We start from the raw sequence: 71,801 nt of genomic DNA on the forward strand, positions 1-71,801 counted from the left end.
GGCCGTATTTTTGACCAAATTAAGGTCATTGCAAAGGATTTTCCACCTTCTGCCCCTATTTAACATGACATGTTTACTGCACAGGGTCCGCAGGTTGTTAAGACTTTATTTATTGGATTTGTAGGCCGCCCCTCTCCGTAGACTTTCCATTTTGCATCTAAAATATTCCCATAACATTTTTTTAAAATCCAAAATTATCCAAACCGCCAGGCTTGGGGTTATTAGACCCTGCCCGCTGGCTGATGAATGTAGGGTGGGTTTGCTGACTGAATGGATATGTGTGCATTTTAATTGGTTTTCTGGTTTTTAGATTTAACTTTATAAATTTAACTTTTAACTTAATTAATTGGATTTCGATGTACATTGTTTTCTTATATGTTGCAAGCTGCCCCGACTCCTCAGAGCCTTCTCGGGGTCCCGTCAACTAAACAATGTCGGTTGGCGGGCCCCAGGGGAAGAGCCTTCTCTGTGGCGGCCCCGATTCTCTGGAACCAGCTTCCCCCAGAGATTAGAACTGCCCCTACCCTCCTCGCCTTTCGCAAACTCCTTAAAACCCACCTTTGTCGTCAGGCATGGGGGAACTGAGATATCTCCCCCGGGCCTATACAATTTATGCTTGTGTATATGTTTGTTTAATAATGGGTTTTTTAAATATTTTAAATTGTAAATTATTTGATTTGTTATAGACTGTCTTTATTGTGTTGTGAGCCGCCCGTCTACAGAAAGGGGCGGCATACAAATCTAATAAATAATAATAATAATAATAATAATAATAATAATAATAATAATAATAATATAAATCGGATTAATAGAGAGCCAGGGTGCCGTAGCAGGTAGAGTGCTGTACTGCAGGCCACTGAAGTTGACTGTAGATCTGAAGGTCAGCGGTTCAAATCTCATCACCGGCTCAAGGTTGACTCAGCCTTCCACCCTTCCAAGGTGGGTCAAATGAGGACCCGGATTGTGGGGGCAATGGACTGGTTCTGTTAAAAAGTGCTATTGCTAACATGTTGTAAGCTGCCCTGAGTCTAAGGAGAAGGGCGGCATAAAAATCGAATAAATAAATAAATAAATAAATAATAAATAAATGAGGAGGAAGGGGAGACAATTTCCTCTGTTCCTCTTTGATTGTGCCAACTTATTCTCAGAAATCTTTTGTCTGAGTCCACCATTTTTACAGCAGCAGTGAGCAACTAGATACGACATTTGGGCATCCTTCCAAATACAGGTAGTCCTCGACTTACAACCACAACTGAGCCCAAAGTTTCCGTTGTTCAATGGGTTTGCCCCATTTTACAACCTTTCTCGCCACGGTTGTTAAGCGAATCACTGTAGTTATTACATTAATAGCATGGTTGCTAAGCGAATCTGGCTTCTGCATTGATTTTGCTTGTCGGGTCACAAAAAGTGGATCACACGACCCCAGGATGCTGCGACCGTCGTAAAAAGGAGCCAGTGGCCAAGTGTCCAAATTTTGATCATGTGAACTATGGGGTTTCTGCAAAGGTCGTGCAAAGAACGGCCGTCAGTCACTTTTTTCAGTACTGTTGTAATTTTGAATGGTCACTAAACGGATGGCTGTAAGTCGAGGCTCACACGTACAGCCATTCTGATGGCTTCCAAAACAAACTGAGATTGGTCAAGATTTTTTTTTTCTGCAAGAACCTAAAAACAAGGCTGTCTTGGCAATCAAATCAGATACTTCAGGAAAAAGCTCCCTCCAAGGTTGTCCACGTGAAAAGAACAGCCAATTCACATCGGGTCCTTCTCGCTTAGCAACCGTCATTGGCCGGTTGTCTGTTAGGGAAAACAATAGATAAGGGGGAACGTGCTTACACTTAAGATCATATTTCTGCTTCTACGGCCTTGCAAAAGGTGCAAATACGAGGATTGGTTGCAAAATTACCGTATTTTTCAGAGTATAAGGACGTACCTTTTTTACCCCCAACTTGGCTGCGTCTTATACACCGAATGTAGCCCTACTTAGCCACCCTCACTCTTTGGCCTCTGCCTCCCAGCAATTGACCTACTTGCAGCAAACAGCCCAGAACCTGATTAGCACAAGCCACTGTTTATCAGCCTCCCGACCCACAGCTGAGTGCAGGCAGGTCACATGTTAAAACTGAAAGTGAAACTAAAACTGCAAGGAGGCAAATTGCTGGGAGGTAGAAGAAGAGGCAGAATTTTATTTCCTTGGGCTAATCAGACTGCTGAAACTGGATGCAAGGAGGTAAGTCAATAACTATGTCTACAGAACGTTCTCTTAATTTTTAAAGACTGCTTTACCCCTGGAGAATTATAGCCTGTGTAACTGCACTCCCACCATGCAATCTCCTTTATTGAATCCATCTATCTGCCATTCCCCCTCCCATACAATGCCCTATAAATTGATAAGGAGGTGCACAATTAGACCACAGATGAAATGGGGCGTTGTTTCATAGGGTGAAGCCTGGACAACGAGGCTCACTGGTCACTCTTGGGCCCGTCCCTCCTTCTCAGGCCAAGCCATAGCTTGCTGTGAGGAAAAAGCCAATCTAACACTTTCAAAACGACGCTAAGCCTCAAATGATCACCAGAGCCACTCAAAAGAGCCACCAGAAAGCACGTTTCCTTCGTGGTTAAAAAGAACACCTCTAAGTAAAGGTATTCAGAGTTCATTTTCAGCCTCTCACTGGGCGACCTAACAGATTAACAGAATTGGAAGGGACCTGCAGGTCATCTAGTCCAACCCCTTCCCCTACAACATTTCTGACAGATGGCAATCCAGTCTCTCCTTGAAAGCTGCCAGTGATGAAGCTTCCACAATTTCTGAAGGCCACCTAAAAGTCAAGGGATCTGCCATTAACCATCTTTGCAACTCTACCCAAATCCCCCAAGTCAGGGGTAGGCAAAGTTGGCTCTTCTATGACATGTGGACTTCAACTCCCAGAATTCCTGAGCTAGCAGGAATTTGCCTACCCCTGCCCCAATTGAAAGAGAGGATCCACAGAAGAAGGCACCACAGGGAAAACTCATGGACAGTCCTCGACTTACGACCACAAAGTGATGTGGTTGTTTAGTGCAGGGGTCTCCAACCTTGACAACTCTACGACTTGTGGACTTCAACTCCCAGGAATCCTGGGAGTTGAAGTCCACAAGTCATAAAGTTGCCAAGGATGGAGACCCCTGATTTAGTAAGTCATCATGTCACTGGATCTATTTTTTTTTTTTGGAGTATTTTTGCTGCAGTCATGCAGTGAAACCAGTTTTCCCAATTGACTAGGCTTGTGAGAAGCCATCTGGGGAGGTTGTACATCAAAACACGAAACCGCAAAGATGCCAGAAAACATCGCAAATTGGAGCTAGTTGCCCAGCACCTGAATCACTGGGGATGATGTAATGGAGGTCCTTGTACTTTCTCTGAGGTCACTGTACAAATATTCATAAGTGGAGGACTCCCTGTAAGTGACTCCTCCAGGGAAGTAAAATGCAAACTGATCAGTTAGTTAATGGAAACAAGCGTGAAACAAAGAACTCCACAAAATGGCGGCTTTGACCCTGAGCTCCAACACACTTTTGGTCCTCTATTGCAGCATTTCAGATTGCACCTCGTTTAAGTTATTTGAACTTCAACTCCCAGAATTCCTCAACCAGCATCTGTGGACTTCAACTCCCAGAATTCCTCAACCAGCATCTGTGGACTTCAACTCCCAGAATTCCTCAACCAGCATCTGTGGACTTCAACTCCCAGAATTCCTCAACCAGCATTTGTGGACTTCAATCTGGAGAATTCCTCAACCAGCATCGGTGGACTTCAACTCCCAGAATTCTTCAAACAGCATCTGTGGACTTCAACTCCCAGAATCCCCCAGCCAGAATTCGTGGACTTCAACTCCCAGAATTCCTCAACCAGCATTTTTGGACTTCAACTCCCAGAATTCCATCTGCTGGCTTGGGAATTCTGGGAGTTGAAGCCCACACGGTTTAAAGCAACCAAGGTTAAGAAACACTGTTCTAGGGTTTAAGCAAAAGTCGGCCTGAAAGACTTGACACCGTTTCACACCTTTCTCACTGTCTCCTCATCAGGTCTGTTCCCCTTTGGGTTCAGCACGGAGCGTGGCGTATAAGGCATTGCGTATGCGATTTAACTCCTAAATATATATATATATATAATTTCTCTCTCGTTATTTTATATATATGTATATATATATATATCTAAATATATATATATAAGTATGTATATATATTACACACACTGGATTAAATTGCATGAGAATCCAGATATGGCTTTCCACGGAATGGACACAGCAGGGCGAGGTGGGATGAAAATGGCAGCCGGACGGGGGCCAAACTTTGGTGAGGAAGAGGAGGGCACGGGCGGCTCCTTCGTCCCTGGCACCCTGTCTCCTGCCTAGGAAACAAAACCCCACTCCACACACATCGTTCTTCCTGCAGAGGCAGAAGTCCCTGGCACCGGATCCCATGTGCCCCAGCCCCACCTGGATGAACACACGACTGCGCGGATCGGGGGGGGGGGCGGCTCTCCTTTCCCGCTAGTATTGCAGAGCACGTGATGGTCAGCATGACAAAAAGAGAGCCAAGAAGGGTGCCGCAGAAATGCCCCCCCCCTTGCCAGTTCATGCTGCCCCACCGCTAGGGCGAGGGGGGCTGTCCTACACTCCCAGCCCTACCAGAGACTCCACCACCACCACCTGCAGATTAAATCGAGGGTCACAAATTGGATGGAAGCCTAGACTTTGCGGAGTCCGTGTCGGGGGCGCTAACGATGGAATCTTTGCGGGCACCACCCGGGTCCTGTTGAATGCCCGAGGCAGCTGTCCCAGGGTAGGCGGGAGCCATGGTCATCTGGTGGGGTGCGCGGGGTGCCGGCCGCGATGTGGCCGGTGGGGTGTTACCGGCATTCTGGGTCGAAGTGGCGGGTGACGACGGCGAGGCCCCCTGCCCTGTGGTGATCGAAGCGTTGGACTCGTGAGCCGAAGACGGCGGGCTCTGGCTGGGCGTTTGAGGAACGCCGTGGGGAAGGGAGGGTTGGGAGGCCGAAAGCGGCCGGGTCTCCTGGCTGAGACTGCTTGTGTGGAGAGCCTGGGTGCTCTTGTGAGCCGCCAGCCGCTGCGGCGAGCCGGGCGGCTTCTGCTGAGTTAGCGAGAGCTGGGACCCCGACTGACCCTTGGCGCCCCCGTATGGGAACGTCCGGCTGGTGTGAGGGCTTTGGGAAGAGGGGCTGGACACTACGGAAGGGAAGTGGCCGGCGGAAGCAGCCTGTGGAGGCTGAGGAGGCGGGGCTTGCTGCTGGAGGGGAAAGTTCTGCAGAGGGGGCCGCGGCATGTTCTGGAACATCGGTCCGCCCAATTGTTGTTGTTGTTGCAGGTTCAGCTGCTGCTGTTGGTGGTGCTGTTGAAGCAAGGCTGGCGAGATGGCGAAGGCCCCAGGGAGGCCTCCTTGGTATTGGAGCCGGCGGACCATCCGCGGGGAACCGAGGTTGATTGGGCCGGCGAGCGGGTTGGCCATCTGCGGGCAGAAGCTCATAGCCACGGCCTGCTGGAGGCTGGCGATCGCTGAGGTGACCTGGGGCTGAGCCGGGGCATACATGGCGGTTTGCTGTTGGAACTCGGCCTGTTGGACCATCTCGCGGTCGTACTTGACAATCTCCTGGATGATTTCGTTCTCCTGGTTGTTGAAGACACCCGAATTGAGGTCGTGCTGCACCTTGTGCAGGAGAGTGGAGTTCTTCTTGCCTGCAAGAGAAGAGTAGAAGAAAACGGTGTGATTTCAATCAACTCAATCTGCACAGTCTGGAGGACAGAAGGGAAACAGTTAACATTTGAATACGTTAAAGGGTTAAATAAGGTTCAGGAGAGAAGTGTTTTTAATAGGAAAGTGAACACAAGAACGAGGGGGCACAACCTGAGGTTAGTTGGGGGAAAGATTAGAAGCAACGGGAGAAAATATTATTTCACTGAAAGAGTAGTAGATGCTTGGAACAAACTTCCTGCAGACATGGTTGGTAAATCCACAGTAACTGAATTTAAACATGCCTCCGATAAACATATATCCATCCTTAAAAAATAAAGTACAGGAAATAGTATAGGGGCAGACTAGATGTATCATGAGGTCTTTTTCTGCCATCAGTCTTCTACATTTCTATGTTTCTATTTCCTTGCATCCAAGTCCACCCACCCAAAGGTGCTTTTTCCAAAGGCAACTAGACTTTTTTTGTTTTTTCCCTTGAAGATGTTTCACTTCTTTTGTCCAAGAAGCTTCTTCAGTTCTGAGTAAATGATGGTGAAGGATTTATATTCCTTGTAGTCCTCTGGTTGTTAGCACTCTCTCTGCGAGTCCTTGGAACCACTTGGAGATTTTTCTGCGCCTTCGGGGGAACTGCAGAAAGGAGAGTCCTCAGAGAGAGTGCTAGTGACCAGAGGACTGCAAGGAATATACCATATTTTGGGGAATATAAGATGCACCGGAGTATATCCAGGGGCATGGGGTGAGGTATCATCAGTATGCGGATGATACCCAGTTGTACATCTCCACCCCATGTCCAGTCAATGAAGCAGTGAAAGTGATGTGCCAGTGCCTGGAGGCTGTTGCGGTCTGGATGGGTGTCAACAGACTCAAATTCAACCCGGATAAGACGGAGTGGCTGTGGGTTTTGCCTCCCAAGGACAATTCCATCTGTCCGTCCATAACCCTGGGGGGGGGGGGAATTATTGAACCCCTCAGAGAGGGTCCGCAACTTGGGCCTCCTCCTCGATCCACAGCTCACATTAGAGAAACATCTTTCAGCTGTGGCGAGGGGGGCGTTTGCCCAGGTTCGCCTGGTGCACCAGTTGCGGCCCTATCTGGACCGGGACTCACTGCTCACAGTCACTCATGCCCTCATCACCTCGAAGTTCGACTACTGTAGCGCTCTCTACATGGGGCTACCTTTGAAAAGTGTTCGGAAACTTCAGATCGTGCAGAATGCAGCTGCGAGAGCAATCATGGGCTTTCCTAAATATGCCCATGTTACACCAACACTCTGCAGTCTGCATTGGTTGCCAATCAATTTCCGGTCACAAGTCAAAGTGTTGGTTATGACCTATAAAGCCCTTCATGGTATCGGACCAGAATATCTCTGGGACCGCCTTCTGCCGCACGAATCCCAGCGACCGGTTAGGTCCCACAGAGTTGGCCTTCTCCGGGTCCCTTCGACTAAGCAATGTCGTTTGGTGGGACCCAGGAGAAGAGCCTTCTCTGTGGCGGCCCCGATCCTCTGGAACCAGCTCCCCCCAGATATCAGAGTTGCCCCCACCCTCCTTGCCTTTCGCAAACTCCTTAAAACCCACCTCTGTCGTCAGGCATGGGGGAATTGAAATTTCCCTTCCCCCTAGGCTTATAGAATTTATACATGGTATGCTTGTATGTATGAGTGGTTCTTTAAATTGGGGTTTTTTAGATTGCTTTTTAATATTAGATTTGTTTACATTGTCTTTTTATATTGTTGTTAGCCGCCCCAAGTCTTTGGAGAGGGGCAGCATACAAATCTAATAAATACAAATACAAATAAGATGCCCCTTACTTTTGGCAGAGGAAAATAGGGAAAAAATTCTACCTCCCAGGTATCCATTTGGCTAGCATCCTTAATCTGTTCAGCTTCAGCACATTATTTTATCCCCTGGTTAGGACTGAAAAAGTCTTTTTCAGAGGAAGTAGGAATGAAAATAAATGCTGCAGGTCAGGAAGATCGTTAGCACCTAGTTAAGGATGGGAAAAAAGCTTCAAAAAAAGCTACACCCAAATGTCCAGCCTCTTTTGGGCAGGAAAAGGTGCATTTTATACTCTGAAAAATATGGTAAATCCTTCCATTCTCCACCATTCAATCAGAACTGAGGAAGCTTCTTGGATGAGAAGCAAAACATCTTCAAGTAAAAACAAATAAAGTCCAGTTGCCTTTGGGAAAAGCACCTTTGGGACAACCATGGGCCTGATGACTGAGAATCTTAATAGACACCTAAGTCCACTGACATCCTTGCATAGTTTCCCATACCCATGGAAAACCACCAATAGTCTTTGGCTTAGTGACCAGTCACTTAGTGACTGTTTGAAGTTAGAATAGATCTACCAGGGGAAGGGGGAACTTACAACCCAGTTTCAAAGTTCTAATGGTTGCTCCCACACCCACACTTTGGATGCTGACCAACTGGGCTGTTTGCAGTATCCTGCAGCCACCTGACTGTGTTTTACAATGCTGAAAACCGGCATTTACTTCCAGTTTTTTGACACAGCCAAAGCATGGATTCGTTTATAATGCCCGTGGTACTCATTTAACAATCATTGCGAACAAGGTTGCTGTTGTTAATAATAATAATAATAATAATAATTCCCAGGGGACAGCAGAATTGAGGAGAAGCAGCTAGAGGAATTAGTGAAATACGAAGATCTAAAAATCGAGCTGCAACGACTCTGGCATAAGCCAGTGAAAGTGGTCCCAGTGGTACTTGGCACGCTGGGCGCAATGCCAAAGGATCTCAGCGGACATTTGAAAACCATCGGAATTGACAAAATCTCCATCTGTCAATTGCAAAAGGCCACTTTACTGGGATCGGCAAACATAATTCGCCGCTACATCACGCAGTCCTACGTGCTTGGGAAGCGCCCGACTGGTGATGAAATACGAAATCCAGCATAGTGATCTCGTTTGCTGTGTTGTATTGACATAATAATAATAATGATAATGATGATGATGATAATAATAATAATAATAATAATAATAATACAGTAATAATAACAATAATAATAATACAACGACTCTGGCATAAACCAGTACAGGTGGTCCCAGTAGTAATCGGCACATTGGGTGCTGTGCCAAAAGACCTCAGCTAGCATTTAAAAACAATAAACATTGACCAAATCATGATCTATCAGTTGCAAAAGGCCACTGTACTTGGATCTGTACACATCATACTAAAATACATCACACAGTCCTAGAAGCTTGGGAAGTGTTCGACTTGTGATATTGTGATACGAAATCTAGCATGTCAATTTAGTTTGCTGTGTATTTCTGTTTTTTGTGAATAATAATAATAATAATAATAATAATAATTTTTAAAAAAACAGAGTTGGATTAGGAAGAGTTGGAAGGGACCTTGAAGGTCTTCTAATCCAACCCCCTGCTTAGGCAGAATACCCTAGACCAGTGTTTCCCAACCTTGGCAACTTGAAGGTATTTGGACTTCAACTCCCAGAATTCCCCAGCCAGCAAATGCTGGCTGGGGAATTCTGGGAGTTGAAGTCCAGATATCTTTAAGTTGCCAAGGTTGGGAAACACTGCCCTAGACCACTTCAGAAAAATGGTTATCCAACATCATCTTAAAAACTTCCAGTGTTGGAACTTTCACAACTTCTGGAGGCAAGTTGTTCCACAGATCAATTGTTATAACTGTCAGGAAATTTCTCCTTAGTTCTAAGTTGCTTTTCTCCTTGTTTAATTCCCACCCATTGCTTCTTGTTCTACCCTCAGGTGCCTTGGAGAATAGGTTGACTCCTTCTTCTTTGTGGCAGCCCCTGAGATATTGGAAGGCTGCTATCATTTTATTTATTTATTTATTTATTTATTAGATTTGTATGCCGCCCCTCTCCGTAGACTCGGGGTGGCATACAAATCTCCCCTGGTCATGTCTCCCCTGGTCTTTCTTTTCATTAAACTAGACATGAAGTAAAATTGCAGCTCTGACTTTTGAAATATTCGAACTGCCCCGGGGTCACCTTCAGAAATGGGCAAAACAAACAAACAAACAAACAAACAAACAAACAAACAAACTCTTAACGTGCAGCTCATATCTTCCAAATAAAACCCAGATATCTTTTCCCCCCCAGTGTTTTCAACTGGGACATTGTGGCCCATCATCCCCTCCCCTTCCCTCCCCATGGCAATTGTTCCAACGTACCAATGCGATCCAGGCGATCCAGAGCAACCGTTTCGAAAGCCCGCCTCATCATGGGATATTCCTCTAGGACCTCATTAAAATTGTCCACCGAGAGAGAATACAAGCGGCAATAGGTGTCCGCGCGGACACTCGCAGTTCGACGCCCTCTGGTCAGGAGGCAGATCTCTGGAGAAAAGATGAAAAAGTGAACCCAATCCCCAAAGCTTGATTTTCCCCTGAATGAAAGAAGAATATATTACTGTACATTCTTTGTGAGATTAAACCCAACTTCTTCCTGTCCTTTACAAAGCTGACTTAGATATCTACTGAATCCCACCTTGTCCTTATTTTCGCCTTCAATTATTTCCAGTCAAACTTTTTTTATTTATTTACTTATTTGTCCAATACACAATGAGGGTTTTAGTGGGTATATATCTATATACACATAGTAAAATACATGATGGTTATAGAGGAGATACTCATAGTAAAATATATCTAAGAAAGAATAGAAGAGAAGATATAGGAATAAAATATATCAATGAAAGAATAGAAGAAGAGATATAGGAATAGAAGAAAGGAATAGGAGATATAGGAGAGCAATAGGACAGGGGACGGAAGGCACTTTAGTGCATTTGTATTCGCCCCTTACTGACCTCTTAGAAACATGTTGCTATAAATGCCACAATTTTAAATTCAGTCCTTTTTTTTTTTTTTTTGCCCCCCACAACTCAAAGATTTAAAAAAAATATTTGGAGCTATTTGTCTTCTGGACAGTTTGGAACCTGCTCATGCCTATCCTGGCAGCCATTTTGGGATTTGTCAAGTCTTCTGTGGCAGCCATTTTGAAAGCGAGCCAAACTTATGTTCTCCAAATGCCAAGGATACCTCGTTTTATTTATTCATTTTACTTTATTTATTTTGTGGTGTTTATGATATGATGGAAGAAAGGAGAGATTTAGTAGGAGCAACAAAATTGTTTAATAGGCTTAAGACAAGAACGACAGCTGAGGAAAATGACAGCTCTATATATACTGGGCACAACAACAAGAAGCCAATTGGTAAGTCAAGAATCTCCCACCACTACTTTGACAGCCCGGCAACAGAATATCAACCAATCAGACTGTGAGCTGAACCCAACCAATTACAAACCAGGAAGAACATAACAGTTTATGTGCCGCCCAACTCCAGCAGGACTCTGAGTGGCTCACAATACAGTAATCACAACAACTAAAAAGCAGTATAAAATATAACAGCAATAAAAACAGCAAATAGCATAAAATACATAAATCCTGGAGATAAATAACCCTAAAAAAACCATGCATACACTCAATCATTCTTAGTCCCAGGCCTGCTGGAAAAGCCAAGTCTTAACGGCTTTCCAGAAGACTGGTGGGGATAGTCTGGATCTCTGGAGGCAGTTGATTCCAAAGGATTGGAGCCACTACAGAGAAGGCCCTTCCCCATGGCCCTGCCAGCCAACATTGTTTCGCAGATGGGACTCAGAGAAGGCCAGCCCTGGGGGTTCTTATTGCCCTCTGGGAGGTATGAGGTAGAATATAAGAACCTAAGAAGAGCCATGCTGAATCAGGCCAAAGTCCATCGAGTCCAGCATTCTGTGTCACACAGTGGCCCATCAATTGTCCTTGGGGATCTTGAGCAGAAAGAGAAGGCAAGACCCTCCCTTTTCCCTGACCCCCAACAAATGGGACCCAAGGGAATCCTGCCTGCCTCAACCAACATAGAGGCGGCACATGAACATCCGTTTCAATAACCACCGATACACTTGGCATCCATGAATCTGTCTAATCCTGCCCTGAAGCTATCAAGGCTGACAGCTGTCACGACCTCTTCTGGAAGTGAATTCCATAAACCAACGACCCTCTGGGTGAAGAAATATTTCCCTTGATTTGTCCTCACTTTCCTACCTATGAGCTTTAGGGAGGGCCCCCTCGTCCTAGTATTGTGTGATAGAGAAAATATTTTTTCTCTATCCATCTTTTCTATCCCATGCATGATTTTATACACTTCGATCAAGTCACCCCTTAAATGCCATCCTTCAAGGCTGAAGAGACCAAGGTGGAAGGTGGTCCCGTAAGTAGTCTGGCCCTGAGCCATGTAGGACTTTAAAGGTGATAACCACCACTTTGAATTGCGTCTGGAGACCGACTGGTAACGAATGCAGACTTGTGTAGGGTTGGAGTAATATGGGTATACTTTGGTGTTGTGGTTAGCTCTGGCCCAGCTCCTGCCCCAAGGACTGTGGATGTGGGGGAGACATCCACATGCTGCAGGCCTGTTTTGCCCCCGGTGGAATCTGCTGATAAAGGCTCCTCTGACCAAGAAGACATGAGTGACAGGGAGGAGGAGAGTGTGGCAGACAGCTCAGAAGGAGATCAATTATCTAGCTCCTCCTTGGATTCAGAACAAGAGTTAATGATACAGCCACGCATGCGGAGAGCGATGCATAGGCAGCAACAACTGGGAGATTATTATCAAAGAAAATGAGGCCACCTGTGGTTGGGTGGGGCTGTGGTCATTAGTGAGGCTGCTATAAATAGCAGCCTGTGGATTATCTGATTGTTGTGTTTCATGACTGCTTTACTGACTTTGACCTTTTGTGTGCTGATGTTTCCCCGCTTTGAAACTAAACCAGAGCAAAGGGTGTTTCACTTTGTGAAAGAAGAAGGACTGTGAATTGCCTCACAGTTGCAAGCTAAGTATCACAGAACTGATAAGAGACTTGTACAAATTACCAGTTTGTTTGGAGATGAGTGCTCTTTGCTATACCAAAAGAGGGCTCGGTTTAAGTGAATTTTCCTTATAAAGAACATTGTTTTGAATTTTCAAACGTGTGTGTGTCTGAAATTTGTACCTGTGAATTTGTGGGAGGAGTCTACCAGAGAACCCGACAGAACACTTTGGTATACCTGCTATGGCTCATGCAGCTGCATTTTGAACCAGCTGAAATGGTTTTAGGAAGGAAACCCATCCCTGCACCTTAGAATACCACAAATATGAATGAAGGTGGCCTTGATTTATCTCACCTCCAAAGTAGGAGCCATCAGAAAGCTTCATCTCTTTATTGCCTTTTGTGAGGACACTGACCACCCCATGTTGAATGAAGTACATCTTTTTCCCGATGGTGCCTTCTCTGATGATGTAGTCCCCTGGTTGAAAGACTTCGAATCTCAGCTTGGTGAGCATGGCTGTGACAAAATTGGGGTCGGCGTTGGCAAAGAGCGGCATGGAGGCCACCAGCTTGCGACAGTTGAAGTTGACGATCTCCTTGAGAGCGACAGACACACAATAAAAATGAGTCTCACCATGATTTACCGTGCATAGAAACATAGAAGACTGACGGCAGAAAAATAGTCTGCCCTTATACTATTTCCTGTATTTTATCTTAGAATGGATCTATGTTTATCCCAGGCATGTTTAAATACAGTTACTGTGGATTTACCAACCACGTCTGCTGGAAGTTTGTTCCAAGGATCTACTACTATTTCAGTGAATTAATATTTTCTCACGTTGCTTTTGATCTTTCCCCCAACTAACTTCAGATTGTGTCCCCTTGTTCTTGTGTTCACTTTCCTATTAAAAACACTTCCCTCCTGAACCTTATTTAACCCTTTAACATATTTAAATGTTTCGATCATGCCCCCCCTTTTCCTTCTGTCCTCCAGACCAGCGTTTCCCAACCGGTGTGCCGCGGCACACTAGTGTGCCGCGAGACACAGCCAGGTGTGCCGCGGAGCTCCTAGGGAAGCTCCAGCTGGGCGGGGCGCTGCGGGTGCTGGGGCGGGCTTTCCCGAAACGGACGGAGAATGCCCTCTCTCGCAGCCCCCTGGCTGGGAGCGCTTTCGCTGTGAGAGAGGGCTTTCTCCGTCCGTTTCGGGAATGCCCGCCCCCCCCCCTCGCGCGCGCCGCTCCCCTTTTCTCTCAGCCCTCCCTGGCTCCGCTTCTCAATCCCTCTGGGGGTCTCCCGCTCTTCCCTTCCCCGCCTCCCAGGCTTTGCCTTCACCACCCCCACCCCCTTTTTGGTTGGCAAGGAGTCCTTTGCCGCATCCTGCAGTTTGCACTCGGCTCGAGGCCGCTTTCCCTGGCTGCGCTCTTTCTTTCTCTCTCTCTCCCATGAGCCGGGGGAGGGAAAAAACAAACAAAAACTTCTTGCAACGGGCCCGCGCTCGTGCTCGTGCCCGCGCTCGTCCCTTCAGCAGTGAGGGAGGGAAGTCAGAGGGCGAGGGAGCGAGCGAGGGAGGGAAGTCAGAGGGCGAGGGAGCGAGCGAGCGCTCTTGTCCTCGGTGCCCTCTGCAGCCTGCCTTCCTTCTTCTTTGCCGCCGCTGAGGGACGGAGAGAAGGATAGAAAGGAAAGAGGGAGGGAGAGATAGAAAGGAAAGAGGGAGGGAGGAAAGAGGGAGGGAGAGATAGAAAGAAAATAGATAGAAAGGAAAGAGGGAGGGAGAGATAGAAAGGAAAGAGGGAGGGAGAGATAGAAAGGAAAGAGGGAGGGAGGAAAGAGGGAGGGAGATACAATGGAAAGAGGGAGGGAGAGATAGAAAGAAAATAGATAGAAAGGAAAGAGGGAGGGAGGAAAGAGGGAGGGAGAGATACAATGGAAAGAGGGAGGGAGAGATAGAAAGAAAATAGATAGAAAGGAAAGAGGGAGGGAGGGAGGAAAGAGGGAGGGAGAGAGAGAGAGAAAGAAGAGAAGGAAGGAAGGAAGAGAAAGAAAGAGGGAGGGAGAAATAGAGTGAAATGGAGGAAGAGATATTTTTTTTGTCCAAACTTTTCTTTAGCCTCCCCCCCGTCCCCCTGTTCAGTGTTCCCCAGGATTTTGAAAATATGAATAATGTGCCGCGGCTCAAAAAAGGTTGGGAAACACTGCTCCAGACTATACAGATTGAGTTCATTAAGTCTTTCCTGATACGTTTTATGCTTAAGACCTTCCACCATTCTTGTAGCCCGTCTTTAGACCTGTTCAATTTTGTCAATATCTTTTTGTAGGTGAGGTCTCCAGAACTGAACACAGGATTCCAAATGTGGTCTCACCAGCATTCTATATAAGGGGATCACAATCTCCCTCTTCCTGCTTGTTATACCTCTAGCTATGCAACCAAGCATCCTCCTTGCTTTTCCTACTGCCCGACCACACTGCTCACCCATTTTGAGACTGTCAGAAATCACTACCCCTAAATCCTTCTCTTCTGAAGTTTTTGCGAACACAGAACTGCCAATGCAATACTCAGATTGAGGATTCCTTTTCCCCAAGTGCATTATTTTACATTTGGAAACATTAAACTGCAGTTTCCATTGCATAAACAACTCAGCTTTTTCTTAATTGTTCCTTTGGGACAAAAGAGAACAACTACTCATTAATAGGACACAGTACTGTTTTGGGAGAACCAAACTTTTGTGTGTCTCCACATTTTTTAAAAGAATGAGGTACTTTCAGAGTAGGAAGTTGGAATCTTAAATCAATGTTTTCCAACCTTGCAATTTAATTGTTAGTTGGAGATTTCTGGGAATTGAAAGTCCACAGATCTTATAATTGCCAAGTTTCAAAAACACCGATTTAGAACAATCAGCCTTAGATAGCAGACCCCAGAAAGAGATTAACCCATAAAATGATCTTCCAAGGTTGCCTAAAGTAGGCTACCTCAAAATTTGGAGGTTCCATTTTCAAGTTTAGTCTCATGAATGGTTGTGGGGATTGGATAAGTCAAGTCTAATGAAGAGAAGGACTAAGGGCCCTTAAGGGTGACATGATACCAGTGATCCAATATCTAAGGGGCTGCCACAAAGAAGGGGGGGGGTTGTCTTCAAAGCACCCGATAGAAAAACAAGAAATTTGGCATGTTGGAAATGCAAAAAAGAACAAGGTACAGTGATACCTTGTCTTACAAACTTAATTGGTTCCGGGAGGAGGTTCTTAAGGTGAAAAATTTGTAAGACGAAACAATGTTTCCCATAGGAATCAATGGAAAAGCGATTAATGCGTGCAAGCCCAAAATTCACCCCTTTTGCCAGCAGAAGCGCCCGTTTTTGCGCTGCTGGGATTCCCTTGAGGCTCCCCTCCATGGGAAACCCCACCTCCAGACTTCTGTTGCCAGCAAAGTGCTCATTTTTGCGATGCTGGGATTCCCCTGCAGCATCACAAAAACATGGAAGTCCGGAGGTGGTGTTTCCCATGGAGGGGAGCCTCAGGGGAATCCCAGCAGCGCAAAAACGGGTGCTTCGCTGGCAATGGAAGTTTGGAGGCGGGGCATCCCAGTGGCGGTGGTGGCTTTGTAAGGTGAAAATAGTTTGTAAGAAGAGGCAGAAAAATCTTAAACCCCAGGTTTGTATCTCGAAAAGTTTGTATGACGAGGCGTTTGTAAGACGAGGTATCACTGTACTTTCTTCCACATATGGTGGTTATGTCCCGAAGTGAAAAAGTATTGGACTAAAATACATAATTGGCTGCAGGACATAACAGAAACAACAGTAGAATATGCTTCTGAACTTTTTTTTAATAGGTATAATTAGAAAACAACACCCCAAGAACATTAACTATTTAATATTGCCCATCACTACAGTGGCCAGGATTGTACATGCACAATATTGGAAGAACCTTCAAGTGCATTCAGAGGACACAATAATGGAGAAGATATACTACTGTGCTGAAATGGATAAATTAACCATTGAATTAAAAGGACGAAAAGACTCAGAATACAGTGGTCCCTCTACTTAAGAACTTAATTCGTTCCGTGACCAGGTTCTTAAGTAGAAGCCATTTTTCCCATAGGAATCAGTGTAAAAGCAAATAATGTGTGCAAACCCATTAGGAAAGAAATAAAACCTTGGAATTTGGGTGGGAGGAGGAGGAGGAAGAAGAGGAGGAGGACAATCACTGCCGAAGGAAGAAGGTAAGGTGAGGTGAATCCAAAAAATCCAAAACTTTAAGGCTTAAAAAAAAAGAGGGACTCTGAGGCAGCGAAGAGAAGCACGGGCCTACCAAACACCCGGCGCGAGGCTGCCTCCCATGTACTGGTTGTATGTGCTGCTACCTGTTTCCTCTTCCTTCCCATGCTGAAGGGCTCCCCTCTCTTCTCGCTTGCTCGCTTTGTAGCTGTTGTGATTCCGTCTGAGGCCCCTCAAGGAACGGCTGACCCTCTGCCGGCTCTCTGCTCAGGGGGGGGAGGATGAGGAACAGGAGGGAGACGAGGAGGAGGAATCTCAGCCCGAGGGGGAGCTCTCCCCAGCAAGCAGCCTGGATTCTTTAGATGACCAGGCACAAGGAATAATAGATTTCCGGCAGAGAAGGGCAACCCAACGAAGGGGACAATTAGCCAGGTACTTCAAGCACTGAATGGGCAACAGCTGGGTTTGGGTGTGGTGCTCTCTGGAAAGGCTGAAAAGGCAGACCCACCCTTCCTGGTTTGTGGAGAATTATCTTTGGGAGTCATGAGGCTGTGATCTTTGGCGTCTTGGAATTCTCGTTTGTGACTTTGAATACTGAAACCTTGAGGGGAAAAGGTGGGTGTGCCAGCAAGAGGTCTGCTGTGAAGGCTCATAGCCTGCCTGTGGGGAAGAACAGGTTTTCCTCTGTGTTTATTTTCAAATTATAAAGTGCTTTTGTTTCTACCAGTGTGTCTGGCTGTTTTTTCCAGTTGGTGCTGAAGTCTGGGGGCACCCAGACAGAACAGTAGCCGGCGCCTTTCCTTCGCTGTGGTGATTCCTTGGCTGCCCAGAGCGAAGGGAGTGTTTCTTTTCTCTAGGTACTGGCAGAGGTTTATTCCCTGTCCAATTGCCCAGAGAAAGGAAAATGCTTTGTTCGCTCTGGACCGCCAAAGCCTCCTTAAGCTCCACCAAAAGGCTCCTCTGGCAGCCCAGATGGCCGGGATTAAAGGGGGAATGGAAGGAAACTGACCAGGCCTTTGTGCCGCTCTCAAATTTCCTGGGAATTTTTTCCAGGCTTGGGTTCGTAAGTAGAAAATGGTTCTTAAGTAGAGGCAAAGAAAATCTTGAACACCCGGTTCTTATCTAGAAAAGTTCTTAAGTAGAGGCATTCTTAAGTAGAGGTACCACTGTACTGTGATATATGGACAAGTTAGTATAACTGGACTAAAAAATAAATAAATGAAAAAAGAAATGAAATAATGAATGAATGAATGAATGAATGAATGAATGAATGAATGAATAAATAAATAAATAAGTAGAAGAAACAATATGGGATGAGGATGCAAAATTAGACAATATGAAAAAACAATGTGTAAGTTATGTGTAAGTTATACAAATTCAACAATAAGTTGTGATGTTTAAAATGCAAAAATCAATACAAACATGCAAAAAAAAGAAGAAAGTGGATGGAAACTGATCAAGGAGAGAATCAACATAGAACTAAGGAGAAATTTCCTAATGGTGAGAAAAATTAATCAGGGGAAAAAACGTATCTCCAGAAGTTGTGAATGCTTCAACACTGGAGGTTTTTAAGAACAGATTGGACAACCCTTTTGTCTGAAATGGTAGAGAGTTTCTTGCTTGAACATGGGGTTGGACTAGAAGACCTCTAAGGTCTCTTCCCACTCTGTTATTCTGTTAAATTCCACCACTGGGCAATGGAGACCTTCAGCCAAGATCTTGCTCGTCCACCTACTCATGGTCCACCCCCTTGTGGGGTGTGGATGAGACTTACCTCACGCAGAGGCTCGTTCAACTCTCCAAGGATGCTGTCCTCATCAAACATTTTGCCCTGGTAGCGATGTTCATAGTAGTCATGGATCTTTTGCCGGAAGTCAGCTGGGAGTTTGTGGAAGGACATGTACTGCTCCACTTGTTTGTACTGCAGGAGGGTGGAGGAGAAATTAAACAGGAGAGTTTAAGCAGGACGTTCCATTTGAGGAATGGCAAAGAGAAAGAGAAATCAAAGGAAGTCAGAAAAGGAGAAAGGGAGCAGACTCAACCCAGGATTCTCCTAAAATATGCTGCAACACCCTGCCTGGCTGGGGAATTCTGGGAGTTGAAGTCCAGATATCTTCAAGTTGCCAAGGTTGGGAAACACTGATCTAGAAAACTTTGAAAGATGTTGGGGTGGTAGATTATTTTATTTATTTATTTATTTATTTATTGGATTTGTATGCCGCCCCTCTCCAGAGACTCGGGGCGGCTAACAGCGACAATAAAACAGTGTACAATAGTAATTTGGTATTGATGATTAAAAATCTATTAATATAAAAACCAAACATACATACAGACATGCCACGCATAGAATTGTAAAGGCCTAGGGGGAAAGAGGATCTCAATTCCCCCATGCCTGGCGGCAGAGGTGGGTTTTAAGTTGTTTACGAAAGGCAAGGAGGGTGGGGGCAGTTCTAATCTCTGGGGGGAGTTGGTTCCAGAGGGCTGGGGCCACCACAGAGAAGGCTCTTCCCCTGGGTCCCGCCAGGCGACATTGCTTAGTTGATGGGACCCGGAGAAGATCCACTCTGTGGGACCTAACTGGTCGCTGGGATTCATGCAGCAGAAGGCGGTCCCTGAGGTAATCTGGTCCGGTGCCATGAAGGGCTTTATAGGTCATAACCAACACTTTGAATTGTGACCGGAAACTGATCGGCAACCAATGCAGACTGCGGAGTGTTGGTGTAACATGGGCATATTTGGGAAAGCCCATGATTGCTCTCGCAGCTGCATTCTGCACGATCTGAAGTTTCCGAACATTTTTCAAAGGTAGCCCCATGTAGAGAGCGTTACAGTAGTCAAGCCTCGAGGTGATGAGGGCATGAGTGACTGTGAGCAGTGACTCCCGGTCCAAGTAGGGTCGCAACTGGTGCACAAGGCGAACCTGGGCAAACGTCCCCCTCGCCACAGCTGAATTATACTGTATTATGACAATGAAAAGTGCTTAAATTGCACTTATAAAATTTCATATTAATAGACAAATATAAAATGAGTTTAATTATTCTGAAGTATAATAAAGGTTTCTATTTTAATACATACTACGTTTTATTTTAATATAATAAAGGCTTCTATTTTATATTTAATACTAACATCTCCATTGTATTGCTGGTATCTACACAAAGTACAGAGAGCCAATTTGGTGTAGTGATTAAGGCACCATACTAGAAACCAGCCAGCTGGGTTACTTTGGGCCAATCACCAGGAGATGATGAGTTCTAGTCCCGCCTTGTTGTGAGTGGTCCACAACCAGCTCAGTTAGTCACAGATTCTGAGGAGGATGAACAAGGTCTGTCTTGGTACCTTAGGTCAGTGTTCTTGACAGCTGAGTCAGAGAGTGAGAGTGAGGAAGAATGAGAACCTGAGAAACCGGAGGAACCTCCAGAGACTGCAGAAACCCCAATGATGGTAATGCCTGACTCAGAAGAGGAGGGGGACATTGGGGACCAAGAGTCCCTATTAGATGCCAGGGTAAGAAGGTCACGAATTGCCCCCACCTTCCTTGCCTTTCGTAAGCTCCTTAAAACCCACCTCTGCTGTCAGGCATGGGGAAACTGAAATAACTTCCCCAGGCCAATATTGTTTATGTATGGTGTGTTGTGTGCATGTTTATAAATTATGGGTTTTTAGTTTAAATTATTAGATTTGTATTACATATTGTTTTGCTACTATTGTTGTGAGCTGCCCCAAGTCTACGGAGAGGGGCGGCATACAAATTTAATAAATAATAATAATAAAATAATAATGAGGATTTATGGGAAAAGGGGCGTGGAGAATCAATGTTTGTAATGGTGGCGGTCCTAGATCTGGGGTTTCGGAAATGCTTTGCTGGCAAACTGCTGTTATCCCTTTAAGTTCACTGTGCAGAGATGCAGCTGTCTGAGGAAGACCTGAAGATTCGTGAGTGTGTGTTTAAAGGACATTGGAACACTGAAGAATGCCTTAATTGGATTCGGCTTCCCGCCTGCAGCCCGCTCCTTATCTATTAGACAATTTGACCGGGAACACTGCCAGCATGGATTAAGGCCTGACCTTTTATTGTACAAATCATTTTTAAATATAGATGCGTTTGGTTTAAATTTTCTAAGAGTGGGGGCTCCTTTGTTCCGATCTGACCAGGCCCGAGTAGAACATGCCTTAGGTATGGAAGCCGGCTGGCTGTCCTGGGACCAGCCCCCCTTTACAGTCCTAGGAAGGAGGTACAGTGGTACCTCATGATACGAACCCCTCGTCTTACGAACAACCCGAGATACGAACCCGGGGTTCAGAAATTTTTTGCCTCTTCTTACGAACTTTTTCCTTCTTATGAACCCGCCGCCGCCGAGAAGCCCCGCCGCCCGGCTGTCGCTTTTTGAAACAGCCGGGGGGCTTCTCAGCGTCCTCCTGAACCCGAACGCTAAACCCGAACTTCTGGGTTTGGCATTCGGGAGGCTGCCGAGAAGCCCCCGGCTGTTTTAAAAGGTGACAGCCGGGCGGCGGGGCTTCTCAGCGGCCTCCTGAACCCGAACTTTTGCCGAACTTCCGGGTTCGTCGTTCGGGAGGCCGCCAAGAAGCCCCACCACCCGGCTGTCACCTTTTAAAACAGCCAGGCGGCGGGGCTTCTCAGCGGCCTCCCGAACCCGAATTTTTGCCAAACTTCCAGGTTCAGCGTTCGGGAGGCCGCCAAGAAGCCCCGCCACCCGGCTGTCCCCTTTTGAAACAGCCGGGGGGCTTCTCGGCATCCTCACGAACGCCGAACCCGGAAGTTCGGGTTTGGCATTCCAGTTCAGGACACTGAGAAGCCCCCCCGGCTGTTTCAAAAGGTGACAGCCGGGCGGTGGCGTTTTTTTGCAGGGGTTTTTTTTTCATTGCATGGATTAATTGATTTTACATTGTTTCCTATGGGAAACAATGTTTCGTCTTACGAACTTTTCGTCTTACGATCCTCCCCCGGGAACAAATTAGGTTCGTAAAACGAGGTATTACTGTAATGGCAAATCTGAAAATCCTTGCTAAGAATCCTGCAGGGACGTGTCCAGGCAATATCTGAGAATAGGAAACGACTGAACAGAAGGGGGGGGGAATACAGATTGGGGGGGGGGAATGAACCAAAGAGAATGGAATAAAAGGGGGGAAGTGGAAATGAAAGAAATTACTTAAAAAAGGAGACCACTCCTCAAACCTCTCGTACCTTTTCTTGATATTGACGCCGAGAGGAATCCAGAGACTGGATGAGGGCCGTAGCATGGCCAATGAACATGGCGTAGCACGTCGCTCCCACGATCATGCTCAGCATTGTCAGCCAGATGTCCGTCATGCTTTCCGGCGCCTGGCACCCGTATCCGATGCAAAGCATGTGGCTCATGGACTTGAAGAGGGCAAAGGAATACAGCTCGCTCCAGGAATCGTTCTACAGTGGAGAAATGGCACAACTTCAGTGATAAACAGACTGCCCCTTGCAAAGAGACTCCGAACCAGGCCCGTTTCTCTAAAAATTCATTCTGAGCCAATATTATTTCAACCTCCAATCTTTCTTTTTTTTAAAAAAAATATTCAGATTTCTGAAGGTTAGAGTGACATCAGAAATGGGAGGTCAAAGAAACTGAAGAAGACGCAAAAGCCGATTTTCATGTGTAAGATGGGACTAGAACTCAGTTGCCTGGTGATTGGTCCAAAATCATCCTGCTGGATTTCATTTCTATGGCGGGACTAGAACTCACAGTCTCCTGGTGATTGGCCCAGACACATAACTGCCTTTCATGTCTAAGATGGGACTAGAACTCACAGTCGCCTGGTGATTGGCCCAAAATCACCCAACTGCCTTTCATATCTAAGAGAGGACTAGAATTCACAGTCTCCTGGTGATTGGCCCAAAATCATCCTGCTGTGCTGGCTTTCATTTCTAAGGCGGGGCTAGAACTCACAGTCTCCAGGTGATTGGCTCAAAGTCATCCTACTGCCTTTCATGTCTAAGACTGGACTAGAACTCACAGTCGCGTGGTGATTGGCCCAGATACATAATTGCCTTTCATGTCTAAGATGGGACTAGAACTCAAAGTCTCCTGGTGATTGGTCCAAAATCATCCTACTGGCTTTCATGTTCTAAGGCGGGACTAGAACTCACAGTCTCCTGGTGATTGGCCCAAAGTCACCCAACTGCCTTTCATATCTAAGAGAGGACTAGAATTCACAGTCTCCTGGTGATTGGCCCAAAATCATCCTGCTGTGCTGGCTTTCATTTCTAAGGCGGGACTAGAACTCACAGTCTCCAGGTGATTGGCCCAAAGTCACCCAACTGCCTTTCATGTCTAAGACTGGACTAGAACTCACAGTCTCCTGGTGACTGGCTCAAAACCATCCTGCTGGCTTTCATTTCTAAGGCAGGACTAGAACTCACAGTCTCCTGGACCCATTTGCCTGTCTCCTTCTGACTTACCACCATGCCGTTGATGGAGACCCAGCAGTCAATGGGGAAATCCTGCAGCATCGGGACGAGGAACTGGAGGCAGCCATCCCAGTGGCAAAGGAGGAGCATCATCCCGATGAGATTGATGATCCGCATCACAGCGCTGGCCAGGTCATACGTCATGTGGAATATCTGCACGGGAGGAAAAAATGGGAAAATGAGAATTTGGAGTTCTAGTATTTGGAGAATGTGAAGATGCTGCAGACCAGTCTGGTGGTCGAATGCTGTTCAAGAGGCTTCTGTTAGGAGTCCGAAAAATGAGTAAATATTAATGGATAGATAGTCCTCGACTCATGGCCACAATGGAGCCCAACATTTCTGTTGTTAAGGGAGATATTTGTTGAGTGAGGATTTTTTTAAAGTTTTATTTATTGTTTTTTTTCAATTTTAAAAACATCACTATAATTTAATACAGACCTATGACCATTTTTTACATTACATCTATACAATTATATACCACAACAATATACATTGAATTTTATGTTTATATATTTCCCATTTTTCACATGTCCTTTCACGTTTTATCACAGTCCTTTGCCTCTATTTTCAATCCAATTTCACCAATTATTCCAAATCTCATAATACAGTATTCTAAATTATTTATTTATTTATTTATTCATTCATTCATTCAATTTTTATGCCGCCCTTCTCCTTAGACTCAGGGCGGCTTACAACATGTTAGCAATAGCACTTTTTAACAGAGCCAGCCTATTGCCCCCACAATCCAGGTCCTCATTTGACCCACCTCGGAAGGATGGAAGGCTGAGTCAACCTTGAGTCGGTTATGAGATTTGAACCGCTGACCTACCTAGTGGCCTGCAGTACTGCACTCTACCGGCTGCGCCATCTCGGCTTCCCTAATTACTTGTTCCCTTAATTTCTATAGTCATCCTGTCCATTTCTGCACCTCTGTAAATTTTATCTATAATATTGTTTTCTGGCGGGATCACTTTATTTTTCCAAAATTGTGCATGTGATATCCTTGCAGCTGTCATTATATGAATTATTAAATGTTGTATTTTGGGTGGGTGGGTATTTTTTCCTTCCTGATTCCTAGTAACTTGCATTCTCTGGAGTAAATTCTATGTCTATATCTGTCATCTCCAGTAGCCATTTATGTATTGTTTTCCAAAATCCTTTTGCTTTGGGACATGTCCACCACAAATGAAAGAAGGTGCCTAATTCTTTGTTGCATTTCCAACATGTCAAATTTAAATTTGGATAGTTTTTCGCTAATCTTGATGGTGCCAGGTCCCATCTATAAAACATCTTGTGGAATGAGTTTTGTCCCACTTTATGACCTTTTCTGCTCCAGTTGTTAAGTGAATCACCGCGTTCGATTAGTTAGTAACTCGGTTGTTAAGTAAATCTGCTTTCCCTACTGACTTTGCTTATCAGGTCACAAAAGGGGATCACATGACTGGTCATAAGCATGAACCAGTTGCTGACCATCTGAATTTTGATCATGTGATCATGGGGAGGCTGCAAAGGTTGTAACTACGGAAAATGATAATCTCCTAGTGACTGGCTCAAAGTCACCCACCCAACTTTCATTATTATTATTATTTATTATTATTATTATTATATATTAGATTTGTATGCTGCCCCTCTCCGCAGACTTGGGGCGGCTCACAACAGCGATAAAAACAATACATAATGACAAATCTAATAATTAAGAATCTAAAATAACAATTATACATATAAAAATCTAAAAAGAAACCCCAGTGTATAAAACATACATACAGTCATATTATGCACAGAGATTACATAGGCAAGGGGAAAGTGTCTCAGTTCCCCCAAGCTTGACGACAGAGATGGGTTTTGAGGAGTTTACGAAAGGCCAGGAGGGTGGGGGCAGTTCTAATCTCCGGGGGGAGCTGATTCCAGAAGATCGGAGCCGCCACAGAGAAGGCTCTTCCCCTGGGTCCCACCAGACGACATTGTTTAGTCGACAGGACCCGGAGAAGACCAACTCTGTGGGACCTAACCGGTCATGGGATTCATGTGGCAGAAGGTAGTCTCGCAGATAACCTGGTCCGGTGCCATGAAGGGCTTTATAGATCATAACCAACACTTTGAATTGTGACCGGAAACTGATCGGCAACCAATGCAGACTGCGGAATGTTGGAGTAACATGGGCATTTCCGGGGAAGCCCATGATTGCTCTCGCAGCTGCATTCTGCACGATCTGAAGTTTCCGAATACTCTTCAAAGGTAGCCCCATGTAGAGAGCATTACAGTAGTAGAGCCTCGAGGTGATGAGGGCATGAGTGACTGTGAGCAATGACTCCCGGTCCAAATAGGGCCGCAACTGGTGCACAAGGCGAACCTGGGCAAACGCCCCCCTCGCCACAGCTGAAAGATGTTTCTCTAATGTGAGCTGTGGATCGAGGAAGACGCCCAAGTTGCGGATCCTCTCTGAGGGGGTCAATAATTCTCCCCCCAGGGTGATGGACGGACAGATGGAATTGTCCTTGGGAGGCAAAACCCACAGCCACTCCGTCTTATCCGGGTTGAGCTTGAGTCTGTTGACACCCATCCAGGCCCCAACAGCCTCCAGACACCGGCACATCACTTCCACTGCTTCGTTGACTGCACATGGGGTAGAGATGTAAAGCTGGGTATCATCTGCATACTGATGATACCTCACCCCATGCCCTTGGATGATCTCACCCAGCGGTTTCATGCCTAAGGCAGGACTAGAATTCACCGTCTCCTAGTGATTGGCTCAAAGTCACCCAACCCAACTTTCATGCTTAAGGAGGGACTAGAACTCACCATCTCCTAGTGACTGGCTCAAAGTCATGCCTAAAGTGGGATGAAAGTGGGACTAGAACTCAGTTTCCTGGTTTCTAGCTGGGTGCCTTAACCACTAGAGTAGACCAAACAGATTCTCAGATTTTAAATCTCTTTTAAATCCAAAATAAACAGTATTGTGGTTTAATGCAATGCCCTTATTTATTCCTGCAAGGAGGTAAGACAACAGGTACTTAAAATTGAAAATGACTCGCCACACTGATGCAGAATGATAATGCAGTTTTGCATTCTCTGGTCCACCCAGGTCCACAGAAAGCTCTGTCTGCAGCGAGCCCAGAAGCCTCATCCAAGAAGCAACTTGTAAATCTCATTCAAATATTGTAAAACTGTCCCCTAAAGCGGGAATGACAGGAGGATTTTATTTTTTATTTATTTATTTACTTTGTCCAATACACAATGAGGGTTTTAGTGGGTATATATCTATATACACATAGTAAAATACATGATGAAGGTTATAGAGGAGATACTCATAGTAAAATATATCTAAGAAAGAATAGAAAAGAAGATATAGGAATAGAACATATCAATGAAAGAATAGAAGAAGAGATATAGGAATAGAAGAAAGGTATAGGAGATATAGGAGAGCAATAGGACAGGGGACGGAAGGCCCTCTAGTGCACTTGTACTCGCCCCTTACTGACCTCTTAGGAATCTGGGGAGGTCAACCGTGGATAATCTAAGGGTAAAGTGTTGGGGGTTTGGGGATGACACTATGGAGTCTGGTAATGAGTTCCACGCTTCAACAACTCAGTTACTGAAGTCATATTTTTTACAGTCAAGTTAGTTTTGCTTTTAAAATTCAAGTTAATTTTGCTTTTAGAAAAATCAAACAATCGAGAAGAAAAAGCAACAAGGAACCGAAGAATTTTCAAAGCAAGGAATCCACCCTATCTCAAAGGCTGAGCTAATAGTTTTTGTTTTCGGCAACCGCAGTGGGGAAAAAAAATTCAATAATGCTTCCGGTTAATTTAGCGGCGTAATTTCTAAGCTCTGCAACGGATTAAAAACAATGAAAACCGGAGAGCCACAATCCATCTGCAGCTCGCTCACCGAGCCCCATCAGGAGGAAAAACAGAGCTTGTTTACCTTCCTACGCAGCAGCGGAGACCAGATTTGAACTGGTCACCTGAGTGATTCAGAGGGGTGGAAAAATGACCTTCGGCCTCTTCAAACTGCCTGTAGAGATGCAAAGCACGTTCGCGACGCCACATACTGCAGGCGGCCGTCCATGCAAGAGGAGTGGGGAATTTCCAAAGCAGGATCTTTGGATGAAGAGGATTTTATTCAGGCATCGTCCCACTTGGCTACAGACGGTCCTCGACTTATGACCACAGCCGAACCCAAAATTTCTGTCGCTTAGCGAGACAGCTGGTTAAGTGATTTTCTAACCTGTTTTACAACCTTTCTTGCCACCGTTGTTAAGTGAACTGCTGCAGCTGTTAGCAGCACGGTTGTTAAGCAAATCTTAGAAACATAGAAGATTGACGGCAGAAAAAGACCTCATGGTCCATCTAGTCTGCCCTGTATTTTATCTTATGTTTATCCCAAGCATGTTTAAATTCAGTGACTTTGGATTTACCAACCATGTCTGCTGGAAGTTTGTTCCAAGCATCTACTACTCTTTCAGTAAAGTAATATTTCTAACGTTGCTTCTGATGTGATTGACAAAATTGAACGGGTCCAAAGACGAGCTACAAGAATGGTGGAAGGTCTTAAGCATAAAACGTATCAGGAAAGACTTCATGAACTCAATCTGTATAGTCTGGAGGACAGAAGGAAAAGGGGGACATGATCGAAACATTTAAATACGTTAAAGGGTTAAATAAGGTTCAGGAGGGAAGTGTTTTTAATAGGAAAGTGAACACAAGAACAAGGGGGCACAATCTGAAGTTAGTTGGGGGAAAGATCAAAAGCAACATGAGAAAATATTATTTTACTGAAAGTGTAGTAGATCCTTGGAACAAACTTCCAGCAGACGTGGTTGATAAATCCACAGTAACTGAATTTAAACTTGCCTGGGATAAACATAGATCCATCCTAAGATAAAATATAGGAAATAGTATAAGAGCAGATTAGATGGACCATGAGGTCTTTTTCTGCCGTCAATCTTCTATGTTTCTATATTTCTAAAGCAAACATTATTTTATACACTTTAATGTATCTGGTTTGTATAAATGAATCATTATTCATATCTCCTGGAATTCCACATTTCCTTTGTGCATTTGTATCCTTGACAACTCAGGGGTCGCTCTGCACACTCCTTAACATAAATCAAGGACTATCTGTAGACTGAAGAGACGGAAGATATATTTTTTAAAAGAAAAAGCCAATTCCCAGAAGCAACATCTATGGCCAATTAAACTCTACTGCCAACGGTTGAAAACTCTGCTAAAGGGTAGGAATAACCATTGAACGGTGCAATTTTACAGTCTCTCTAACCCAGCACTTAAATTCACGAAAGATGATAAATGGGCGAACCGCTCAGTTCTATCTAGCCTTCTGATTTATTGACTCCGTGGATGGAGAAGGGAATATCAGTTAACAGTATAAAATGTCAACAATTGATCTCATGCATATGATGCTAAAAGTTCAAAGTTCTCCAAAAGTAAAACAGACAATGAAAATCAAGATTTCCTTTCCTTAATTTTAAACCTGGGGTTTAATTTTTTTTTGCCTCTTCTTCCAAACTATTTTCACCTTACCCAAGTTGCCGCCACTGGGGTTCCCCGCTTCCGGACTTCTGTTGCCAGCAAAGCACCCGTTTTTGCGCTGCTGGGATTCCCCTGAGGCTCCTCTCCATGGGAAGCACCACCTCCGGACTTTCGTGTTTTTGCAATGCTTCAGGGGAATCCCAGCAGCGCAAAAACGGGCGCTTCGCTGGCAACGGAAGTCCGGAGGTGGGGTTTCCTAGCGAGGGGAGCCTCAGCGAAATTGCAGCATCACAAAAAATCAGAAATCCGGAGGTGGGGTTTCGAGGACACCCGTGTTTTTGAGATCCTGCAATTTTGCTGAGGGTCCCCTCGCTGGGAAACCCCACCTCTGGACTTCCATTGCCAGCGAAGTACCTGTTTTTGTGCTGCTGGGATTCCCCTTCTGGGATTTCCATGCAGCATCACAAAAACACAGAAGTCCAGAGGTGGGGTTTCCCATGGAAAGGAGCCTCAGGGAAATCCCAGCAGCGCAAAAACGGGCGCTTCGGCTGGCAAAAGGGGTGAGTTTTGGGCTTGCACGCATTAATCGCTTTTCCATTGATTCCTATGGGAAACATTGTTTCGTCTTACAAACTTTTCACCTTACAAACCTCGTCACAGAACCAATTAAGTTCGTAAGACGAGGTATCACTGTATACATATTTACAAGCACAAAGCAGAAATAATCAACAAACCGCACATAGCAAGCACAGAGCAGAAAAATACTCCCCCCCCATAGTTCCCTCTAAGCTGAGCAGTGAGCAATCGCTCACTTAAAAATCATAATCAACTCAGAGTTTTCCAAACCTGCTCAGAAGCCGAGAGGGAAAGAGTGAGAGAGAAGGAGAGAGAGAGGAAGAGAGAGAAACAGATAGAAAAAAGAGAGGAAGGAAAAGAGAAAGAAAAAGAATGGGAGTAAGGAAGAGAGAAAGAAAATCAAAATCTAGTTTGAAACTAGCTCAACTATTTAACTGGCATTTTAATATTGATAGAGTTGCCCTATTATGAGCTCACTGTTATAGACACACAGTACAGTATTTTATTTTGAAATTCTCTCAGGCAAAACAGGGTGGGTTTTTTGTTTGTTTGTTTATTTATTATTTCTGTGCCGCCCAGTCCCGAAGGGACTGCCGCTCAGACACTATACTTTTCCGCCCACCCCAAAAAAAAATTAGAGGGAACACTGCTCCCCCCTCAAAGTAAAAGGCAAAAAGGTGAATGAGCTATCCAGCATCATTGACAGGAGAGAGTGCTGGCGCCCTCTTATGGTGAACCAGCCAAAGTCCTTAAAGAGATATTACATCTGTAACAAATACAAACTACAATAGGTAGTTTAACATACATGGCAACCACAAATACCGTTATGTATGATGTACTAACACTTTCCGCCATTAGAAATTTCCTCCTTATTTCCAGATTAAATCTCTCCTTGGTCAGCTTCCACCCGTTATCCCTTGTCTGGCCTTCTGGTGCCTTGGAAAATAGCCTGCCACCTCCCCCCCCCCCTTCTCTGTGGCAGCCCTTCAAGTATTGGAAGACTGCTATCATGTCTCCCCTGGTCCTTCTCTTCGCCAGACTGGCCATGACCACTTCCTGCAACTGTTCTTCGTATGCTTTGGTTTCCAGTCCCCTAACCATCCTGGTTGCTGTCTTCTTCACTTTTTCAGAGGAGGGAAGTGTTTTTAATAGGAAAGTGAACACAAGAACAAGGGGACACAATCTGAAGTTAGTTGGGGGAAAGATCAAAAGCAACATGAGAAAATATTATTTGACTGAAAGAGTAGTAGATGCTTGGGACAAACTTCCAGCAGACGTGGTTGGTAAATCCACAGTCACTGAATTTAAACATGCCTGGGATAAACATAGATCCATCCTAAGATAAAATACAAAAAATAATATAAGGGCAGACTAGATGGATCATGAGGTCTTTTTCTGCCATAAATCTTCTATGTTTCTATAGTTTCAGTGTCTTTTTTGTACTGTGGTGACCAAAATTGAATGCAGTACTCTAAGGCAGTGTTTCCCAACCTCGGCAATTTGAAGCGATCTGGACTTCAACTCCCAGAATTCCCCAGCCAGTGAATGCTGGCTGGGGAATTCTGGGAGTTGAAGTCCAGATCGCTTCAAGTTGCCAAGGTTGGGAAACACTGCTCTAAGGTATGGTATAACAAAAACTTTATAGAGTGGTATTAGTACCTCCCTCGTCCTAGACCAGTGATAATAATAATAATAATAATTTATTAGATTTGTATGCCGCCCCTCTCCGAAGACTCGGGGCGGCTCACAACAAACGATAAAACAATATATATAGGCACAAATCTAATATTAAGAAAAAAAACTAAAAACCCTATCATAATTAAAAACCAAACAGCACGGTGAAACTTTTTTTCCTCGGTGCCGAAAGAATGTGCACACGCACTATCACGCATGCGCAAGTGCCCATAGCCATTACTCAATGTCTGGGGAAGGTCAAAACAGCTTTCCCCCGCCCCATGGAGGCCCTCTGGAGGCTGGAAATGGCCCGTTACCCAACTTCTGGTGGGCCCAGTAGGCTCGTATTTGTTTCGCCCTCCCCAGGCTCCAAAGGCTTCCCTGGAGCAAGGGGAGAGTAAAAGCGATTTCCTCCATCCCCATGGAGGCTCTCTGGAAGCCAAAAACACCCTCCCAGCGCCTCTGTGTTAACCAAAAATCAGCTGGCCGGCACACACACATGCACATTGGAGCTGAGCTAGGGCAACAGCTCATGTGCCGGCAGATATGGCTCCGCATGCCACCTGTGGCACCCATGCCATAGGTTCGCCGTCACTGTCCTAGACTGTATCCTTCTGTTAATGCAATTTAGGATTGCAATGGCTTCTTTGGCTGCCGCTGCACATTGCTGGGTCATATTTAGTTGGTTGTCCATCAAGACTCCGAGATCCCTCTCACAGTCGCTGCTACTGAGTGTGGTTTCACCCAGTTTATATGTATGAATTTGGTTTCTCTTCCCTAGGTGTAGGATTTTACTTTTCTCTGAATTGAATTTCATTTTATTTGTTTGGGCCCAAATTATTTGTTCGGAAACTTCAGATCGTGCAGAATGCAGCTGCGAGAGCAATCATGGGCTTTCCCAAGTATGCCCATGTTACACCAACACTCCGCAGTCTGCATTGGTTGCTGATCAGTTTCTGGTCACAATTCAAAGTGTTGGTTATGACCTATAAAGCCCTTCATGGCATCGGACCAGAATATCTCCGGGACCGCCTTCTTCCGCACGAATCCCAGCGACCGGTTAGGTCCCACAGAGTTGGCCTTCTCCAGGTCCTGTCGAATAAACAATGTCATTTGGCGGGACCCAGGGGAAGAGCCTTTTCTGTGGTGGCCCCGGCCCTCTGGAACCAACTCCCCCGCAGAGATCAGAACTGCCTCCACCCTCCTTGCCTTTCGTAAACGTCTCAAAACCCACCTCTGCCGTCAGGCATGGGGGAATTGAAATATCTTCCCCAGGCCTATATAATTTATGTATGGTGTGTTGTGTGCATGTTTTTTAAATTATGGGTTTTTAATTTCGTATTATTAGATTTGTATTGTACATTGTTTTTATCACTGCTGTGAGCCGCCCCAAGTCTACGGAGAGGGGCGGCATACAAATTTAATAAATAAATAAATAAATAAAATGTGTCCTTTTTTACAGTTTGCCATGGGTTTCCCAGGCATTCCAGATCTTGTGCAATGATGCAGGTATTCCTCGATTTACAACCATTTAGTTAGTGAGCAAAGTAACAACGGCACTGAAAAAAAGTGAGCTCTGACCATTTTTCACACTCATAACCTTTGCTGTCATGTGATCAAAATACAGACAATTGGCAACTGATTCATATTTATGATGGTTGTATACCTTGGGGTCACGTGATCCCCTTTTGCAGCCCTCTATCAAGCAATATCAATGGGGAAGTCTGATTCACTTAGCGACCATGTTACTAATTTAAGAACTACAGGGATTCGCTTAATGACTGTGGGGAGAAAGGATGTAAAATGGGACAAAGCTCCCTTAACAAATGTCTCGCTTAGCAACAGAAATGTTGGGCTCAATTGTGGCTGTAAGTCGGTGACTCCCCGTATCGAATGATCACTTAACAACCAAAAGCTGGCCAAACAGCTCAAGGAATCCCAAAGTTTCCAAGATCACACCTAGCTGAAAAACTCAATCCTACCACTAGATCAGAGGTCCCCAACCGCCGGTCCGCGGACCGGGACCGGGCCGTTGGGGTTTTCCAGCCGGTCCGCGGCGTCGGAGACCCAAAGCCCATGTGGAGGAAGACGGAGCCAAGCGGGGCCACCCGGAGACCTTTTCCCGTCTTCTTCTCCTCGCTCGCTCCCCTCATAGCCAGCAGCCCCGCTCGCGGGGGGGATGCCCGTTCGTAGCTACCAGCCCGCCAAGCGTCGAGGGGGCTTCCGAGGCTGAAGGGAAGAGCCGGAATGCCCTTCCCGGGTTTAGATTGCTTGCTGTTGGGGGAAACGGAGGAGGCGGCGGCGGCGGTGGGGCGCGATCGCCTACTTTCTGGAGCGAGGAGAAAAGAACCGCCGCCTCCTCCGTTTTCCCCAACAGCAAGCAATCTAAACCCGGGAAGGGCATTCCGGCTCTTCCCTTCAGCCTCGGAAGCCCCCTCGACGCTGGAGGGATGGTTATGAGGGGAGCGAGCGAGGAGAAGAAGACGTCCCACTCATCGCTCCTGAGGGAACGGGCGAGGGCGTCGGAGACCCAAAGCCCATCCTGCGTGGAGGAAGACGGAGCCAAGCGGGGCCACCCGGAGACCTTTTCCCGTCTTCTTCTCCTCGCTCGCTCCCCTCATAGCCAGCAGCCCCGCTCGCGGGGGGATGCCCGTTCGTAGCTACCAGCCCGCCAAGCGTCGAGGGGGCTTCCGAGGCTGAAGGGAAGAGCCGGAATGCCCTTCCCGGGTTTAGATTGCTTGCTGTTGGGGAAAACGGAGGAGGCGGCGGCGGCGGTGGGGCGCGATCGCCTACTTTCTGGAGCGAGGAGAAAAGAACCGCCGCCTCCTCCGTTTCCCCCAACAGCAAGCAATCTAAACCCGGGAAGGGCATTCCGGCTCTTCCCTTCAGCCTCGGAAGCCCCCTCGACGCTTGGCGGGCTGGTAGCTACGAACGGGCATCCCCCCGCGAGCGGGGCTGCTGGCTGTGAGGGGAGCGAGCGAGGAGAAGAAGACGGGAAAAGGTCTCCGGGTGGCCCCGCTTGGCTCCGTCTCCCTCCACACAGGATGGGCTTTGGGTCTCCGACGCCCTCGCCCGTTCCCTCAGGAGCGATGAGTGGGACGTCTTCTTCTCCTCGCTCGCTCCCCTCATAACCATCCCTCCAGCGTCGAGGGGGCTTCTGAGGCTGAAGGGAAGCGCCGGAATGCCCTTCCCGCGTTTAGATTGCTTGCCGTTGGGGGAAACGGAGGAGGCGGCGGCGGTGGGGCGCGATCGCCAAGTTTCTGGAGCAGATAGGCTTTGAGTTTTTGGCTGGGGGGGGAGAAGTAGGACCTTCCTAAGTTCCCCCCCCAGTCAAAATCACAAAGCCAGGCAGCCCCCAGCCGCCAAAGGAGCCTCCTCATTCTCCCTGCCCTGTGGAGAAGTGTGGAGGGCTGCGTCACTAAGCTCCACCCCTCCATAACCCCACCCCCATATGACCAAAGCCCCCCCCACCGGGCCGTAGAAAACTCGTCTAACTTAAAGCCGGTCCCTGGTGCTAAAAAGGTTGGGGACCTCTGCACTAGATGGCAGCAACGTTGAGCATTTCTCTCTGTCTGGATTGCCTTGGATGGATTTGAAAAAAAATCCTATTTTATAGCCATCTTTTTTCTGAGTAAGCAAATCTCCCTCCCGGCAGCTGTTTTAAACCCCTGTTATTAAAATCCCACAACTGTCACAAGTTTACCAATTGCCTTAAATTCACACCAGGCTCCTTGAAGCAGCCTTTCCATCAGGATCAACATCACAGGTTTTCAGAGCCTTGGGAAGGAGCCTCTTAGAAACATAGAAACATAGAAGATTGATGGCAGAAAAAGACTTCATGGTCCATGCCCTTAGACTATTTCCTGTATTTTATCTTAGGATGGATATATGTTTATCCCAGGTATGTTTAAATTCAGTTACTGTGGATTTATCTACCACGTCTGCTGGAAGTTTATTCAAAGCATCTACTAGTCCAGAGGTCCCCAACCTTTTTAGCACCAGGGACCGGCTTTAAGTTAGACGAGTTTTCTACGGCCCGGTGGGGGGGGCTTTGGTCATATGGGGGTGGGGTTATGGAGGGGTGGAGCTTAGTGACGCAGCCCTCCACACTTCTCCACAGGGCAGGGAGAATGAGGAGGCTCCTTTGGCGGCTGGGGGCTGCCTGGCTTTGTGATTTTGACTGGGGGGGGAACTTAGGAAGGTCCTACTTCTCCCCCCCCAGCCAAAAACTCAAAGCCTATCTGCTCCAGAAACTTGGCGATCGCGCCCCACCGCCGCCGCCTCCTCCGTTTCCCCCAACGGCAAGCAATCTAAACGCGGGAAGGGCATTCCGGCGCTTCCCTTCAGCCTCAGAAGCCCCCTCGACGCTGGAGGGATGGTTATGAGGGGAGCGAGCGAGGAGAAGAAGACGTCCCACTCATCGCTCCTGAGGGAACGGGCGAGGGCGTCGGAGACCCAAAGCCCATCCTGTGTGGAGGGAGACGGAGCCAAGCGGGGCCACCCGGAGACCTTTTCCCGTCTTCTTCTCCTCGCTCGCTCCCCTCACAGCCAGCAGCCCCGCTCGCGGGGGGATGCCCGTTCGTAGCTACCAGCCCGCCAAGCGTCGAGGGGGCTTCCGAGGCTGAAGGGAAGAGCCGGAATGCCCTTCCCGGGTTTAGATTGCTTGCTGTTGGGGGAAACGGAGGAGGCGGCGGTTCTTTTCTCCTCGCTCCAGAAAGTAGGCGATCGCGCCCCACCGCCGCCGCCGCCTCCTCCGTTTTCCCCAACAGCAAGCAATCTAAACCCGGGAAGGGCATTCCGGCTCTTCCCTTCAGCCTCGGAAGCCCCCTCGACGCTTGGCGGGCTGGTAGCTACGAACGGGCATCCCCCCGCGAGCGGGGCTGCTGGCTATGAGGGGAGCGAGCGAGGAGAAGAAGACGGGAAAAGGTCTCCGGGTGGCCCCGCTTGGCTCCGTCTTCCTCCACGCAGGATGGGCTTTGGGTCTCCGACGCCCTCGCCCGTTCCCTCAGGAGCGATGAGTGGGACGTCTTCTTCTCCTCGCTCGCTCCCCTCATAACCATCCCTCCAGCGTCGAGGGGGCTTCCGAGGCTGAAGGGAAGAGCCGGAATGCCCTTCCCGGGTTTAGATTGCTTGCTGTTGGGGAAAACGGAGGAGGCGGCGGTTCTTTTCTCCTCGCTCCAGAAAGTAGGCGATCGCGCCCCACCGCCGCCGCCGCCTCCTCCGTTTCCCCCAACAGCAAGCAATCTAAACCCGGGAAGGGCATTCCGGCTCTTCCCTTCAGCCTCGGAAGCCCCCTCGACGCTTGGCGGGCTGGTAGCTACGAACGGGCATCCCCCCGCGAGCGGGGCTGCTGGCTATGAGGGGAGCGAGCGAGGAGAAGAAGACGGGAAAAGGTCTCCGGGTGGCCCCGCTTGGCTCCGTCTTCCTCCACATGGGCTTTGGGTCTCCGACGCCGCGGACCGGCTGGAAAACCCCAACGGCCCGGTCCCGGTCCGCGGACCGGCGGTTGGGGACCTCTGTACTAGTCTTTCAGTAAAATAATATTTTCTCACATTGTTTTTGATCTTTCCCCAAACTAATCTCAGATTGTGTCCCCTTGTTCTTGTGTTCACTTTTCTATTAAAAATACTTTCCTCCTGAATCTTATTTAACCCTTTAATATATTTAAATGTTTCCATCGTGTTCCCCCTTTCCCTTCTGTCCTCCAGACTATACAGATTGAGTTCATTAAGTCTTTCCTAATAAGTTTTATGCTTAAATCCTTCCACCATTTTTGTAGCCCGTCTTTGGACCTGTTCAATTTTATCCATATTTTTTTGTAGTTGAGGTCTCCAGAACTGAACACAGTATTCCAAATGGGGTCTCACCAGTGCTCTATACAGCGGGATCACAATCTCCCTCTTCCTGCTTGTTATACCTCTTGCTATGCAGCCAAGCATTCTACTTGCTTTCCCTACCACCTGACCGCACTGTTCATCCATTTGGAGACTGTCAGAAATCACTACCCCTAAATCCTTTTCTTCTGAAGTTTTTGCTAGCACAGAACTGCCAATACAATACCCAAGTGCATTATTTTACATTTGGGAACATTAATCTGCAGTTTCCATTGCTTTGACCACTTATCTAGTAAAGCTAAATCATTTGCCATATTACAGATGCCTCCAGGAATATCAACCCTATTTAGAGTCATCGGCAAATAGGCAAACCTTCCCTACCAAACCTTCCCCTATGTCACTCACAAAGATATTAAAAAGAATAGGACCCAGAACAGACCCTTGTGGCACACCGCTTGTAACCTGTCTCTGCTCAGAATACTAACCATTAACAGCCGCCCCGAGTCTTCGGAGAGGGGCGGCATACAAATGTAATTAATAATAATAATAATAATAATAATTATTATTATTATTATTATTATTATTATTATTTATTTATTTATTTATTAAATTTGTATGCCGCCCCTCTCCGCAGACTCGGGGCGGCTCACAGCAGTGATAGAAACAATGTACAATACAAATCTAATAATACGAAGTTAAAAACCCATAATTTAAAAAACATGCACACAACACACCATACATAAACTATATAGGCCTGGGGAAGATATTTCAATTCCCCCATGCCTGACGGCAGAGATGGGTTTTGAGAAGTTTATGAAAGGCAAGGAGGGTGGGGGCAATTCTGATCTCTGGGGGGAGTTGGTTCCAGAGGGCCGGGGCCGCCACAGAGAAGGCTCTTCCCCTGGGTCCCGCCAAACGGCATTGTTTAGTCGACGGGACCCCGAGAAGGCCAACTTTGTGGGACCTAACCGGTCGCTGGGATTCCTGCGGCAGAAGGCAGTCCCGGAGATATAATAATAATAATAATAATAATAATAATAATAATAACAACAACAACAACAACAACAACAACAACATAGAAACATAGAAGTCTGACGGCAGAAAAAGACCTGGTCCATCTAGTCTGCCCTTATATTATTTTCTGTATTTTATCTTAGGATGGATATATGTTTATCCCAGGCATGTTTAAATTCAGTTACTGTGGATTTATCTACCACGTCTGCTGGAAGTTTGTTCCAAGGATCTACTACTCTTTCAGTAAAATAATATTTTCTCATGTTGCTTTTGATCTTTCCCCCAACTAACTTCAGATTGTGTCCCCTTGTTCTTGTGTTCACTTTCCTATTAAAAACACTTCCCTCCTGGACCTTATTGAGCCCTTTAATATATTTAAATGTTTCGATCATGTCCCCCCTTTTCCTTCTGTCCTCCAGACTATACAGATTGAGTTAATTAAGTCTTTCCTGATACGTTTTATGCTTAAGACCTTCCACCATTCTTGTAGCCTGTCTTTGGACCCGTTCAATTTTGTCAATATCTTTTTGTAGGTGAGGTCTCCAGAACTGAACACAGTATTCCAAATGTAGTCTCACCAGCGCTCTATATAGCGGGATGATAATCTCCCTCTTCCTGCTTGTTATACCTCTAGCTATGCAGCGAAGCATCCTACTTGCTTTCCCTACCGCCTGACTGCACTGTTCACCCATTTTGAGACTGTCAGAAATCACAACCCCTAAATCCTTTTCTTCTGAAGTATTTGCTAACACAGAACTGCCAATACAATACTCAGATTGAGGATTCCTTTTCCCCAAGTGCATTATTTTACATTTGGAAACAACAACAACAACAACAACCCTCTGATATCTACGCTTCAGCCAGCTGCAAATCCACAGAACTATCCAGGGATTAAGTCCAATCTTCACTAACTTATCTGTTGTGGTTCCGTCTGAGGCCCCTCAGGGAACGGCTGATCTTCTGTCGGTTTCCAGCTCAGAGGGAGAGGCTGAGGAACAGGAGGTGCAGGCAGACGAGGAGGAGGAATCCCAGGCTGAAGAAGAGGGAGGACAGCCAGAGTCCCACCAGAGGGAGCTCTCCCCAGCAAGCAGCCTGGATTCCTTAGAGGAAAATGCACAAGCCATAATTGATCTGCGACAGAGAAGAGCTACTCAGAGAAGGGAGCAATTGGCTAAGTACTTTCAGCATTAAAGAGGCAACAGCTGGGTTTGGGTGTGGTGCTCTTTGGAAAGGCTAAAAGGCAGACCCACCCTTCCTGGCTTGTGGAGTTTTATCTTTGAGAGTCTTGGGACCTGGCTGTGAACTTTGGCGTCTTGGAATCCTGGTTTGTGCCTTTGACTATTGAAACCTTGGGGGAGGGGGTGCCAGCAAGAAGCTTGCTGTATTGTCTGGACATCAGGACTCTGCTGTAACGTATTATAGCCTGTCTGTTGGGAAGAACAGGTTTTCCTCTGTGTTTATTTTTTCCAGCTATAAAATACTTTTGGCTTTTACCAGAATGTCTGGCTGTTTTTTCCAGTTGGTGTTGAGGTCTGGGGGAACCCAGACAGAACACTTATCTATCAGCTCTTTATATGGAACTGTATCAAAGGCCTTGATGTCAATCACAAGCCGTATATGCTCAAATGTGAACTTCTCGACTTACTACCTCCCTTGACCCCCAAATTCCTGTCACTAAGCAAGACGCACTGGGAAGCGGTATGCAAGTCGAAGTGCTATTCCTAAATTGACTTTTCTTTCAATTTGCCGGTGTTACAACTGCTTTTATTTTTTTCGTTTTAAGCTCCGCAGACTGCAAGCTCTCTCCGTATAGACCTTCTGCAGAGAAAGGACTCTTGGGTTTTGCTTTGTTGTTGTTTTTTTTACTAAGAGAAGGTCATTGCACCTTGCAGAAAAAAGACCCATTTTCTGAAACCTTCATTTCCTGGAAAAAAAATATATCTGGTGATGACAGAACCTGGTTCACTGAGAGTTTTTCTGGCTGCTACACTGAGCAGCCTCTGCAATTATGAAAACCTTTCCAAAGGAAGGAAAAAGGAGTTTCAAGGAAAATGGGGCTTACAGCTGCCGCTCTGTTTTTATTTCGTAGGACGCATTTTTAATCTTTTTTTTAAATTGATTTTTAAAAAATATGAACACACACACAACATAAAACAGGTAGGTGCTCTGTGAGTAGTGCCCACCACCAGACAAGCATTCACATCCCACCACCAAATCGGGGGTATTTCTTATACTGTGTTTCCCCAAAAATAAGACACTGTCTTATATTAATTTTTGCTCCAAAAGTTGTGCTACGTCTTATTTTCGGGGGGTGCCTTGTATTTCTCAAATAAGACAAATTCACAGGCAGAAAAGCTGACACCCCCAAAGAAAGTGAACTGTACGGCATAGTTCCCTCTAAGCTGAGCAGTGAGCAATCGCTCACTTAAAAATCATCATCAACTCAGAGTTTTCCAAACCTGCCCAGAAGCCGAGAGGGAAAGAGTGAGAGGGAAGGAGAGAGAGAGGAAGAGAGGAAGAGAGAGAAACAGATAGAAAAAAGAGAGGAAGGAAAAGAGAAAGAAAAAGAATGGGAGTAAGGAAGAGAGAAAGAAAATCAAAATCTAGTTTGAAACTAGCTCAACTATTTAAGTGGCATTTTGATATTGATAGAGTTGCCCTATTATGAGCTCACTGTTATAGACACACAGTACAGTATTTTATTTTGAAATTCTCTGAGGCAAAACAGGGTGGGTTTTTTATTTATTTATTTGTTTGTTTGTTTGTTTATTTATTTATGTATTATTTCTGTGCCGCCCAGTCCCAAAGGGACTGCCGCTCAGACACTATACTTTTCCGCCCCCCCCCAAAAAAAATTAGAGGGAACACTGCACACAGGCACACAAAAACATACATTATCTACTAACTAAACTGTATGTGGATGCACACACACAAACACAGTTCTACTAAAATTATACACATTCAACCTCATTTACTGTGATAGAAAAAACATACCCAGAGCCCAGAAGGGAAAAATAGAAAAAAATTCAAAATTTTTCTCTTGATTCTGCATAACTGACCGTACCCGTAGGCATAGTTCCCTCTAAGCTGAGCAGTGAGCAATCGCTCACTTAAAAATCATCATCAACTCAGAGTTTTCCAAACCTGCCCAGAAGCCGAGAGGGAAAGAGTGAGAGGGAAGGAGAGAGAGAGGAAGAGAGAGAAACAGATAGAAAAAAGAGAGGAAGGAAAAGAGAAAGAAAAAGAATGGGAGTAAGGAAGAGAGAAAGAAAATCAAAATCTAGTTTGAAACTAGCTCAACTATTTAACTGGCATTTTGATTTTGATAGAGTTGCCCTATTATGAGCTCACTGTTATAGACACACAGTACAGTATTTTATTTTGAAATTCTCTGAGGCAAAACAGGGTGGGCTTTTTATTTATTTATTTATTTGTTTGTTTGTTTGTTTATTTATTTATGTATTATTTCTGTGCCGCCCAGTCCCAAAGGGACTGCCGCTCAGACACTATACTTTTCCGCCCCCCCCCCAAAAAAAATTAGAGGGAACACTGCACACAGGCACACAAAAACATACATTATCTACTAACTAAACTGTATGTGGATGCACACACACAAACACAGTTCTACTAAAATTATACACATTCAACCTCATTTACTGTGATAGAAAAAACATACCCAGAGCCCAGAAGGGAAAAATAGAAAAAAATTCAAAATTTTTCTCTTGATTCTGCATAACTGACCGTACCCGTAGGCATAGTTCCCTCTAAGCTGAGCAGTGAGCAATCGCTCACTTAAAAATCATCATCAACTCAGAGTTTTCCAAACCTGCCCAGAAGCCGAGAGGGAAAGAGTGAGAGGGAAGGAGAGAGAGAGGAAGAGAGAGAAACAGATAGAAAAAAGAGAGGAAGGAAAAGAGAAAGAAAAAGAATGGGAGTAAGGAAGAGAGAAAGAAAATCAAAATCTAGTTTGAAACTAGCTCAACTATTTAACTGGCATTTTGATTTTGATAGAGTTGCCCTATTATGAGCTCACTGTTATAGACACACAGTACAGTATTTTATTTTGAAATTCTCTGAGGAAAAACAGGGTGGGTTTTTTATTTGTTTGTTTGTTTGTATGTTTATTTAATATTTCTGTGCTGCCCAGTCCCGAAGGGACTGCCGCTCAGACACTATACTTTTCCGCCCACCCCCCAAAAAAATTAGAGGGAACACAGCTGTACGGATACACTGATTACGGTATGGTACCTGTCAGTATGGCACACACACACACAAACGACGGCACTTATATGGTACAACAGTATACTCCCGCTATTGCAGATTCCGGCCACCAGAGGAACTACAGATACTTGACAACTGGTTCATATTCACTTAATTTGCTTAACAACCGTGTTGTTACTAAATAATAATAGAATAATAGAATTCTTTATTGGCCAAGTGTGATTGGACACACAAGAAATTTGTCTTTCTTGCAAAGTCTTCAGAGAGGGGCAGCATACAAATCTAATAAATAATAATAATAATAATAATAATAATAATAATAATAATAATAGACAAATTCCTTGCGTGTCCAATCACACTTGGCCAATAAACAGAAACGGAAACAACAGCTGTGATTCACTTAACAATTGTGGCGAGAAAAGTCACAAAATGGGACAAAATTTGTTAATTTAAAAAATTAGGGAAAGGGAAGGGAAAGATCAAAACATTTAAATATGTTAAAGGGTTAAATAAGGTTCAGGGGGAAAGTGTTTTTAATAGGAACGTAAACACAAGAACAAGGGGGCACAGTCTGAGGTTAGTTGGGGGAAAGATCAGAAGCAACGTGAGAAAATATTATTATTATGTATCTTTTTCTTTTATGTACTTTGAGAGCATATGCACCAAGACAAATTCCTCCTGTGTCCAATCACACTTGGCCAATAAAATTATATTCTATTCTATTCTATTTCCTGATAAGTTTTATGCTTAAGACCTTCCACCACTTTTGTAGCCCGTCTTTGGACCCGTTCAATTTTGTCAATATCTTTTTGTAGGTGAGGTCTCCAGAACTGGACACAGTATTCCAAATGGGGTCTCACCAGCGCTCTATACAGCGGGATCACAATCTCCCTCTTCCTGCTTGTTATACCTCTAGCTATGCAGCCAAGCATCCTACTTGCTTTCCCTACCGCCTGACCGCACTGTTCACCCATTTGGAGACTGTCAGAAATCATGACCCCTAAATCCTTCTCTTCTGATGTTTTAGCTAACACAGAACTGCCAATGCAATACTCAGATTGAGGATTCCTTTGGGAGTTGAAGTCTACACATCCTAAAGTTGGGATTCTGGTAGTTGGGGTTCATGCATCTTAAAATTGGCTTGGGAATTCTGGGAGTTGAAGTCTACACATCTTAACGTTATCAAGTTGAAAAACACCGCTTTGATTAATCCAGCTACAAAATACTCTCTTCGGTCAATAATAGCAGACTTCTCTCTTTTAAATTTTTATATTTTCATCAATGACCTGGACGAGGGAGTAGAAGGGGAACGAATCAAATTCGCAGATGACACCAAGCTGGCAGGAGTAGCCAACACCCTAGAGGACAGGCTCAAAATACAGAAAGATCTAGACAGATTAACACTATAGGCCCACAATAACAACATGATGTTCAATGTCGATAAGAGCAAAGTCCTTCACCTTGGTAAAAAAAACACCTAGACACACGTACAGCCTGGGAGAAACCCCACTTAGCAGTAGTGACCGCGAAAGAGATCTCAGAGTCTTGGTGGATAATTAACTAAACATGAGCCAGCAATGTGCAGCAGCGGCCAAAAAAGCCAACCCCATCCTAAGCTGCATCAACAGAGGGATACACTCCAAGACCAGGGAAGTATTAATACCACTCTACTATGCCCTGGTCAGACCACATCTGGAGTACTGCATCCAGTTCTGGTCACCACACTTCAAAAGAGACATTGAAACTCTGGAGAAGGTGCAGAAAAGAGCAACCAAAATGATTAGGGGACTTGAAACCAAGACTTACGAAGAGAGATTGCGGGAACTGGACATGGATAGCCTAGAGAAAAGGAGGGCCAGAGGGGACATGATAGCTGTATACAGGTATCTGAGGGGTTGCCACAGAGAGGAGGGGGTCACTCTATTCTACAGAGCACCAGAGGGCCGGACGAGGAACAACGGCTGGAAGCTGACCAAGGAGAGATTCAACCTAGAAGTAAGGAAGAACTTCCTGACGGTCAGAGCGATCAACCAGTGGAACAACCTGCCTGCGGAGGTTGTGAACTCCCCAACTTTGGACACTTTCAAGAGGAGATTGGACTGCCACTTGGCTGGGGTGCTTTAGGATTCCTGCTCAGGCAGGGGGTTGGACTTGATGACCTGCATGGTCCCTTTCAACTCTAACAATAAATAAAATAAAATAAATGCCCCCAAATAGGGGCTCCTTGGAAGGTCTGTGAAAATGTCATCGGTGGTGGATCTCCCACAGCTTCAAGCATGGCTCTTACCTCTTCCCACTGGTGAATGTACCGGATTAGACGGGAGAGACGTAGTAGCCGCAGGAGACTCAATATTTTGGTGAAGCGGACGATGCGCAAGGCGCGGGCCGTCTTGTACATCTCGGAATCCATGCCCTTCTCCACGATGAGGAAGATATAATCCACAGGAATGGAGGAGACGAAGTCCACCACAAACCAGGTCTTCAAGTACTTCTTCTTGATCCGCTCGGGATCCAGAATGATGTCCGTGTTGTCCTCGATGATGATGCCCGTCCGGAAGTTCATAACCAGGTCCATAAGGAAGAAGGTATCTGACACCACGTTGAAGACGATCCAGGGGGCAGTGGTCTCCTCTTTGAAGAAGGTGATGCCGACAGGGATTATGATCAGGTTGCCCACCATGAAAAGCAACATGGTGAAGTCCCAGTAGAACCTGGAATGAAAGGAAGAACAGGGGAATCAAGACAAGGGAGAGACATCGGAGCAAGCCCTGAGTCCACGCTAGGTTATTGGTGTGTTCGCCACAACCTTAAGACGTAATAACCAAAGTAATCACCAAAAGCCAACAAGGGTTTGTCAAAAAACAGATCATGCCAGACTAATATTACTGCATTCTTTGACCAAGTGACGAAATAAGTGGAACAGGGGAATGCTGTGGATGTGGTTTACTTGGACTTCAGTAAGGCTTTTGACAAAGTAGACCATAACCTACTACTAAATAAAGTAGAAAAATGTGGGATGGACAGCAACACCACCAAATCATATGCTGCAACGTCCTACCGGTCAACGACTACTTCAGCTTCAACCGCAACAACACAAGAGCACGCAACAGATTCAAACTTAATACTGTATTAACCGCTCCAAACTTGACTGCAAAAAACATGACTTTAACAATCGAGTTGTCGAAGCGTGGAACTCATTACCGGACTCAATAGTGTCAACCCCTAACCCCCAACATTTCTCCCTTAGACTATCCACGATTGACCTCTCCAAGTTCCTAAGAGGTCAGTAAGGGGTGTACATAAGTGCACTAGTGTGCCTATCGTCCCCTGTCCAATTGTCTTTCCTTTATCTCTTATATCATATATATTTTCTTCCTCTCATATACTCTCTCTTCTATTTTACATATTATCTTTATATATATTACTTCATGTCTATTCTCTTCCATATGTACTGTGTATTGGACAAAGAATAAATAAATAAGTAAGTAAGTAAGTAAGTAAGTAAGTAAGTAAGTAAGTAAGTAAGTAAGTAAGTAAGTAAGTAAGTAAGTAAATAAAAATAAAATGGATTCAAAACTGGCTAACCAACCACACTCAATGGAACTACATATACATGGAGGGAATGTATGCAGTGGAGAACCCCAAGGCTCTGTTTTAAGCCCAATACTCTTCAACATCTTTATCAATGACTTGGACAAGGGGATAGATAGGGAACTCATCAAATTTGCAGACAACACCAAACTGGCAGGAATAGTCAACACTCCAGAAGATAGGCACAAAATACTCCATCTAGAAGTTCAGAGCTATATATTATAGCTAAGCTTCTTATCGAAATGTTAAACTGCAGAAACTTAAGATAAAATCAACCCAGGTATATCGGTCACCCCAGACACTTGGCTAAGTTCACAACAGCAGTTTACAACATAGAAATACCGTATGGGGTCAAAACTACCATGGATTATTTGCACAGGAGGCGTGCAAAAAATCTGAATCCCTTCTCTCTCTCTTTCCCTCTCTCTCTCTCTTTCTTTCCCTCTGTCTCTTTTTCTTTCCCTCTCTCTCTTTCTTTCCCCCTCTCTCTTTCTTTCCCTCTCTCTCTTTTTTCCCCTCTCTCTTTCTTCCCCTCTCTCTTTCTCTTTCTTCCCCCTCTCTTTCTTTCCCTCTCTCTCTTTCTTCCTCTTTCTCTTTCTTTCCCTCTCTTTCTTTCCCTCCCTCTCTCTTTCCCTCTCCCTCTCTTTCTTCCCCCTCTCTTTCTTTCCCCCTCTCTTTCTTCCCCTCTCTCTTTCTCTTTCTTCCCCTCTCTCTTTCTCTTTCCCTCTCTCTCTTTCTTTCCCTCTCTCTTCCCCCCTCTCTTTCTCTTTCTTCCCTTCTTTCTTTCTTTCCCCCTCTCTTTCTTTCGCTCTCTCTCTTTCTTTCCCCCTCTCTCTCTTTCTTTCCCTCTCTCTCTTTCTTTCCCCCTCTCTTTCTTTCCCCCTCTCTCTCTTTCTTCCCCTCTCTTTCTCTTTCTTTCCCTCTCTCTTTCTTCCCCCTCTCTTTCTTTCCCTCTCTCTTTCTCTTTCTTCCCCTCTCTCTTTCTCTTTCCCCCTCTCTTTCTTTCCCCCTCTCTCTCTTTCTTTCCCTCTCTCTCTTTCTTTCCCCCTCTCTTTCTTTCCCCCTCTCTCTTTCTTCCCCTCTCTCTTTCTCTTTCTTTCCCTCTCTCTTTCTTCCCCCTCTCTTTCTCTTTCTTCCCCTCTCTCTTTCTCTTTCCCCCCTCTCTCTCTTTCTTTCCCTCTCTCTCTCTCTCTTTCTTTCCCCCTCTCTTTCTTTCCCTCTCTCTCTTTCCCCTCTCTCTTTCTCTTTCCCTCTCTCTTTCTTCCCCCCTCTCTTTCTCTTTCTTCCCCCCTCTCTTTCTCTTTCCCCCCTCTCTTTCTTTCCCTCTCTCTCTTTCTTTCCCCCTCTCTTTCTTTCCCTCTCTCTCTCTTTCCCCTCTCTCTCTTTCCCTCTCTCTTTCTTCCCCCCTCTCTTTCTCTTTCTTCCCCCCTCTCTTTCTCTTTCCCCCCTCTCTTTCTTTCCCTCTCTCTCTTTCTTTCCCCCTCTCTTTCTTTCCCTCTCTCTCTTTCTTCCCCTCTCTCTCTTTCTTCCCCTCTCTCTTTCTCTTTCTTTCCCTCTCTCTTTCTTCCCCCTCTCTTTCTCTTTCTTCCCCTCTCTCTTTCTCTTTCCCCCCTCTCTCTCTTTCTTTCCCTCTCTCTCTCTTTCTTTCCCCCTCTCTTTCTTTCCCTCTCTCTCTCTTTCCCCTCTCTCTTTCTCTTTCCCTCTCTCTTTCTTCCCCCCTCTCTTTCTCTTTCTTCCCCCCTCTCTTTCTCTTTCCCCCCTCTCTTTCTTTCCCTCTCTCTCTTTCTTTCCCCCTCTCTTTCTTTCCCTCTCTCTCTCTTTCCCCTCTCTCTTTCTCTTTCCCTCTCTCTTTCTTCCCCCCTCTCTTTCTCTTTCTTCCCCCCTCTCTTTCTCTTTCCCCCCTCTCTTTCTTTCCCTCTCTCTTTCTTTCCCCCTCTCTTTCTTTCCCTCTCTCTCTTTCTTCCCCTCTCTCTCTTTCTTCCCCTCTCTCTTTCTCTTTCTTTCCCTCTCTCTTTCTTCCCCCTCTCTTTCTCTTTCCCCCCTCTCTTTCTTTCCCTCTCTCTCTTTCTTTCCCCCTCTTTCTTTCCCTCTCTCTCTCTTTCTTCCCCTCTCTCTTTCTCTTTCTTTCCCTCTCTCTTTCTTTCCCTCTCTCTTTCTCTTTCTTCCCCTCTCTCTTTCTCTTTCCCCCCTCTCTCTCTTTCTTTCCCTCTCTTTCTTTCCCCCTCTCTCTTTCCCTCTCTCTCTTTCTTTCCCTCCGTCTCTTTCTTTCCCCCCTCTCTATATTTCTTTCCCTCTCTTTCTTTCTTTCCCCCTGTCTACATTTCTTTTTTCCCCTCTCTCTTTCTTTCCCCCTCTCTCTCTTTCTTTCCCCCTCTCTCTATTTCTTTCCCCCCTCTCTTTCTTTCCCCCTCTCTCTCTTTCTTTCCCTCCCTCTCTCTTTCTTTCCCCCCTCTCTATATTTCTTTCCCTCTCTTTCTTTCTTTCCCCCTGTCTATATTTCTTTTTTTCTTTCTTTCCCCCTCTCTATATTTTCCCCTCTCTCTTTCTTTCCCCCCTCTCTCTCTTTCTTTCCCCCTCTCTTTCCCTCTCTCTCTTTCTTTCTTTCCCTCCCTCTCTTTCTTTCCCTCTCTTTTTCTTTCTCCCTCTCTATTTCTTTCCTTCTCTCTCTTTCTTTCCCCCTCTCCTTTCTTCCCCTCTCTCTATTTCTTTCCCCTTCCCCACTCCCTCTCTCTCTCACACACACACATACAGTATTTTCAGAATCCTGTTCCATTTCTCCTTCCCGCTAAGAAGCCTCTCCAGCAACCTGCAAGGTCAAAAGCAGATAGCCAAGGTTTTCGAGTTCCAGTTTAGCCAGGGCTTCCGGTTACTCTACAATTTGTCAGCCAGAATTTTTTTTTTTTAAAAAAAAGAAACATAACAAGAATTTCTCAATCTTGTCCTCAATCCACCCCAAGAGGCGCATAAAGAGGGACGAAGCAGAGGAAGCGAGACAGATAATAATTTATTTATTCCCTGACTTTTTTTTTGGTACTGCCCTCCCACTGCCATTATAATAAGATCATATTTTTATTTCTGCAGGAAAGGAAAATTTATTTTGATGCCAGTTTTTAATTTAAATGTGCGTGCGTGTGTTTGTGTGGTACATTGGCTCGCTCTTTTTGCAATAAACTGCCACTGCTGCTGAATGAAATGTGCACAATTGAAATAACTGTGGGCTGTGGTTTTTCTATTTACCTCCCACCGTTGCTGTTCCTGTTTGTTTCTCTGTTGGGCATAAAATATTTGCCTGGCGCCAGAAAGAGGGGCGGCCATCTTTGATTTCCTGTCGTGATCGTCCGTGAAAGGGGAAAATCCTAGTAACTGCCAATCACCTCAGAGTGAGGAAAATTAGGATTTGGGGAATTTTCAGATCACCCCAATAGTTACAGGAAGACAAATAGCCCTTGACTTACAGTCATTCATTTATGTTCTGTCGGGCTCTCTGGTAGAATCCTCCCAAAAATTCACAGGTACAAATTTCAGACACACACACGTTTGAAAATTCAAAACAATGTTCTTTATAATGAAAAGTCACTTAAACCAAGCCCTCTTTTGGTATAGCAAAGAGCACTGGTCTCCAAACAAACTGGTAATTTGTACAAGTCCCTTATCAGTTCTGTGATACTTAGCTTGCAGCTGTGAGGCAATTCACAGTCCTTCTTTCACAAAGTGAAACACACTTTGCTCTGGTTTAGTTTCAAAGCGGGGAAAAATCAGCACACAAAAGGTCAAAGTCAGTAAAGCAGTCACGAAACACAATGATCAGATAATCCTCCACAATGGCCAAACCCACAGGCTGCTATTTCTAGCAACCTCACTAATTACCACAGCCCCACCCAACCACAGGTGGCCTCATTTTCTTTGATAATAATCTCTCAGTTGTTGTTGCCTATGCATCGCTCTCCGCATGCGTGGCTGTATCATTAACTCTTGTTCTGAATCCAAGGAGGAGCTAGATAATTGATCTCCTTCTGAGCTGTCTGCCACACTCTCCTCCTCCCTGTCACTCATGTCTTCTTGGTCAGAGGAGCCTTCATCAGCAGATTCCACCAGGGGCAAAACAGGCCTGCAGCATGTGGATGTCTCCCCCACATCCACAGTCCTTGGGGCAGGAGCTGGGCCAGAGCTAACCATAACAATTTAGGGCATTGGTTCTCAACCTTTCTAATGCCGCGACCCTTTAATACAGTTCCTCCTGTTGTGGTGACCCCCAACCATAAGTCTAGCGCCAATTCTCCTAACAGAGCTTTAGGATGATTAGCAGGAAGGTCAAAGAGACACCTCCACTGTAAATGCCTGATTGGTCGGATTATGAAAATATTTTCCAAGGTGCCAGAATAGAAATTTGTCTTTTCCCATGGTCTTAGGCGACCCCTGTGAAATGGTCATTCGAACCCCAAAGGGGTTCCGACCCCCAGGTTGAGAACCACTGATTTAGGGACTGCATGGGTATAATACCAACCGCTTATAGCAATAACAATAGCACTTATATACCGCTTCACTGTGCTTTATAGCCCTCTCTAAGGGGTTTACAGAGTCAGCACATTGCCCCCCAAAATCTGGGTCCTCATTTCACCCACCTCGGAAGGATGGAAGGCTGAGTCAACCTGGAGCCGGTCAAGATCGAACTGCTGGCTGTGGGCAGGGTCAGCCTGCAATACTGCATTCTCACCACTGCGCCACCAAAACTCTTACGATTGTTGACCGTTTTCACACTTATTTATTTATTTATTTATTGGATTTGTATGCCGCCCCTCTCCGTAGACTCGGGGCGGCTAACAACAACATTAAAAAACAGCATGTAAATCCAATACTAAAACAACTAAAAAACCCTTATTGTAAAACTAATCATACATACAAGCAAACATACCATGCAAAAATTGTAAAGGCCTAGGGGGAAAGAGTATCTCAGTTCCCCCATGCCTGACGGCAGAGGTGGGTTTTAAGGAGCTTACGAAAGGCGAGGAGGGTGGGGGCAATTCTAATCTCCAGGGGGAGTTGGTTCCAGAGGGCCGGGCCTGCCACAGAGAAGGCTCTTCCCCTGGGCCCCGCCAAATGACATTGTTTAGTTGACGGGACCCGGAGAAGGCCCACTCTGTGGGACCTAACTGGTCGCTGGGATTCGTGCAGCAGAAGGCGGTCCCTGAGATAATCTGGTCCGGTGCCATGAAGGGCTTTATAGAACATAACCAACACTTTGAATTGTGACCAGAAACTGATCGGCAACCAATGCAGACTGCGGAGTGTTGGTGTTATATGGGCATTTTTGGGAAAGCCCATGATTGCTCTCGCAGCTGCATTCTGCACAATCTGAAGTTTCCGAACACTTTTCAGAGGTAGCCCCATGTAGAGAGCGTTGCAGTAGTCAAGCCTCGAGGTGATGAGGGCATGAGTGACTGTGAGCAGTGACTCCCGGTCCAAATAGGGCCGCAACTGGTGCACCAGGCGAACCTGGGCAAATGACCATTGTGATGGAGTTCTTTCTCTTCTCTTCTGCTGTCTCTCTGTTTTCTCATACATGCTTGATTACATACATACATACATACATACGTACAGTTACATACATACTGACCGGATTCCATTCCTGAAGCAACACTGAATTTATAGCAGATTATTTTTTCTTTGTACCCTAGGAGAGAAATATCTTCCTCTACTGGAGACTGAACACAATCTTTTGGGTAAGAAGTGAGTTTCTTCACCTCTAGGCCACCACACCCCTCAAGGGCTAAGAGGCAGTATTCTGCATTCCCACTGCCAGCAGTTCGATCCTGGCAAGCTCAAAGTTGGCTCAGCTTTCCATCCTTCCGAGATGGGTACACGGAGGACCCAGATGACCCGTTGTACCTACCTGAACGGTCTTCTCGATGCACTGGAAGGAGAGTCCAACATGGGTTATTACCAATCCTATTGGTAGAGACTGAGTTAGAATTTACATAATTATTAAGCACCGCCCCCATGCTGCTCCCATGAGCCCAGTTTTAAAAACGAAAGAACCATGTAAGAGGATAACCAACTTTTATTAACACAACTATAACGGAAAACACCCATCTCCGGCGTCCCTGAGACTCAATATGCCGGGTGGGTTTGGACTCTCCTTCCAGTGCATCGAGAAGACCGTTCAGGTAGGTACAACGGGTCTTCTCCACTGCATCTGGAAGGAGAGTCCAACATGGGATATGCCAAAGTTTTAAGGCCCATGGGAGGGAGAAGGTCTTGAAAGGGACGTTGGAGATGAACAAACTCTCTGTAGGACACGTCTACCAAATGCAGCCTCCGCTGATGCAAACGAATCCAACTTATAATGCTTAATAAATGTAGACGGTGCCGCCCAGGTAGCCGCTCTGCAAATATCATCTATGGATGCTTGCGTTGTCCAAGCTGCTGATGCGGCTGCACTCCTGGTTGAGTGGGCCGTTAGTCCTATCAACGGAGTGTGTCCTCCCGCTCTATAGGCCTCCGTAATACAGTCCTTTAGCCAACGACTGATAGATTTGGCCGAAATTCCAAGTCCCATTTGATGTTGAGAAAAAGAAACAAACAATTTCTCCGACTTCCGGAATGGTTCAGTCCGTCTGATGTATATCTTCAGGGCTCGCCTGACATCAACCTTATGCCATCGCAGTATCGAAGGGTGGTTTCCGTGCGTGCAAAAGTCAGGAAGTATTAACTCCTGCTTCCTATGGAAATGTGTATTCACCTTGGGTACGAAAGTGGGATCTAACCGGAGCACCACTCTGTCCGGATAAAAGATACATAAATCCGGTCTCACCGAAAGGGCTGATAGTTCCGATACCCTGCGTGCCGAGGTGACTGCCACCAAGAAGGCTGTCTTCAGGGAATGAATTCTCAAGGGGATTGATCTCAAAGGTTCAAAAGGCGGTTTTGTTAGTGCCTTAAGAACAAGTGTGAGGTCCCATGACGGAAATCTCTTAATTGGTGGTGCATGCTTGTTCGAGGCGCCTCTTATGAAGTCTCGGACCAAGGGGTGTTGGGCCAGTGACCGAGCCTCCAAAGTCTGCACCATGGTGGAAAGGGCCGCCACCTGTCTTTTCAATGTGTTAGGGGCCAAACCCTTGTCAATCCCTGCTTGTAAAAATTCCAGTACCGTCACGACGGATGCCTCCCTGGGATTATTGCCCTTTTCATCACAAAATTTGCAAAAGGCTGCCCGGGACGCTTGGTAAATCCTGGCTGTGGAAGGGCGCCGGGCGGCCTGTATCGTGTCAATGACCTTCTCCGGCAAATCCAGATGTCTCAGTCTATGCCGCTCAAGTGCCATACGGTTAGTTGTAGCCATTGAGGATTCGGATGTTGTAAGCTCCCCTGGCTGAGAGAGATTACTTGGTCCGGGATCCTCCACGGTGGTGATATTAACATTGCTCTCAGGTCGGCAAACCACGGCCAACGCGGCCAATGTGGTGCTACCAACAGCACTTCCGCCCTCTCTCGTAGGATCTTTTCTACGACTCGTGGGATCAGATTCACCGGGGGGAATGCATACAATAGTCCGGGGGGCCAAGATGTCAGCAATGCGTTGACCCCTTCCGCTCCCGGTTCCGGGAAGCGTGAATAGAACCTCGGGAGCTGTGCATTCTGGTGGGTCGCGAACAGGTCCACCGAGGGCATCCCGAATCTGTGTGACATCTGTTGGAAGAGTTCTGGATCCAACCGCCACTCTGATGGGTCTAGAGTAGTCCTGCTGAGCCAATCCGCCTGCGTGTTGGTGGTTCCGGCAATGTGTTCCGCAGACAAGGATGCCAGATGCATCTCGGCCCAATCGAACAGCTCGTTCGTCTCCTCCATCAGACGTTGCTACCTTGTGCCCCTTTGGTGGTTCAAGTGAGCTCTGGTCGCCACGTTGTCTGTCAAAACGAGAATGTGCTTTCCCTGCACAATCGGAAGAAAGGTCTGTAGAGCTAAGTGTACTGCTCTGAGCTCGAGAAAGTTTATATTTATTGGTGTTAAGTCCTTTGCAGACCATGTGCCTTGTGCCATGTGATGGCCAATGTGGGCTCCCCAGCCGAACAGGCTGGCATCTGTGGTAAGGATGATTTTGTCCTGTATGTGGAAGGGAGAACCCTTGCGTATTGCCTGTGATGTCCACCACCTCAGGGATTCTCTGACCTTCCGAGGCAACTTGATCTTCCGATGTGAGTGACTGATCCTGGATCTTTGAGCTGGTAGAAGAAACCACTGTAAAGTCTGTATATGGTGCCTGGCCCAGGGAACAATACCTATGGCCGACACCAGGGTTCCCAGCACCTTCGACAAGAGTGACAGTGGGATCCATCTTTGATGGTTGAGGCTGACTATTAAACATTGGATGCTCACCAGTCTCTCTGGGGAAAGCGACACCGTGTTGGATTGAGTGTCTATTATGGCTCCCAGATGTTGAAGCCTGGTACTGGGTAATAGTTGGCTCTTCTCCATATTTATGGTGAAGCCATGACTTTCCAGCGTTCGCATGGTTTGGACCAAATCCTGCTTTGCCTGTGACGGGGACCTGGACAGTATGATGATGTCGTCCAGGTATGCCATCAATCTTATGGCATGGCCACGTAGGTGAGCCGTCAGGGCATCTAGGAGTTTTGTAAAAGTCCTTGGCGCTGATGAAAGGCCAAACGGCATGGCCTTGTATTGGTAATGTGTTCCCTCGGAGCAAAAACGGAGGTATCTCCGATGTGCCGGATGTATGGGCACATGAAGGTACGCCTCTTTTAAGTCGATAGATGTCATCAAGTCTCGAGGCCGTATTGACGTTAGAATGGTTTGCAGGGAGTGCATGTGGAACCTCCGGTATCTGATGAAGAGGTTGAGCTGCTTTAGGTTCAGTATCAACCTGCAACCTCCCGAGGCTTTGGGTACGATGAATATCATCGAATAGAACCCCTTGCCGACCTCCTGTGGTGGTACTGGTTCTATGGCTTGTATCTCCAGTAGGTGCTAAATTTCCTTTTGTAATTGTTGCACCTTTTGAGGTTCTCGGATGATTGGACAGCGTATGAACCGGTTGGGGGGTCGTCCAACGAATTCCAGGCGCAGTCCCTCCGACACCGTGGCAAGAATCCACTGATCGGAGGAGGTGGTGTGCCAGGGGTTGCTGAAATGCTGGAGTTTCCCCCCGAGTGGCCACCGACTGGCAGAGTCACTTGGACCGACGAAAACCCCTTTGGTTGTTACCCCGAAAGGGCCGCCTGGATTGTTGGTACCCCCTCGGCCTGTCTTGGAACGACCCCCGGTCGCTCCTGAATGATTGCTGGGTGAATTGACCTTGATTGAACGGTCTCTGGTGCTGCGTCGTTCCTGCGGAATTGTCCCAACGAGGTGTCTGACGCCTTGTGTATGGGGTAGACCTGCGGTCTTGACGCCTGCCCGACTTGGGCAGCACTTTCCGTTTGTCTTTGTCCTCAATGAGGACTTTGTCCAGGATGTCGCCAAAGAGCATCGAGCCCTGGAAGGGGGCTGACGCTAGCCGCCACTTAGATTTCAGGTCTGCTGGCCAGTTTCTCAGCCACAGAAGGCATCGAGCCGAAAACGCGGTGGCCATTCCCCTGCTGGAAAACTTTGCCGCATGTAGCGTAGCGTCCGCCGAGAATTCCGCTGCCGCCTGAAGTTTGCTCAGGTCTTAACCTGCCCTCTTCTGGTCCCAGCCGGGATTGCATCTCCTGCAGCCACAGGATCGATGCTCTGTTCATGAATGCTGCTGCTGCCGCAGCCCTGAATACCCAGCTTGCCATCTGATGGGCCTTCCGCAGGAGAGTCTCCGCCCTCCTTTCCTCCGGTTTCAGGCTTTCCCCTGTCTCCGAAGGCACCAATGCACTGGAGACTAAGGTCACGACTGGCTGGTCTATTGGCGGATACTCGAGGAGTTTTTCCACCTCCTCATCAAAGGTGTAGAACCGTCTTTCTAGGTTTGACGGGCCTTGAGCTGCCGCCGGGTGTTGCCACGGTCTTTTGACCCCTTCCACAAATATGTGTGATGATGGAAAATGGTCAGACTCGGGTTGGGGTTCCCTAAGTAAGGACTCTGAGGTCTTGCCCGCCTCCTCGGCTGCTTTAGCCGTTCCAGGTAGGTTCATTACCTGTTTAGCCTTAAATAAGAGAGTCCTGAACAGAGTTGGCTTGAACAGGCCTACCGGTGGCGATTGATCTGGAGGTGCCTCATCCTCAGATAGGTCATAGTCCTTCTCACTGTCCTCTCCCAGCAATGGATCTTCTGAGAGGGACCCCAATCCCGAGGGGGGCGGTACTGACCACACATTCTTTGCAGCTGCTCGTGGAGGTTGTGGAGCATACTGGTGGGTCCCAGTTGCCACACCTTGGGAGTAGACGGTTGCAATAAGTTCCTGCAGGTCTGGTGGCATGTCCTGCCATGTGTTTGCCTGCTCCCTCAGCCCGGCTGCTGTGGGAGTAAAAGTGGCTGAAGGTCCCTGGGGGTCTCTTCTGGTAAATCCAGTTGACCCAGGCCTGGTCCAAGAAGTGGCTGGTGAAGGTGCCACGGGGGGTACCGCTGTGGATTGTTGGTCCGGTGACCAGTCCCCCTCATACCTGGCCCCAGAGCAGCCAAAGGGTGATAGTGGGGTCAATGGATCTGGGGTTAAGGCCTGCCTCTGGGTCAGTGGAATTGCTGAAGGTGAAGGATGCAAGGCCGCCTCCAGCTTTTTTTCTAGGGCCTTGATTCGCTTCTCCGCCTCCTTGAGAGAGGAGGCCGAGGCAGGTGAGCGAGAGGCCTTGGACTTTTCCTTGTCCTTCCCCTTGGGCTTATCTTTAGGCTTGGCCGGGGATGAGGCCTTGTCGCTGCCCGGTTGGTCCTCCATTGCTACTCACTCTGTTTGGATCTTTGGTGATCTTAGAGGAGTCCCGGTAAGCAGCCTCGATTTCGCATCGTCAGCTTTGCAAAAAAAATGGCGGCTCGCCTCAATAAGGCTCTGCGCCTGCGCCCTGAGGTACTGAGACCTTCTCGCGCCCAACAGCTGCCGGAAGTTCTTCCGGTCCGCGCCTCGGGGAATCGCGCCAATAGCGGTCCCAAAATGGCGCCGCCCACGCTGTTTCTCGCTTCGCCCGGCTTTCGGCTTGTCCGGCCGTTCCTGGGCTGCCTGCCGCTTCTGTGGCCAAGTGTATGCCGCCCTCTCCTCGCCGCCTGCGCTGTGGCGGCTGCAGGGTCTCCCTGGCCATGGTGATCGCGCGATCGGCTTCTCCGGCAGCGGCGGCTTTCCCGGCCGCCAAACAGCTGATGGGTGCAGCTCCGCTTCTTCCAGGAGCTCGGGGAATACGCCTTCGAGCCTTCCAATGGGGGGGGGCGGACCTCCCCACCTTTGGCTCGCAGCCCTGGTCTGGCCACGGAGGTCAGGGACCCCAGGCTGGGTGCTCCTCTATGGGGTGTTCCCGCGAGGGAATACAAGACCCCTGAGGAGGAACATGGGAGGTGCTGCCCGCGGAGGGCAGGGACCCCGTTCCTTCAGTTCCTCTGAAATCTTCTTATCTGAAAGACAAAGCACAGGATTAAACAGGTCAAAAACAACAATTTATTTAAACATTTCTACTTCTAATTCTTAGAGCAAAACTCAGTAGGTCTCTACCCTTGGACTGAGTTTTTAAAACTGGGCTCATGGGAGCAGCATGGGGGCGGTGCTTAATAATTATGTAAATTCTAACTCAGTCTCTACCAATAGGATTGGTAATAACCCATGTTGGACTCTCCTTCCAGATGCAGTGGAGAATGTTGGGGGCCAAGAGGCTGACTCTGTAAACCGCTTAGAGAGGGCTGTAAAGCATTGTGAAGTGTTATATGAGCCTACTGGGAAGGGAGGGAGGGAGGGAGGGAGGGAGGGAGGGAGGGAGGGAGGGAGGGAGGGAGGGAGGGAGGAAGGAAGGAAGGAAGGAAGGAAGGAAGGAAGGAAGGAGAAATGGAGGGAGGGAGGGAGGGAGGAGAAATGGAGAGAAGAAGGAAGGAAGGAGAAATAGAGAGAGGGAGGAACGAAGGAAGGAAAGAGAAATGGAGGGAAGGTGGAAGGAAAGAAGGAAGGAAGGAAGGAAGGAAGGAACCATGGTGGTGCAGTGATTAATAATAATAATAATAATAATAATAATAATAATAATAATAATTTATTAGATTTGTATGCCGCCCCTCTCCGAAGACTCGAATTAGAATTAGAATGCAGCATTGCAGACAAACTCATTGCAGATTAGAATGCAGCATTGCAGACAAACTCTGCCCCCAGTCAGGAGTTCAATTCTGACCAGCAAGGTTGACTCAGTCTTCCATCCTTCTGAGTAAAATAATGACCCAGATTGTTGGGGGCAATAAGCTGATTCTATAAAGCGCTTAGAGATTGGTGTAAAACATTATTAAGCAGTATATAAATCTGTGCTTTTTGCTTTCTGCTGCTATCTTCTAAATTCTGTTTTTTTTAATGTCCTGACCATGTAATATTTAGCCTTGGGCCATGTTTCTTTTCTATTCTTCACTTGGTCATTCAAGTTCATACAAAAAGATATTGATAAAATTGAACGGGTCCAAAGACGGGCTACAAAAATGGTGGAAGGTCTTAAGCATAAAACGTATCAGGAAAGACTTTATGAACTCAATCTGTATAGTCTGGAGCACAGAAGGGAAAGGGGGGACATGATCAACACATTTAAATAGGTTAAAGGGTTAAATAAGGTTCAGGAGGGAAGTGTTTTTAATAAGAAAGTGAGCACAAGAACAAGAAAGAGTAGTGGATGCTTGGAACAAACTTCCAGCAGACGTGGTTGGTAAATCCACAGTAACTGAATTTAAACATGCCTGGGATAAACATATATCCATCCTAAGATAAAATACAGGAAATAGTTATATATATTTTTATATATATATATTATATTTATTGGATTTGTATGCCGCCCCTCTCCGTATAAGGGCAGACTAGATGGACCACGAGGTCTTTTTTTTGCCGTCAATCTTCTATTTATTTTATTTATTTATTTATTGGATTTGTATGCCGCACCTCTCCATGAACTCATGGCGGCTAACAACAGTGGTAAAAACAACATGTGACAATCCAATACTAAAAACAGCTAAAAACCCTTGTTATAAAAGCAATCATACATATGTTTCTATGTAGGTCAGTTTGGTCTCTCCAGTACTTGGTCAGCCTTCCTAGATGTAATAACCTCAGTGCATCTCCTTCACTGCCCTTCAAATATTCTTCCAATTCCCTTTTTAAATTCTCCAACTGTCTGGTGCACTTGCAATATTCCACGCCCCCCTATTTTCTGCGTAAGTAGAATCTGTCAACGTGGCTGCGTGGATGAAGAGTGTATGACTCATTGTCACTATTTTTTCTAGCCTTCTTATCCAGGGCTTTTAGTTCTGCTTGAGCCCAGCGCATTATTCCAGCTGTGTGTATCTAATAAGTGGAATTACTCAGGTGTTAATTGCCTTAACGGTATTTCCTCTACTGAGTTCTGACGCTAAGACCTTCATTCTCGTGATGTAATTCTTGACCTCAGTGTGCTTGACGGGGTCAGTTTGAAGAACTTGCAGGGTCTATTTGCAAGGATCACCTTCATCCAGAGCAGTAGTTCTCAACCTTCTCCTAATGCCGCGACCCCTTATCTCGTGGTGACCCCCAACTATAAGCTTACAGAGTTCCCTCGATTTTCGCGGGGGATGCGTTCCGAGACCGCCAGCGAAAGTCGAATTTCCGCGAAGTAGAGATGCGAAAGTAAATACACTATTTTTGGCTATGAACAGTATCACAAGCCTTCCCTTAACACTTTAAACCCCTAAACTGCAATTTTTCATTCCCTTAGCAACCATTTAGATTATTACTCACCATGTTTATTTATTAAACTTTATTAAAAAAAAAATTTTTATTAAAGGCGGACGAAAGTTTGGTGATGATGTATGATGTCATCGGGCGGGAGAAACCGTGGTATAGGGGGGAAAACCGCAAAGTATTTTTTAATTAATATTTTTGAAAAACCGTGGTATAGCCGTTTCGCGAAGTTTGAACACTGTAGGACCAATTCTTCCAACAGATCTTTAAGCTGATTGGCAAGAGGGCAGAGGGAGTCCCCCCCTGTAAACACCTGATAAGTTGGATTGTAAAAATACGTTCCGAGATGCCAGAATAGAAGCTTTAGTTGCTAACACCATTGGAAATTTGTATTTTCCCATGGTCTTAGGCAACCCCAGTGAAATGGTTGTTCGACCCCCAAAGGAGTCTCGACCCCAGGATTGAGAACCACTGATCCAGAGTCTTGTTATTTTCAGTTTTCATTGTATTTATTTATTTATTTATTTATTTATTTACTTACTTACTTACTCACTCACTCACTCACTCACTCATTCATTCATTTATTTATTTATTGGATTTGTATGCCGCCCCTCTCCGCAGACTCGGGGCGGCTAACAACAGTAACAAAACAGTATATAACAATAATCCAATACTAAAAACAGTTAAAAACCCATTATATAAAAACCAATCATACATACAGACATACCATGCATAAAATTTTAAAGGCCTAGGGGGAAAGTGTATCTCAGTTCCCCCATGCCTGGTGGCAGAGGTGGGTTTTAAGCAGCTTACGAAAGGCAAGGAGGGTGGGGGCAATTCTAATCTCTGGGGGGAGTTGGTTCCAGAGGGCCGGGGCTGCCACAGAGAAGGCTCTTCCCCTGGGTCCCGCCAAACGACATTGTTTAGTTGACGGGACCCGGAGAAGACCCACTCTGTGGGACCTAACTAGTCGCTGGGATTCATGTGGCAGAAGGCGGTCCCGGAGATAACCTGGTCCGATGCCATGAAGGGCTTTATAGGTCATAACCAACACTTTGAATTGTGACCGGAAACTGATCGGCAACCAATGCAGACTGCAGAGTGTTGGTGTGACATGGGCATATTTGGGAAAGCCCATGATTGCTCTCGCAGCTGCATTCTGCATGATCTGAAGTTTCCGAACACTTTTCAAAGGTAGCCCCATGTAGAGAGCGTTACAGTAGTCAAGCCTCGAGGTGATGAGGGCATGAGTGACTGTGAGCAGTGACTCCCGATCCAAATAGGGCCGCAACTGGTGCACCAGGCGAACCTGGGCAAACGCCCCCCTTGCCACAGCTGAAAGATGTTTCCCTAATGTGAGCTGTGGATCGAGGAGGACGCCCAAGTTGCGGACCTTCTCTGAGGGAGTTAGTGATTCCCCCCCAGGGTAATGGACGGACAGATGGAATTGTCCTTGGGAGGCAAAACCCACAGCCACTCCGTCTTATCAGGGTTGAGTTTGAGTCTGTTGACACCCATCCAGACCCCAACAGCCTCCAGACACCGGCACATCACTTCCACCGCTTCACTGACTGGACAAGGGGTGGAGATGTAAAGCTGGGTATCATCTGCATATTGATGATACCTCACCCCATGCCCTTGGATGATCTCACCCATCCAGAGTCTTGTTATTTATAGTTTTCATTGTTTTTCCTCTGTTGGTAGGTGGGGAGGGTGACATGCTTTTCCAGCCCAAGTTCCAGTACAACTAAGTGCACTCGTGTGCCTTTCGTCCCCTGTCCAATTGTCTTTCCTTTATCTCATATATCATATATTTTTTTTTCCTTTCATATATCTTCCCCTCTATTTTTACATATTAGCTTTATATATATTACTTTGTGTCTATTCTCTTCCATATGTATTGTGTATTGGACAAATGAATAAATAAAATAAAAATAAAATATCTCAGCTCTTCTCTCTTCCATTTTCTACTGAATTCTGTGATGATTTTTTTTGTATGCAATATCAATCCATTTCGGAAGGGAAAAGAATCCTCCAAGACAGGGATAGGCAAAGTTGCCTCTCCTATGACTAGTGGACTTCAACTCCCAGAATTCCTGTGCCAATCATTGCTAGCTCAGGAATTCTGGGAGTTGAAGTCCACAAGTCACAGAAGAGCCAACTTCGCCTGTCCCTGCTCCAAGGTATCTTTTCCAAAACAACAACAACACCAACAAAAACCCTATTTCTGTTCTGCCGGCGTGTTTCAACCGCCCGTAATTACAGGGTAATTAGTCCAGGAAGACACGCACCACACGATAAAAGGAAAACCCAAAAGTTTTTATAAACATATAAACAGAAACAGCTCCCTTTTTAAATGTCAAAGGGATTTTCTGGTACACACAAGGCACAGGTTAAATGCAGTCCAATTGCTCACCCAATAACTGGGAAATTGAGTCCAATTCTAAAGTCCAGAGAGTCCACACACAATCTTGAACAGCACAAAAACCACGATCTTGACGGAACAATGAATCAGATAAACTGCCATGAGGCTCAAACGCCAGACTGCACTTTTATCTGTAGCACTAATTACAGCAGCCCCACCCAACCACAAGTGGCCTCATTTTCTCTTGTAATAATCCTTCAGTTGTTGTCTCCTATACATCACTCTACGCATGCGTGGATGTGTCATTAATTCTTGTTCAGAATCCAGGGATGATACAGATGATTGATCTCCTCCTGGGCTGTCTGCCAAACTCCCCTCTTCCCTGTCACTCACGCTTCCTTGGTCAGAGGAGGCTTCGTCGGCAGATTCCATCGGGAGCAAAACAGGCCTGCGGCATGTGGATGCTTCCCCCACATCCACCTGCACATTCCTTGGGGCAGGAGCTGGGCCAGAGCTAACCACAACAATTTCTAAAAGAAGTTTCACTTTACCAAGATTTGTCAGGTCCTCTCTTGCATTTTACAGGGGTCCCCCCCCCACTAAACTGGGAAGGGGGCATATTGCAGAAAGCCTCTGAGAGATTATACTCACAGAATTAGAATAGAGCTGGAAGGGACCTCAGAGGTCCTCTAGTCCAACCCCCTGCTCAAGCAGGAAACTCTTTGGAGTCTTCGGAGAGGGGCGGCATACAAATCTAATAAACTATAACTATACCATTTCAGAAAAGCGGCTGTCCCAGTCTCTTCTTAAAATCCTCCAGGAATGAAGCGCCTACAACTTCTGGTGGCAGGCTGTTCCATGGGTTAATTCTCCTCACTGTTAGGAAGTGTATCCTTAATTCTAGGTTGCTTCTTTCCTTGATTAGTTCCCCTCCATTGCTTCTTGTCCTCTCAACACTTCCCTGGTGAAATGTATGCTTGTATAACATAAATTCTCAGAATTAAAGAGATGAAATGTTGCAAAGTTTTGAACTGGCACAAATATTTTCTATCCCTGTTCTAAGTTAGGAGATTTTGCACGGAGCCCCTGCATTCTTGTCTTGGATGCCCTTTCGCAAGTGAGGAAAATTGAGGCGCTACATGCAATTTCAGCAAGCAGAGCCAGTAGAGTCAAACATTGACTTTCGCCAATCTACAGGTTTTTCGCTCTCTTTTTTCATCTCCCTTTCCTGCTTCCCCTGCCTCCTTCCGAAAAGGAACGTGAGCCAGTCCCAAGGAGTCACTTAATATGTCCCATTGCAGAAAAGCAAAACAAAAAGTCCAAAGCTCTTTTCAAGAGTCACCTGTCATGGTTGCAAATTGTCCTTGGGTTGCTGCAAACTACAGCTTGCTCCTTTCTTTAAACTAAGCCTGATTTGTCCAGCTCAGCTCCTTTCGCGCATTTAAGATATATTGCTGCAGATAACAGGATGAATGAAAAAGAGACAGGCTGGTGTTGGACAGACCACTGGGGGAATGCACCAGACAGAGAGAGGCTGGGAAGGAGAGAGGGAGAGAAGAAGGAAGGAGGGAGGGAGGAGATGGGGAAAGAGAGAGGAGGGAAAAAGGAAGGAAGGATGGAAGGAAGGAAGGATGGAAGGAAGGAAGGAAGGAAGGAAGGAAGCGGGAGGACACAGGGAGGAGGTGGGAGGGTAAAAGGGAGGGAGGGAGGAGGAAAGAGGGAGGAGGAAGAAAGGAAGGAAGTGGAAGGGAGGGAGGACACAGAAGAAAAGGAGATGGGAGAGAGGGTGAAATGGAGAGAGGGAGGGAGGAAGGGAGGGGGGAGGAAGAAAGGAAGGAAGTGGGAGAGAGGGAGGACACAGTGAGAAGGAGATGGGAGGGAGGAAGGAAGGAGGGAGGGAGGAAGGAGGGAGGGAAGGAAGTGGGAGAGAGGGAAGGAAGGAAGTGGGAGAGAGGGAAGGAAGGAAGTGGGAGAGAGGGAGGACACAGTGAGAAGATGGGAGGGTAAAAGGGAGGGAGGGAGGATGGATGGAAGGAAGGAAGGAAGGAAGGAAGGGGGAAAGAGGGAGGAGGGAGAAAGGAAGGAAGTGGAAGGGAGGGAGGACACAGAAGAAAAGGAGATGGGAGAGAGGTTGAAAGGGAGGGAGGAAGGAAGGAAGTGGGGGGAGGACATAGAAGGAAAGAAGGAGATGGGAGGGAGGGTGAAAGGGAGAGAGGGAGGGAGGAAGAATGGAAGGAAATGGGGGAAAGAGGGAGGAGGAAGAAAGGAAATGGAAGAGGGGAAGGGGATGGAAGGAAAGGAGATTGGAGAGAGGGTGAGAGGGAGAGAGAAAGGGAGGGAGGATGGGAAGAAGGAAATGGGAAGAAGGAAAGAGGTGGGAGGGAGAGAGGAGAGATGGGAGAGAGAGAAGAAATGGATGAGAGGGAGAGAGGAAGGATATGGATGAGAGAAGGAGACAGAGGAAGAAATACAGCCAACGATATGGCAAGACAATAAAGAAGGTGAAAACCTACCAGCGTTTGGGCTCTCAAGATCTACCAGGGAAAACCTGCCCCCATCCTAAAGACTTAGCATGATTCATCAGAGATTTTAGGATTGCCCACTTTCAAAGCTTGTTATCAGCAAAGGAAGAGAGGCCAAAAGACCAGGCAGGAGACATAACTGTTCTGATGTCCCCCCTGCCTCAAATCCCCACAAGCGCTTGGCTCCAGAAGAAGACGGGGGGGGGGGGGGGAACTGAAGAGCGGCTGCCCAGCCTTGTCCTGTAAGCCACGAAGGACGGAAGCCCAGATTCAAAGAGGCAGAAAAAGGTGTCAAGGCTCCAGGTAGCATCCAAACCTAAATCAAAGCCCAAATCAAAGCACTCCTCAAAGTTTCAATTTATTGCCGGAGCCATCCTGACACCCACACTGGGAAACCCCAAGCTGAGCTTCCCACCCAGTTGAAAGTTCACATCCCTTGTCCCCCAACGCACACACTTGTCACGTCGCCCATTCAGATTGCACCAGTGTGGCCAGTCCGCCTCCTTCCACTTCCGCCCAGGTGGTGGACACAAGATGGCCTTGAACCACTTGAAAGAATGGTTTCTGGCTGTATCCACTCCCTCATGGAAATCACTCCTTCCAAATTCCCATTAATTCCAAATTCCCATAAACATCAGGCCTTCTATAGATAGTGTGGCAAGCCGTTGATTTATCACCAACTTTTGCACCGGCTTGACCAAAGGTTGGCAAGAGGAGCCTAAACAAGCTAAACAAGCGGGGAATTATTGACCCCCTCAGAGAGGGTCCGCAACTTGGGCGTCCTCCTCGATCCACAGCTCACATTAGAGAAACATCTTTCAGCTGTGGCGAGGGAGATGTTTGCCCAGGTTTGCCTGGTGCACCAGTTGCGGCCCTATCTGGACCGGGACTCACTGCTCACAGTCACTCACGCCCTCATCCCCTCGAGGTTCGACTACTGTAACGCTCTCTACATGGGGCTACCTTTGAAAAGTGTTCGGAAACTTCAGATCGTGCAGAATGCAGCTGCAAGAGCAATCATGGGCTTCCCTAAATATGCCCATGTTACACCAACACTCCGCAGTCTGCATTGGTTGACGATCAGTTTCCGGTCACATTTCAAAGTGTTGGTTATGACCTATAAAGCCCTTCATGGCATTGGACCAGAATATCTCCGGGACCGCTTTCTGCTGCATGAATCCCAGGGACCGGTTAGGTCCCACAGAGTTGGCCTTCTCCGGGTCCCGTCGACTAAACAATGTCGTTTGGCGGGACCCAGGAGAAGAGCCTTCTCTGTGGTGGCCCCGACCCTCTGGAACCAGCTCCCCCCAGAGATCAGAACTGCCCCCACCCTCCTTGCCTTTCGTAAAGTTCTTAAGACCCATCTCTGCCGTCAGGCATGGGGGGAACTGAGACATCTCCCCCGGGCCTGTACAGTTTATACATGGTATGTTTGTGTGTATGCTTGCTTTTAATAATGGGGTTTTTAGTGTTTTTTAAATTATTAGATTTGTTCTTATATTGTCTTTGTTATTGTTGTGAGTCGCCCCGAGTCTACGGAGAGGGGCGGCATACAAATCTAATAAATAAACCCTAACCCTTCCACCTCTCACAATACTAGACAACACAATATCAACAGTAGAGACCTTCAAATTTCTAGGTTCTATCATATCTCAAGACCTAAAATGGTCACCTAACATCAAAAACATCATCAAAAAAGCACAACAAAGAATGTTCTTTCTGCGCCAGCTCAGGAAGCTCAAACTGCCCAAGGAGCTGCTGATACAGTTCTACAGAAGAATGATTAAGTCTGTCATATGCACCTCTATAACTGTCTGGTTTGGTGCTGCAACCCAACAAGACCGACACAGACTTCAGAGGAGAATCAGAACTGCAGAAAAAACAATTGCTGTCAACCTGCCTTCCATTGAGGACCTGTATACTGCACGAGTCAAAAAGAGGGCGGGGAAAATATTTACTGACCCCTCACATCCTGGACACAAATTGTTTCAACTCCTACCCTCAAAACGTCGCTACAGACCACTGTACACCAACACAACTAGACACAAGAACAGTTTTTTTCCGAACGCCATCACTCTACTAAACAAATAATTCCCTCAACACTGTCAGACTTTATACTAAATCTGCACTTCTATTCTACTAGTTTTTCTCATCATTCCTATCACCCATTTCCTCCCATGTTGACTGTATGACTGTAACTTGTTGCTTATATCCTAAGATTTTTATTAATATTGCTTCTTCATTGCTTGTTTGACCCCTAGGACAATCATTAAGTGTAGTATCACATGATTTTTGACAAATGTATATTTTATTTTATGTACGCTGAGAGCATATGCACCAAGACAAATTCCTTGTGTGTCCAATCACACTTGGCCAATAAAAAAATTCTATTCTAAATAAATACATTTATTTCCTATTAAAAACCCATCTCCCTTTAAAGTTAGGGACAAACACCTCAAACCCGCGGAGAAACCTTTTGTGTTTCGTTGTGCTGTTCTCTGGGTTCTTCCCACCCGGCCTTCGTTTCTCCAGGAGGAAAAGAGGGAGGTCATCACAAGTCTTAAAGCAGAATATAGATTTCAGGGAAATAAAAATAGCACACTTAAAGCGGAGGCCGTGGGGGAAGGGGGATGAGATTCTTGGCTCTCCTATCAATCCAGGCTGCCAGTCAAAACCTCAAGGAAATTCAGAGGATGCGACTCCCAAAGGCCAAAAAGGGGGGCAGGGCAGGGCATTCCAGTGGCCAAATTGCCAATGTTGCCTTTAGACAGTTACGAGTAGGTATCTGAGTTACACGATACAGAATAATGCGGTTGGAAGGTACCGAGGTCGTCTTGTAAATGTTGTGGTTAGCTCTGGCCCTGCTCCTGCCCCAAGGACTGTGGATGTGGGGGAGACATCCACATGGTGCAGGCCTGTTTTGCCCCCCGGTGGAATCTGCTGATGAAGGCTCCTCTGACCAAGAAGGCATGAGTGACAGGGAGGAGGAGAATGAGGCAGACAGCTCAGAAGGAGATCAATTATCTAGCTCCTCCTTGGATTCAGAACAAGAGTTAATGATACAGCCACGCATGCGGAGAGCGATGCATAGGCAACAACAACTGGGAGATTATTATCAAAGAAAATGAGGCCACCTGTGGTTGGGTGGGGCTGTGGTCATTAGTGAGGCTGCTATAAAGAGCAGCCTGTGGGTTTGGCCATTGTGGAGGATTATCTGATCATTGTGTTTCGTGACTGCTTTGCTGGGTTTGACCTTTTGTGTGCTGATTTTTCCCTGCTTTGAAACTAAACCAGAGCAAAGTGTGTTTCACTTTGTGAAAGAAGAAGGACTGTGAATTGCCTCACAGCTGCAAGCTAAGTATCACAGAACTGATAAGGGACTTGTACAAATTACCAGTTTGTTTGGAGATGAGTGCTCTTTGCTATACCAAAAGAGGGCTTGGTTTAAGTGAATTTTCATTATAAAGAACATTGTTTTGAATTTTCAAACGTGTGTGTGTCTGAAATTTGTACCTGTGAATTTTTGGGAGGAGTCTACCAGAGAGCCCGACAGAACAGTAGATAGGTTTAATAAAAATAAATAGCAATAGCACTTAGATATATGCACCGCTTCATACCATTTTTATAGCCCTCCCTAAAGCGGTTTACAAAGCCAGCCTAACTTGTTGTTTGTATCCTAAGATTTTTATTAATATTGATTGTTTCTTCATTGCTTATTTGACCCCCATGACAATCATTAAGTGTTGTACCACATGATTCTTGACAAATGTCTCTTTTTCTTTTATGTACGCTGAGAGCATCTGCACCAAGACAAATTCCTTGTGTGTCCAATCACACTTGGCCAATAAAGAATTCTATTCTATTCTATTCTATTGTCCCCAACAATCTAAGTCCTCATTTATTTATTTATTTATTGCATTTATATGCCGCTCACTTCAAACGGATTCTGAGCAGCTAACAACAAGTATAAATTCGGAGAGGGGCGGCATACAAATCTAATTAATAATAATAATAATAATAATAATAACAACAATAATAATTAAAAATACAATGTAAGTAAAAAACCAATAAAAAGCATCACCATCATCGCATGTATTATAAAACCATACTTGCAACAATCAGTCTTAATCAACCTCAGAAGGATGGAAGGCTGAGTTAACCTTGAGCTGGTTAGGATTGAACTCCTGGCAGTGGGCAGAGTCAGCCCGGAGTACTGCATGATAACGCCTGCACCACCATAGCTCTTTATTAATAAAATAAATAAAACCATCCAATCCTGCTTGGCTTCTGGTTCAGATGAGCCCAGGTAAGGTGAGCCAGGTGATCCTACCTGCTGAGCATATACACAAAGGACCCTGTACAAATGTGGCACCCTAGTTGTAAGTTTGAGGATGTAGGGAGGAAAAGGAGAATAGAAATAAGTTTCTTGGAATAGAATAGAAGAATAGAATGAATAGATAGATAGATAGATAGATAGATAGATAGATAGATAGATAATTTATATTTATTTATTTATTTACTTACTTACTTACTTACTTACTTACTTACTTACTTACTTACTTACTTACTTACTTACTTACTTATTGGATTTGTATGCCGCCCCTCTCCATAGACTCGGGGTGGCTAACAACAATGATAAAAACAACATGTAACAATCCAATCCAATACTAAAATAACTAAAAAAAACCTTATTATAAAAACCAAACATACACACAGACATACCATGCGTAAATTGTAAAGGCCTAGGTGGAATGAATATCTCAGTTCCCCCATGCCTGATGGAAGAGGTGGGTTTTAAGAAGCTTACGAAAGGCAAGGAGGGTGGGGGCAATTCTAATCTCTGGGCGGAGTTGGTTCCAAAGGGCCGGGGCCGCCACAGAGAAGGCTCTTCCCCTGGGTCCCGCCCAGCGACATTGTTTAGTTGACGGAACCCAGAGAAGACCCACTCTGTGGGACCTAAGTGGTCGCTGGGATTCGTGCAGCAGAAGGCGGTCCCTGAGATAATCTGGTCCGGTGCTATGAAGGGCTTTATAGGTCATAACCAACACTTTGAATTGTGACCGGAAACTGATCGGCAACCAATGCAGACTGCGGAGTGTTGGTGTAACATGGGCATATTTGGGGAAGCTCATGATTGCTCTCGCAGCTGCATTCTGCACGATCTGAAGTTTCCGAACACTTTTCAAAGGTAGCCCCATGTAGAGAACATTACAGTAGTCGAACCTCGAGGTGATGAGGGCATGAGTGACTATGAGCAGTGAGTCCCGGTCCAGATAGGGCCGCAACTGGTGCACCAGGCGAACCTGGGCAAACGCCCCCCTTGCCACAGCTGAAAGATATTTCTCTAATGTGAGCTGTGGATCGAGGAGGACGCCCAAGTTGCGGACCCTCTCTGAGGGGGTCAATGACTCCCCCCCCCAGGGTGATGGACGGACAGATAGAATTGTCCTTGGGAGGCAAAACCCACAGCCACTCCATCTTATCAGGCCAAGTGTGATTGAACACACAAGGAATTTGTCTTTGGTGCAGATGCTCTCAGTGTACCTAAAAGAAAACATATATTTGTCAAGAATCATGAGGTACAGCATTTAATGATTGTCATAGGGGTCAAATAAGCAATCAGCAGTCGGGCAGAGTAACAAATCCAAAGCAGGATTAAATCACTTGTCCCTGTGTGCTTAAGATAGTGTTTTTCAATCTTGGCTATTTTAAATTAGGTGGACTACAACTCCCAGAATTCCTCAGCCAGCATGGTCTACTCTAGGATGTCTATAGAGGTTCCCAGTTATCCAGCTCCTGGTTGTCTCAAATGTGCTTTTTCGAGAGGCAATTGGACTTTGGTTCGGTTTGTTTTTCCGTGAAGTTTTGCTTTCCATCAAGATGAGAGGAGAAAACATCTTCAAACAAAAAACAAGGAAGTCCAGCTGCCTCTTGAAAAAGAATCTTAGTAAAAGATTAATAATTGATGTTTACTTTTTTTAAAAAATGAAATTAGATTTTTTTTGAAGTCCCACCTTTTTCTCGTTTTTCTTTTTCTAAATTTCTTTTTTCTCTTATGAAAGGTACAGTATTTACAGTGAATATAGACAAAAATGTTATCAATTGATGTAAAACGTATACAACTCCGTATGTGCTTCTGATGAAAATTGGGATATAAGCCATCCTGGATATGGCTGTTTTTCATAGAAACATAGAAGTCTGACGGCAGAAAAAGACCTCATGGTCCATCTAGTCTGCCCTTATACTATTTTCTGTATTTTATCTTAGGATGGATCTATGTTTATCCCAGGCATGTTTAAATTCAGTTACTGTGGATTTATCTACCACGTCTGCTGGAAGTTTGTTCCAAGGATCTACTACTCTTTCAGTAAAATAATATTTTCTCATGTTGCTTTTGATCTTTCCCCCAACTAACTTCAGATTGTGTCCCCTTGTTCTTGTGTTCACTTTCCTATTAAAAACACTTCCCTCCTGGACCTTATTTAACCCTTTGACATATTTAAATGTTTCGATCATGTCCCCCCTTTTCCTTCTGTCCTCCAGACTCTACAGATTGAGTTCATGAAGTCTTTCCTGATACGTTTTATGCTTAAGACCTTCCACCATTCTTGTAGCCCGTCTTTGGACCCGTTCAATTTTGTTAATATCTTTTTGTAGGCGAGGTCTCCAGAACTGAACACAGTATTCCAAATGTGGTCTCACCAGCACTCTATATAGCGGGATCATAATCTCCCTCTTCCTGCTTGTTATATCTCTAGCTATGCAGCCAAGCATCCTACTTGCTTTCCCTACCGCCTGACTGCACTGTTCACCCATTTTGAGTCTGTCAGAAATCACTATATTTCTGTATATCACTATATCACTTTTATATTTGTGTGTTTTTATAGGTCCGTCTTGTTTTAAATAGGGTAATAAATTTTTATTTTAAAAAAATTAGAAAAGGCACTTTTGTACACCAGTCTAGGATGGGACCAATTTCAAATGCTACCATTATACCCTCTTGTCTGATGCTTCCTTGCTTTCAAATCTTCTCTAATTTCCCAAATTCTACACCCGGTGTAATTTCAGATTGGCTGGCAATCCTGGATGATATCATCTTAGCATATCTGGAGGCTACCCAAGCTAGGGAAAGCTACTGTACCAGGTGGTGCCAAACTGTAGGTCTGCAAGGCTCAACGATGGCCCTCCTGCCAACACTACCACCATTTCTGTTTTGGCAACCGCTAGTAATGTCATTGATTTTGGATTCTGTCACCATTCCACAGACAAGGCAATTCCACATTTTGGAGAGCTAGCGTACCATAAGGTGTCAAAGGATTGAAATTGCAGCCTTGGGCAGCAGAGCTCTGAAGACTGGTTGGTAGTACCGAACCATAAAACCTGCTGGGTACTAAACATTGAACAGTCTTTCTCCATTAACGCTGGTTTAAAGCTTAGCATGTTGGGCT

General features: G+C 46.0%; 1 protein-coding gene across 1 annotated transcript; it reads right to left on the reverse strand.

Annotated features, from left to right (window-relative positions):
- Positions 1–4,255: 4,255 nt before the first annotated feature.
- On the reverse strand, positions 4,256–55,151 carry HCN2 (hyperpolarization activated cyclic nucleotide gated potassium and sodium channel 2). The gene is made up of 9 exons (XM_070735899.1): positions 54,916–55,151; positions 52,246–54,045; positions 44,361–44,784; positions 23,257–23,418; positions 22,012–22,230; positions 18,583–18,729; positions 12,953–13,193; positions 9,930–10,094; positions 4,256–5,735 (listed from the first exon to the last, which is right to left on the reverse strand). Exons 1-9 carry the CDS (start codon positions 55,149–55,151, stop codon positions 4,711–4,713), a joined length of 4,419 nt encoding a protein of 1,472 aa, XP_070592000.1. The 3' UTR covers positions 4,256–4,710.
- Positions 55,152–71,801: the final 16,650 nt, after the last annotated feature.

The sequence above is a fragment of the Erythrolamprus reginae genome, chromosome 1 (genome assembly GCF_031021105.1).
Source record: "Erythrolamprus reginae isolate rEryReg1 chromosome 1, rEryReg1.hap1, whole genome shotgun sequence".
NCBI lineage: Eukaryota > Metazoa > Chordata > Lepidosauria > Squamata > Dipsadidae > Erythrolamprus > Erythrolamprus reginae.

Bases quoted from the DNA above. Each gene is read 5' to 3' on its own strand.
- HCN2 (XM_070735899.1), bottom strand. From the start codon at position 55,151: ATGCTCTTTGGCGACATCCTGGACAAAGTCCTCATTGAGGACAAAGAC. The intron at 23,419-44,360 runs GTAAGAGCCATG...CCTCCCGTGCAG, and splicing joins ACATTCACCAGTGGGAAGAG to ATATTCCACATGACGTATGA. The intron at 18,730-22,011 runs GTACGAGAGGTT...ACCCTCCTGCAG, and splicing joins GGCGTCAATATCAAGAAAAG to TACAAACAAGTGGAGCAGTA.